This window comes from Enhydra lutris, unplaced genomic scaffold (genome assembly GCF_002288905.1).
Source record: "Enhydra lutris kenyoni isolate GAN:26980312 unplaced genomic scaffold, ASM228890v2 scaffoldscaffold17, whole genome shotgun sequence".
Taxonomy (NCBI): Eukaryota; Metazoa; Chordata; class Mammalia; order Carnivora; family Mustelidae; genus Enhydra; species Enhydra lutris.
In genome coordinates this window covers 7,706,383-7,778,471 of record NW_019154101.1, presented here as the reverse complement: position 1 = coordinate 7,778,471, position 72,089 = coordinate 7,706,383, and positions in this window count along the sequence as shown.

Genomic DNA, 72,089 nt, shown 5'->3' with positions numbered 1-72,089 from the left:
CCCGGTGTGTGGCTGTATGGAGCCAAGGGCGCAACCCCAGGACTAGGGACCCAGACTCCCAGTCTCCCCCCTACCTCGAGTCCTCCACCTCAGCCTCCCCATCATTAGTTCTAAACTGCACCCCCACTGCACAGACAGCAGCCCACCCAGAACCTTCCGCCCTGGTCCCTGCAACTTCACAGCTCAGAGCCTGGCAGTTTCCTCCCTAGCCTTGCTCCTCCCCAGCCACGGGGTCTGTTTCCTGAAGCAGCCAGCGCCCTCCCCCAGCCCCACAAGACCAATCAGCCCATTGCAGCCACAGCGGGGGGGCCCCCCCCCCCATATACACACACACACACACACACACACACCATTGTGGCAAGCCAGGGGGTCAGCATCTATAGCCATGCCTAGGACTCCAGCTCCCTCTCCCCACCAAGTGTCCGTCTGTCTGTCTGTCTATCTGACTGTGGTGTCTGTGATTCTCAGTGTGCACTTGGTGTCGGCCTGGTTCAGTCCCTCTGCAGTCTCCACTCAGGCTCACTCCTCATTCTTTCTCAGGCTCTGGCTTTCAGGGGCTTGGTCTCCCTCGAACTTGCTGACTATGTCCTTTGTACTGGGGTGAAAGGAAGAGAAGCAGGACACCTCCCAGTCATTGCCTTGGGGTCTGTGCAGAGCACAACACCCCGGACCTCAGATCAGTCCATCCCTCTTCCTCCTCCCTGCCCAGGCCAACCTTTTAGAACCAGGGCAGGGCTAGGTGGGAGATAGACCTACCAACCAGGCATGGCTAATGCCAGTTTCCATATTGCTTCATCATGCCATTCAGATGCCCCAAGCTGCACACACACAATCCCCCTGATCTCCCTGCCTTCTGCCTGAGGCCAGGATAGGGCCCTGAGCTTGCCCTACCTGCCTCCCCAAACTGCAATGATGCCTGCCTTCCCTCCATCAGCGCTGAATCAACCCCATCGCACCCAGCACTACCCCACCCCACCCAGCCCACAGAGCGCAGGGAGCCCTGGCGTCCGACCCAGCCCCCAGCAATAGCTCAAGCCAGGCCTCGCGTGTGGGGAGATGCAACAGAGTGGTCTGGCGGCAAAGTTCTCCTGCTGCTTTCAACGTTGCGGTACACCTGAGGCTCCCGTCTCTCCCTCCTGCTTGCCGGCCTCACACGGACCCACTCTTCTCGTTCCTCGCCAGAGTTTCACCCCCACTCCAGGGGAAAAAAGAAAGGAAAGGAAACCTCGCGCGATAAGGATGGGCGAAAAGAGAAGGTACCCGCACGAGTACCCGGGTGAGGGAGTGCTCGAGTGAAAAAGAAAGGGATGCAAAGTTCCCGGTTCCCTCTGGCGCATTCAGCCCCGCGCCAAGCTCCCGCAAACACACAGATCTCAGAGACGCGGCGGCGGCGACCACTCACCTGGGCGAGGCAGCATCTATCCCCGGCTGGGAGGCTCCGAGGCCGGCTCCGCGGGGCGCCCGGGCTCCCCGGCTCGGCCACGCATCCTTCCCCGCCCGAGACAAGCTCGAGCTAAGCTCTCCGGCTCCGGCGAACGCAGGCAGATGGTGGCCTCGGACGTCCACGCGGGTAGAGCCCTGAGCGGCTTATTCTATTATATCCATGGCATTTAGCGAAAAGAAGGGAGGAAAAAGCACAACTTGTTCTCTTCTCTTCCAGATTAAAAAACAAAAAACAAAAACAAAAACGATAATCCCCCCTAGGAAGACGCAGGTAGGATTCTCCAGATCGAAGAACCCTGGGCATTCCCAGGGACCTCGGGCATCTTGGAATGTGGGGTGTCTTCAAGTTCAGACGAGCCAGCCGGGTTGTGCGTGTGTGAGTGTGTGTGTGTCTCAGCGAGAGCGAGCCAGGCACTCACACCCACACGCACACACACAAACACACTCCCCCGCACTCCCCGCGTGCACACCGCCCCCCGCGCGCGCGCATACGCGCGCACCCGGACACACACACACGCACAGCGATCACACGCACAGATCCGGGAGGGAGCCTGGCTGGCTGCGGAGGCAGCGCGGGGCCGACGGTGGAGAAAGCCCAGCGGCCGGAGGCGCCCGGGAACCCCGAGCAGTGCGCACCGTCCCCGCTGAGCTCGCCGGCGCGGCAGCCCCCAGTGGCGGCCGGCGGAGCTGCAGGAGCCGGGCCCGCCGCCCAGCGCACCCCCTTCAGCGCCGACCTACACCGCCGCCGAAACCGGAGGGATTCGCGGTCCCCTCGTGGGTGGCGCGGAGACGGCGAAAGCCGGTCAGCGAGCCCAGCGCAGAGGGCCGGAGGGGCGGCGGGCGGGTCGCGAGCCGCGGAAGCCGGGAGGGCGGGCTCGGCGACTCAGCGGCGCGGGCAGCCCCTACGCAAGGCGAGCCGGGCCGCCGGGGCTGCGCCGCTGCGGCCGGGGCCGGTGCTGCCGCCTCACGTGCGGAGCGCGCCGTGCAGCCTTCAGCCCGCCGCCTGCAGGACGAAAACCCGCCGCGCCGGCCCCGCGCTGGTGGGTGGGGGCTGGGAGGATCGCGCCCACCCAGCCCAGGTCCCAGCCCCGAGTCCCGCATCCTGGCGAGGGACCCGTGAAAAATGAGCGCCGGGAACACGCACACACAGACTTAGACTTTCCGTGAGTATCACGGGGATCCGTGAGGTGTGCAGTGGCGCCAGCTGTTCGCGCAGCACCTTTGCAACTCTTTTCCTTGCCTGATCCTCCCAGCAACCCTCATCAGACACAGGAGGGAACTGAGGGCCGGAAGAGTAAAGCGACTTGTCCACGGCACGTGGCAGGTAGTCCCTACTCCAAGCCGACTGTGGGCTTAGCATCAGAAGGTCTGGGTCTGGCCAGGGTGTCATCTTCCTTTGGCTATCCTCTTTGCGCACTAGAATCAGCAACCAGTTCCTGGGAAGGCTGGACTGGGTTCTCCTTTACTGGGCTTCCCAAGAGGGACTTGTACCTGTCCCACTGAAGGAAATGAAAATTTGAGATTCCTGCTGGTACTCTAGCTGGTAAATCCAGAGGCAGGGAAAATGTCCCAATCTATCTCTTATTTCCTAATGGTTAGCACCTCCCCAGCACCGTCCCAAATACCCACGGGAGGCACATGTGGCCTGCGGATGTGTCTCTGCAGCCCAGGATTGGCTCAGCTGGATAAATTTGTAATAGAAGACCCTGCCTCCTACCTGTCTATGCTCACAGGTGAGTGCATACTGACAGAAGCCCAGGCACCTAGACCCCATGTCCTGGGCACCCTCTACATGGGCATCCAGGGAAACTGCCAGGTCAGTCTACTGCAAATTCTAAAAACAGGCCCTTCCTGACAGGGATTCTGGAAAGCTTGGAGAGATGGGGGAGGGGTGCATGACCAGGATCAAAGTCAAGGTATATCAGAGTGTGCTGGCTTAAAAACAAGAAAGTCAGGAACAGGGGGTGGAGATACAGGAGGAGAAAAGAAAGGAGAAGGAGCGGAAGGAGGAGGTACTTAGAAGGAGGTAGGGGATAGAAGGGAGAAGTGAAGCAAGGAGGATGGGAAAGGGTGAGATCAGCATGGCCAGTGTTTGTTTTCCTTGCTTACCTGTGGTTTTGCATGCCATAGGTGGGGGTTTCTGGGGAGGGGGTTAGGAGTGGAAGGAGGAACTATACCTCAGGCTCAAGGCTCTGAATTCCCCCAAGAGAAGGGGCAGAAGACTAGGTTATCTCCTTACCCTACAGTTACCCATGAAAGAACCAAAAATCTAGTGGCAGGGATAGGACCAGGCTGGCACCAGAGAAAGATGGAGCTGCTCTGGGAAACCAAAAAAGCATTAGGATGATGTGGAAAGGCCAGGCACCCAGGGATGGGGGATGGATGCCCCAATCCCTGCTCCAAAGTGAACCCAATGCCTCATCAAAAAGTTTTCCCAGCTCAGAGAAGGAAATGGATATACCATGAAGAGCCAGGACCTGGATCATTTCTTTTCTTTTTTTAAAAAATGCATATGCATGAGATTTATTTAAATGAACGGTTCATTTCTTGCACTTTGGGTAATTCTGAGGACAACTGGTTTATTTTTCGAATCCTCACCTAGCCACTGAGCATGGGGCTAGCAGTCAGGTGGCCTAGATGCTCAGGATGGCTTTGTACTAACAAGCAATGTGACAATCCCTTCCCATTGGAGGGGTTGGACTGTGTTCTCTCTGAGGGCCTGCCCAGCTCTAGGAACCCCCACCCCCAGTGATCTTGGCATTTGAATCAGGGTGGGGACCCAGATGTACCTTGGGATGCCAAGAGAAAACCAATCTACCATCACCATTCACAGTGGAAAACCCCCAGAAGATAACCCGAAATTCAATAATGAAAAGCTGAATTATGGTGGATTTTTTGATTGCTTGAACAAACCCACTAGGGCTGGGGAGGGGTACTGCTGTGCCAACGACTGGGTGCTTTTATGAACTGCTGACCACAGAGGAGAGACTGTGCTTCCCAAAGGGGTGCATATGGCCTGGGTAGAGGTGCAGGAACAAGGAGGAGAGCAAGCTGCTACACAAGCCATTCTAATGATGGGCATTTGGATTCTTCAAAATGTCACATTTTCACCCTTCTAAATAACCCTGTAATGGACATCTTTGAGCTTAACTCTCCACCCACATTCTTGTGTCTCTGCTTGCACTAGATTCCTGGAAGTAGAACTACTGTGCCAAAGGACATGTATATATCTCAGGATCTTGGTCCATACTTCTCTGTTTCAGTTTGAGAGTTGAGGCCCCAAAGTGCAGGGCAGACAAATGATTTCCCGGAGAGCACTCAGCAGGTACTTAAGGATATTTTCACACACCCTTTCTCTATGTATCTATGTAGCAGAGGGTGACTGTGCCTTGAGCCTCACACCATATACCTGGGCCATGCTGTACCCTTGGATATAGCTCTAATACTCCAACCTGAATTTAACCCATGGTCCCCCTACCCCCAGCCATGACTCATCTCCCCCTGCTCTCCTGGGCACTTGTGACCAGCCTCACCTTATTGTCTGCATCCCTTGGCTTTCTGGTTGGACTTTAGGCACCAACCCCACACCCCCCCCAGCACCTTTCTGGGCACATGGCTGGCTCCCAATACCCCCTTGCTGGGTAGGATCACAGCTTCCACTCAGAAGATGTCTCAGGATGGTCTGGGGTGGGGAGACCTCCAGTATGAGGAAGAGAACACCAAGTTGGCCTGGCCCTTCCTAACCAATAGAAGGACCCCTGTGCAAAGAACTATAGGGAGTCTATCTTTTCTCTATCCACCAAATGTGAAAAAGAAAAGAAACAGGTATAAGTAGCAGTGAGGGATTCAGATTAGATGGTAGGACAGAGGCATTTGCCTGAGCCTATGGAGTCACAGGGTAGGGACTGTGGAGCTGGCTCTATAAAAGAGGTGTGGTCTGTAATCCCAAGAATGCACTAGATGCTTCTCTGAGTCTCCCATGGCATGTTGTGGCCTAAAGAGTGACTTTGTGGCCCAGGGAAATAAGACAGATACTGGGGCACAGACTCATAAAGCCTTGAGATCTCCCTCCACTGAGTCTAGTGTAAGGACTGGAAGTGGGGAGCCACTCCTAAATTCTTACCACCCTATTCACTCTGCCTCCCCCAGGACCAACAGCCAGCCTGACCCCAGCTTATCCCACTGGCCTTGTGAACTAGGACAAATGCATCTTCAGAACCTGAGGCCCACCCCCTACCCAGGAGTGTACTTTCTGGAGAGGAAGGTCCAGTGTCTTTTAATCCTGCAGTACCCTCTACCCCTCCTCCCTTCCCAAGTGCTGGAGTAAGAAGCAGCCCAAATAAATCCCTATTAGTATGCATATGTATTCCCAAATTCCTTAACAGCATGACTAACACCACCTACAGCCATTAGCTCGAGTATGTTTTCTAAATCCAGTTTACTTTTCATCAGCAAGCCCTCTGTTTACTCCTCCCCTTCCCCAGGTCCCATGAGCTCCCTTCACAGCCTCACCCTCTTACCCCAGCAGCAGATCTGGGGCTGGGTGCCTGATGCATCAACAGGTCAGAGGATCCTGAGACATTATATTCAATCAACAGAGACAGAAATGTCTCTCTGAGTATCTCTATGCACCACCCAACCCTCCCCTAAATACTGTATGTAGGGAGAAGGGAGGGAAGGAGAAGGCAGTCTCTTCCCGGAGAGAAAGGACACAAACCAACCCTGGCAGGGTGCCTCGCAGTCTATAAAGAGCGTTCCCAAATGCTACCTCACTTGTTCCTCACAACAATCGCATGAAATACATCATCATCCCCATTTTACCAACAAAGACTCTAAGTCCTATATAGATAACATGATGGCTCCAAGAATTTGAAGCTCTGAATGGATGACCCTGGAGTTCAGACCAAATCATCTGCCTCCACGTCCCCGACGCCTTCCTGTATACAGAGTGGCGCCTCTGAGACTGGCCTGGATGTTACTCCAGAGGGGCATGTTGTCTGGTACAGCCCGAGTAGTGTGGTAGGCATCCAGCGAAGGGAAGGAAGGATAAGGCAACCAGGAACAGCTCAGTGCAGATTCTGCAGCCTGGGAGAACCACCCTGGCAAATCCAGAGTTAAGAGACCCTGGGCTTGTGGGATAGAGTGGGAGAAAGAGCACCAGGGGGAAGAGAGTGGAACTGGATTCTGGTTCTTTAGTGCGATCTTGCTCAGCTCTTCCTTTCTCTGGGTCTCAGCTTCTCCATCTCTAAAATGGGAGAGTTGGGGCTAATGATCTCTAGGATCCGATGAAGAACAAAAAATTAAATAGTCATCCAGAGTGGAACTTGGAACAAGAGGTGTCTTGGCTCAATGGACAGTTGACAATAGACCAATGCTGTTGACTTCTCTGGGTTTGCCTCCTGCCAGCAACCCCCAAATCCTAAGGGTGGTATCGAAGCAGAAACTCTGTGGGCTGTGGCAAGTGCCCAAGGGGACCTGGGAAGGATCAGGACCCTTAGCTCCACCTAGGCACTTGCCCCAGCCTTCCCAGTGCTTCCTCAGACCACCTTGCACTCCCAGCCCCATCTCCCCTCTTGCCATCATGACAGCAGGCTTGTCAGGCAGCACGTATGGCACGCTATGTGCCAGGCACTCCTCTTTTCCCTGGACAGTGGTTATTTTATCTAAGTCTCACAAAATCCCATGGGGCATATACTGTTATTATCCCATTGTACAGATAGGTAAACCATGGCACAGAGAGGCTGAGTAAATTTCTAGGTCAGAGAGTTGGTGGGGGATGGGGTGGGGGGAGCCAGCATCCTAACTGTGACACTGAAACTCCAGAGCTTATGCTAGAAGTGACTGGTTATAAAATAAAAACTTGTTTCAGAAGAATCAGGGTAAGGAAAAATTGCCATCCCAAGCTTCCAAATGGACAGGGCAGACCTCCTGCTTTCACACCAGAGGTTAGTGCCTCTCCCTGCTTTCTTTTGTATTGTTTGGAGCATATAGTCATAAGTATGAGGTTTGTTTTATAATCCATTCAACTGTGGAAGCATAGCTATTGTCATTTATGTCGCTGACTTAGCATCCTTCACCCAAGAGATTTATCGCAGCAGGAATTGACTGACTACAAAATTCTTTCCATTCCTTAATCAAGACCCCAGCTTTTCTTTCAAAGGGACTTGGAGAGCGGAGCAGAAAACGACCCATTCCTGGTCCCAAGCAGGACAACAACTCAACTTCCTCTAATAACACTGCCTTTGTAGGTTTCATGTGAAAAGTACATGAAACGATGAAGGAAAAGAATAGCTGTGGTCCCATCCTACATTCTGATAGAGCCGACCATCTCTGTCTTCAAACAGCTATAAAAGAATGAGGTAAAAGTGAAAAGTTTGGGAAAATTATCAATATCCAGAATAAAGAGATCACTTGCAAGCAAGGAAATCAGATAAGACTTCAAGGAGACATTGACATTTGAGTGCTACTTGAAGGATGGATGGCATTTTTTGGTGGGTTAAAGAGATGAGAGAAACTGGCAGTCTAGGTGGGGGTAACATTAGAGGTGAAGGCAGGGAGGAAGGGCAGTAAAGTGAGTATGGGAAGTTTTCTGGTGTGTCCAAAGTAACAGCAGAAGGCAAGGTGGTAAGAAATGTGGATTCTGGATATAGACTCTTGATTTAAATTCAAATCCCCAACCTGTAGGGGAAGTTACTTTAGCCTAGTTGCTGAGCTTCTCTGTGGTTCTGTTTCTTCAGCAGTAAAGTGAGATTAATAACAATGACAATGTCATAAACTGGATGAGAGGATTAAATGACATAAATGACTTTGGAATATTAGAGCGACACATACTAAATTTCTAAGAAGTGTTGGTTGTTTTTATTACTATAATTATTTTATAAAAGGATAGCAGGAGGAGGAGCAGACTGGGCTACCAGTGCTTGAACATGAAAGTAATGGGTCTGGGTTCCTTTATGCAGACAACTGGACACTGTAGTGTTTTGAACAGATCCATGTAAATGTTTGGTGGTTGAACTGAAGAGGGAAGGATCTGAACAACAGAAGTGCATTTATACATGTATCAAAATAGTCCAGGAAGAGGGAAAAGAGGTCACATCGAAGGATATCTTAAATAACAATAAAAGAGGTTGAATGTCAGAAGTAGAATGGACCAGACACCAGAAGGGACAAATTGTGGGGTCTGAGGGGAAAGAGGATCTCGGTTAAAGCCCACTTCATGTTATGAAGCCTACTCAACTGGGAGAGTGGTTGGTGTCCTTGAGAGATACTAGGAAGATGGGAGAAAGTGGGAGGTGGGGAATGATGAGTTCCATACTGGATGTTTGGTGTTTGGGAGCTTAGGGAACCTAGGGCCTCTTGCCTGGGATAAATTTTGATAAATGGGTTTGGAAGAAATAGTCAGAGGTAGAATAGAATTGAAGGTCATGGGAGTGGAGCAAATCCCCAGGGAAGAAAGTGTAGAGTGAGAGGAGGTGAGGGTTAGGAACATACACTTATTCAGCTTTATTCCATGTGACATCCTACACTACCCATCTTACACATATTACCCATGATCCTCTTTGCAAAGAAGTGTTAGACCCATATTTTGGATGAGGAGTCTGATACTCAACTAGAATAAGTAGCTTGTCCAAGGTCACCCCGTTAGAGAAGCCAGGCAAAGAAATAGAAAAGCAGCTCACAAAGGGATAGAAGAACACATTACTATCATGGGAATCAAGGAGGGGGAGGGACTGAGAATTTTGCTTCTGAATGTCGCCATGCCAAGGCTCACATAGAAAATGATATTTGTATGCCACATGGAGGGTAAACAGAGAAGCTGTTCTTTGGGCAGAGGTGGGGGCAGTGTTTTGCCCTCAGATCCCCACCTGGTCCTGCATGTGGCTATTCCCAGTACCGTAGTAATCAATATCTCAGTACAGCAGTAAGCATGGTGATACTGAAAATTTCTAACAACTGGTACATACAAGTACCAACCAAGAAGAGCAGAAGCCCCCAGCCATACAAGATATAGTTCTGCCTCATTGTTACATAATGGTGAGGTCTGTCTTGGGATCCTAGACTAGGGGCTTTGGCAGCCAGGTAGGGGAAAGGGGACTCTGGCAGTGGCTCGGAAATATTTCCATATTTTAATCACCCATCTGGTTGAATGGTGCATCGCAGGCCTGACTGTGACCAATATCTAGCACACCCATGTGCTATGACGCACCAGCTAGGACCACTGGCTCAGAATTTGGTTACATGGTGTATTTGACCTGGCAAAGGATTAGGTCTATGACGATGGTAACTAGTAAAGCAGAGCTCATATTTGGCGATTTAGGGGTCATTGGTGGCCTTTAAGAGAGCAATTTCTACAGTGTTATGGGTATGGAAACCAGATTGCTAGTGGTTGGGACTGAGTGGGAGGTGAGGAAGTAGAGGCGGTGAGCATATAATACTTTTTCGAGAAGTTTAGCTGTGAAAGGAGGGTGGAAGGTGGGATGGAAGCTCAGGAGAAATCAGAATGGAGGAAAGACTTTCTTGGGGGTGGGAAACACTTGGGTGTAAGCCAGAGTGAAGCAGCCGGTGTAGAGAGAAAGCAAGAAGAGATCTTTCTGGGGGAAGGGAGGGGCAGGAAGGGTTCAGGCATGAACCCTAGAAAGAGAAAGGGGTCCTTCTGCAGAGACCAGAGGAAATAAACAAAGGAAAAAGAGATTTTGAGGTGGAGAGAAGTGATATGTGGTCTTGATCTTGTTAAGTTGCATGGTACAGAGAGAGGAAGTGGGACTTGAGGGGAGAAGGTCGTTGGAGCAGCCCCTTGGGGATGAAACTGGCATTCGGCCAGAGGATGAATATGGGTATTTCAGGCAGAAGTGAAGCCCATTGTTTTGACTTTGTTATGGTGAGAAACTCAAGGAGGGCATGGGACTTTGCTCTGCAATTTATCAGCCTGGAAACAACGGAAGAACCAGCATGTATGTGCTCTAGGATTTGGGATAGTCAGGAGGTGGTGGAGATGTACTGACAATGGAGTACAGTTGGAGTCCTTGTGAAGGGTGGATTGTGGGGTCCTGGGTAAACAGGCTGAGGACAGGGTGGGGCATGGGGTAGGCTTGCTTTGAAGAGGAAACTGGGGTTCAACAGACTTGGAGGGACAGATAAAAGAATAACTGCCTGGGGCCAGAGCAAAGGAGAATACAGACTTCCAGGTTTTTAAGATTGTGCTGAATGCTGCCTGTTGGCAAGTGACCATACCTGCTCTTTCCTACTCCCCCTTGTACCACAGGGGTCTGGACACACAAAACTCATTCCCAAGACTCCCTTTCTAGCTGGATTCTGCATAGGGTCTACTGATGGGACGCACTCCAGTGAGCTTGGAAGACACAAAGAAGGAGGAAGCTATTTCTGCTTCTCGTGGCAGCACTGTCAGGGACGTGGGCTCAGGGATTCTGCCCAGTGTTAGTGGTGGTTCTGCTCTGTCACCGCCATGTCAGAGAATGCAGGACCCTGGCATCTGGAGCATGACACTTTCCCCTTTTTATTCTTTCAGCTCTGTGAGCAGTAATGCCTTCTTGAAGCTATCAATCTTTTTTTTTTCTTTTTAAAATCCAACCAACACCTTTGCTACACATACCCTGTATCAAACCCCCCTCTGTTTGAAAGACCTACGGTGATTTCTGTTTTCCAGATGACATGGTTTTACCTGCTAGAAAGCCCAGGATGTAATGTGACATGTGGATGAATGAAGTGAGGAGATGAAGGAGATGAAGGCCTTGAGACGGGGAGTACAGAGGTCAAATAACTGAGATGTCAGTTAAGAATCTGTAATTGAAATAAGATAAGAATCTGTAACTGAGGCTAGGGAGGAACTCTCACACCTTTCTCCAGGCTCTGGATTTTATTGGGATATTAGGAGATTCCTCCAACATGCCTTCCCAGCTTTCTCTCAACCGGAGAGCACTCTCTTTCCACCCAGCTCCCCAAGTTACTTTCCTTCTCTGTACTTCCGTGGGGTCCACCAGTGCATCAAACTGTGATATGTTTGTCATCCACTCTCCCTCCCCAACTAGGTTCCCTTCCTAGTTTTCCCACCTACACAAACCCCCAGGAATGTATTTTGCCCCCAGGTTTTTTGACAGTTTTGTTCCTTCTTAAGAGTATTTTTTTTTTTAATCTGAAGACCATGGGTGATTCTAAGGAGAACTAGGACCCACCTGAAACTGGATAGCCAATTTCACATGTAGATGTGCACGGTCGTTTTCCCCTTGAGAGAGGCTATTTTGTCTATCACACTTTCAAAGGTATCCTTGTTCCCTTCACCTTGGGTGTGGTTCTAAGTGAGAGGGAAATAACAGTCACCCATGAGTCTTAGGAACTTCATTGGTTTAAGGTCGCTAACACTTTCCGTGACCTTGAAAAAAGTCACTTTTACTCTCTGGGCCTCAGTTTTTCATCTGTAAAATGGAAAAAAATAATTTCTGCCTTTCTGGATTGTTGTAAGGATTAGAAACACTATAAAAGCCAGCACAGCGCCTGCTAGGGTTGAATTTTCATGCAAGGTAGCTGTTGGTATTGTACTGGTTTGGGTTCCTCCAGAAACAGACTTTTAGATAGGGGTTTGAGTACAAGTATTTGATTTGGGAGTTGACCCAGAAAATGTCAGTAGGCGAGTCAAGAGTGAAGAAGGGGAAAAGAACCCAATAAAGGGTGCATCATCAAGCAAGTATTTTCAGTTGGAGCTCATTCCCCTGGGAATCTGTGGGCTACAGTAGGAAAGCACACTCTGAATTGTCCCCTCCAGGGCTGAGGAAGTGGAGTATTTAGCCACCTACTTGCCATTTATCATTGGCTGAGGGCTTTCAGGGACATTAAGTCTCCAGTACAACTAACTCCCTTGGCCAGGGAAAAAACCTTCAGACATAAAGTCTCAGATGTTCATAGTAGCAACTTAGTTGTGTAAAGGTGAATGTTCAAGTGATAAGAGCAGGGCAGTGATGGTGACTGACACAGTGAGTAATAGGAAGCCTTCCCCTACCCCCACAATCAGCATTGACAGATTGCCCACTTTCTGTCTCATCAGCCCTTAGCTTGTCCTTTTTGCTCTGTGCTGAACTAGCTTTGCAATGTCCTGTACACAAACACCTGTCTCTCCAAGAAGACTGGGAGCTCTCTGAAGGCAGGAATTGTACCACATGCTAATACCCTGATAACCAGATTTGACATAATGGCTGATACAAAATGAAAATATCTGGTACACATTTATAATGAATTAACTGCCCTTGGAAAGGCACTTTGGAGTTTCTGATGACCCCCCTCCCTGTCAAAAGGATGCCACCATTAGGCATTCCACACACAGGGTAGGAGATTTATGTCCCCTCCTGTTCTTGTGGCAGGTGCCTTTATCACAGCGTGTATGGTTCCTGAATCATTTGCCAAGGGATTCATGTCTCAATATTATAATCTCCAAAGCGGTGATATTAGAAATTCAATTTTAAAAAGGAACTGTTTAGGATGTCAGCACGTTATGATAATTATCTGGGAGGATTTCCTACCCCCCCCCTCCGCTGTTCTTGAACTGCACTGGTAAGCTCTTTTTTCACCTCAATACAAAGAATGGGGAGAATATGGACTATTTATGTGTATGTCCCCCACCCCCACCCTCATCCTCATCTCCCATCCCCATATTGCCAACACATGGAGAGCAGTACGCTGTTCCCCGGAGCACACGCCTGAATAAGCCTGATTGCTTTCCTGTATTTCTTTATAAAACTTTAAATATTCATCGCGCCATCAAATTAAATGGGATTCTTTGGCTGTCATTCTTTTCAACACACTGAGTTCTTTTCTCAGGTACTTGTCCTACCACCATTTGAAGCCTCTGGAGACTCGGCATTTATCTAACATTATTCCCTATAAGCTGGGCTCCCAATCAAGTGAGAAGGATGCTAATGAAAATAGAAGTGTGGGCTTGTTGCTGAGGCCAGGAAATTGGGGGGGGGGGGGTAGAGGACAGCAAAGAAAGTCCAGCTGGTTTCTCCTAATTCAAAAGAAAAGGTTTGAGGATGAAAGGCCCAGAGAGAAGGAGACACAATGGAGTGGGTCAAAGGTGAAATGGAAACCACCCAACGGGTCCATTTCAGCCTTCCTTCTTCTGTCTTCACCAAGTTTTAAGGGCAGAGTTCAGGATTTCAATATTCCTGGGCCAGACACAGAGCTGGGTAGATGATATTTTGAAGGCCCTTCTAGCCCCTCAAGTCATTAAATTTCTTTGTCCAGCAGTGACAGAAGCTTAACAAGAAAGGGCCAATGGGACTCTCCAGGAGAAATTGAGGGGGGGAAACGTGAATATGCAAATCCAGCTGAATATTATGTACAGCGTTGTGTTAAATTTCAATGCAATACATTATATTTTAATCTACTTCTTCTGCTTGTGTGGTCCCTTAACAGGGGAATCGATCAGCCAGCAGTTAGCTTATGTGCCAGAGCCCGGGTCGCCATCTCCACGCTGTAGCCATTTATAACCTTCCTGAATTTGGAAAACGCTTGGCGAGAGGAGCCCCGCGCTGCGGCTGTGGCGGGCTCCGCGCGCTGCCGGGGGGGCAGGGGGTGGGACAGGGGGCACTGCGGGCGGGCACTGCTGCAGTCCGCACTGCAGGGCCTCCCACCAGTCCTGTAACTCACCGCCCTGCCAGATGCGGGAGTTCGCCCAGCGGCAGGCCGGCGTGCTTCAGGAGCACGCGGTGCTGGACAGCGCGCTGCGTGCTGCGGCCGGTGTTCGGATGTCTCTGAGGAATCGCATCACCTGGACCACGCAGATGGCGGCGGGGGCGATGGGGGAAATCTGTGTGACATTTCCCCAGCAGAAGTACCAGGTGGCAGCGTGGAGTTGGGTAAGGCCAATCTCCTCACCGGGACTCAACTTTTTTTTCATTTGTAAGGTGTGGATTTGTTCCGGATGCCGTCAAAAGACCCTCAGTGCACTAGTCTCCTAGGAATCAGTTGCTCCTAAATGCAATAGATAAATGCCTGTAGAGCAGCAGTTCTTGGGCCTGGCTGGCCATCAGTATCACCTGTGGAGGGGGAGACAATGCATATTCTCAGGCCCAACTGTGGAGTTCTGATTCAGGGACAGCACTAGAGGAGTGTGTATTTTTAGTATGCATCCTGGTTGACTCTCCCCAATTAGTCAGAGGAGTTTGAGAAATATTGTAGTGGAACTCCTCTCTGATTTTTTTATTTGCCCTCACATACTCTGCCCTCATATCTGGGCAACACACGCACACAGACACATGCACCAGCCACCAGCATCCCTGTGCACAAATGACTTACTTATTCCCCCAATTTTCAAAGCATTCATTACATTCCAGGGAGACCTTCGTTTTCTCCAAGATAAGCAATCTATAAGAGAAGGCAGTTGCTCTCAGAGAGGTCTCACAGACAGGCAGACAGCTAACTGTAATACAGAGCGATAAGGGCCCCAGTAAGTGTGTGTGGCTGAGTGCCGCCAAAGCACAGATGTGTAGGCTCATGCTGTGTGCTCATACAATGGGGCAGATGGCTGTCACCCTTGGGCAGGGTGTCACTCTCGTGGGCCTGCTGCACGAGGGTTTTTCATGCACAGTTACCTCGGTATCATGGACAGCTCTCCATCTGTGTGGAACATAGCATGCCGCCAAGTAGAGTGGTAATTGCTCTGCTCATTCATCATGGAATCTCAGGGGACCCCTTACTTGCTGAAAGAGCTCCCTCCACCTAGTCCTCTGCACCAAAACGGTTCTGTTTATCCCCTTTTCCTCTTTGCCTTCTTCCCTTTCCAGAGCTCTTTCTCTCTCCCTCCCTAGCCACCTGTCTCCACTTTTGTGCCTCTCCACCCCCAACAGAGAGTCTCTTTCCCTCCTAACTCCATTTCTTGTCCTTAGCTGCCAGATGCCATTTAGGCTGAGGGTGGTTTATAATTGCAGCAAGTGAGGGAGCTCCTGGAAGAGATGGAGTATCACAACACATGGTGAAGATGGGATGACATTTGACTTCAGCACAGTGACACTTGAGCTAGCTTGGTGCTGAGGTGGTAGGATTGGCAAAGCAGGCCTCAGGTAAAAATCAAAGTCCCTAGCAGCAACTGCAGCCAAACTGGCTCAGCACTGGTCACAGTTCCCTCTTGCCCAGAGGTCTACACACAAGACTCCTTCATTCCTTGGTGAATACTGAATCTTTCCCTCCTCCACCCCTATTTGACTTGCCTTCTCTTCTTTGTCCATCCATCAGTTGGTATCCCATTACTGCTCTTTTTTTTTTTCTGTTTTCGTGAATATGATGCTTTAGACATCCATCCTCATTTTGTACACTTCTGAATACCCAAACACTTCCCTTTTATCCAGCAGGTCATTCTGATGAACAGCTTCTTCTAGGTCCTTCCATACAAGCTACCAATTCTTCAGGGTCCATACAAGTCCATGCATGTGTTAGAAGGCTCAAGAATCCCTTATCCCTACTCTGACAACTTTTTAATCAAACAAAATGATTGTGTTACTCCTCTACATAAACCTGATTCCTGAGTGGTCAGTTTTCACCAATGATGGCCATGTTTTTTTGTGATACAATTTTTGCCTCCATTAAGTAAGTTCTAGAATGAATATTTCTGTGGAAGTTCTAAGTGAAATTTCTGATGTAAGCCCTACACACGAACATCAGGGTTCCCCCAGTTTCCCCCATATCATGAGTCATATTTTACTTTTCTCCTGGGACTGTCCTGGACCATGTTTCCCAACTTTGTTGATTCCTTCTCCTTGTGTCTAAGCTCTGTTTCCCTTATCAGCTCATCTGGTTTTATGTCTGAGGCTTCAAAGCAGAAGTCTTATCTAGAGCCAAGAATATATGTCTCACAGAACTTAGTGTACTTCTTTTACCTCTAAGTCCCACTGTTGTGTCCCACCATTACATTGATTGCCTCCTTGGATATAGAAGCTAGTTCAGATTCAGCTCCTGTTCCCCAGTCCTCTTCCTATGTTGTAACATGGACCGTTGGACATTCTACTGGAAAAAAATAGATGTATTCTCCTCAGTTACCCCAGCCCCAGCCCAACCCTGCTCCTCTTTTGCCCACTTACTCATTATGTTTAATTATAATGACAATTCTTCAAGGTAAGGATTAGTGTTCCTTCTTCACAAGTATAGAAGTTGAAACTCACAGAGGTTGACTAATTTTTCCATAGAAACTAGTAGGTTTGAGACTATCACACAGGCTATTAGCCTTCTTAATGTAGGAAAGATTCTCAGAATATGTGAGTTTTAAGCTTTAGAGGAAGGGAGGGTCAGACATTCAAGGAAAAAGAACTGTTTGCCTACTAGTCCTTTCAAGATGGATGGTTCTTCTCACTCTTTGTTTGGTCAAAGGAAGTCATAGAATTCTGAGGACATTAAATATTCATGGCAAATGCTGTCAGTGTCCTACTCATATCCCCTCAGCACTCACTGGTTCTGTGCCTGCTGAGAGTCTCATTGCAAGCACCTGCATCTCCCTGCCTGAGGGCTTTCTCTAGCAGTGAGATCATGCTTCTCTCTCCCTCACCTCAGAAAAGGCTATAAATGCTAGAGACTTAGCACCCTGAGAGAAGCACCCAATGAATGACAAGTAGGAATTTGGTGATTAATGACCTCGTCACCTCTCATGAGGGACAGCTCTGGAACATGTGTCCTACACCACCTCCCAAAAGTTCCCACTGAGATTGAACCTCAGTTGTCCACAGTGATAAACTGCTCACTTACAGACTTGGGTTGGCTTATTTCCCTGTCTCACTTCCTGATTCTGCTACTGGTGCTTCCTGGGCTCATGTCCCAAATAAACTGCTTGCACTTGAATCCTAGACTCTGTGTCTGCTTCTGAGGAAAGCCAGACTAAGACAATCTGCTTGGAATCTTAGAAGACATCTGGCTCAACCATCTCATGATTAAATTAAATCCCAGAGAGGGAGGTGACCTGTCCAGGGTCATACTTGGCAGAGCTGGGGTGGAGTCACAGCTGTCTCCAACTCTTAGTTCAGTTCCCATTCTATCTTGGGATCCTGTGACCCTGGCAGCCACATATCACTGGGAATGCACCACCAGGAACTGGTGGAACTGGTTGGGGAGTGGAGTTAGGAGGGAAAGGGTCAAGTGAATGAGTACAAAAAAATAAAAATAAAAATAAATAAACAAACCCATAAATCTCTTTATGATTCACTCCTATAAATTGTTTGTCAACAATTTCACATCGTTTTGCACATCTGCAGCCCTGACCCTGGTTAATTACACAGTTCTCCGGAGACTTTGGGACAAGAGAGGTTAAAAGAAGCTTTGCATCTCTGTCCTGGCTGCTGTATGCCATTTTCAAGCAGCCACTGATGCTACTGAGCACTAGTCCTCATCTGAAACTCAGGCTGATCTAGCTAAGTGGGCTGGACTGTGTTGAGCTAATATAGGCTGCTAGGGGTTAGAGGCTCAGAACATCATTAGAGATGGACAGGAGCTTTGGAGCCACTATTTCAGTTATCTTATAGTGCAGGTGAAAGATGTGAGACACAGAGGGGGCATGGGAGTGCTCCATTGGCATGATTATACCTGCTATTTAAGAAGATTAAATGTAACCTGGCTTTGATTACCTGTGTCAATGGAAGGAAAGAGGAAACTCATAGAATTCCAAATAGTATGTAATACAAAATAATTTCTATTTTGAGTGCACATTGAATTAGAAGGCATTTTAAAGAAAGGGAAGGGGTTGCAGGTGTACCTTTGTAATCATGTTGATCCCTGCTTAAATAAAGCAAGAGAGAAGGATGGAGAAGCTATGGAGAAAAGTCAGGAGATAGCTAGCCTAAGATTAAGGATGCCCTGTAGAAAGTCTATATGGGGGTAAACTACAGTATTCCACTAACACAAATGTATTTTTTCACCAGTCTTCACAATATTGCCCAACATATATACATACATGTGTGTGCATGCACACATTCACACACACACACACACACACACACACACACACACACTGCAAGGTTTTAATATCTAGCTCAAAAAAAATCATATTTGCCACATTTTCCCAGAATTTCCAGCATCATCATCTCCTTGTCAGTCTGACAAATGCATTCTTAAATCCTTCAAATTTGGTCCATTTAACCATCTTTCCCTATACCTCTGCTGCTGAGCCCTGGGAGAAAATGTGCATACTGAACTGAGACCAGAGTTGGGATCTCATGCCTCAATTTGGTTCCTTATTCCCCCTTGAAACTTGGGCTTGCGTAATCTCCTTTTCTGATTCTCTGCAACAGCTGTGCTAACCTTCCTCAACTTTTCTGAATACCTTTAAACTTCCCAAACTTCCTCTCAATAAGTGATAGGGCATCCCTGTTAACAATGAAGAATCAGACCATCAGACATAGATTCCCTCAAGGCCATTAAAAATCCATCTGCTCTCACAATTATACAGCCCTTCTTTCCTTCTCTCATGAAGGAGCAAGTGTTCCGTCCTCTGCCCGAGGGAAACCCTTCCATCCATGATGTAGAGCCATTCTCCTTCTATCTTTGTAAGGATCCTGTCCCATCAGTAATTCACCCTCTCCTCATCAACCTCTCCTTCCTACTGACTTTTCTTTCAGTGCAGAAGCAGGTCAAAATTTCTTCCATGTTATTAAGACTACTTCTAGCTTTTCATCTCCCTTCTCACCTTCTTTTAAAAGCCACATTTTCTTAAAGAGTAACCTACATTCCAAATGCACACCTCCACTCACCCCATTCATCCCTCAACCCCAATATATGTGGCTTATAGTCAAATCATTCCACCAAAACCACCTTTGTTTAGGACACCAAGGACCTCATAATTACAATGTTCTGTGTGGCCCATTCTCCACAAACATTTTCTTACTTAGTTTCTTTTCACTGCTTCACATTTTTGAGTACTTTAAAAATCATTCTTTTCCTTGATTATTTGTGACCACAGTGGTTTTTTTTTTCCCCTACCTCTTGGATCACACCTTCTTAATCTCTTGAGCACTCCTTAAAAATTTTGATGTTCCCCAAATCCTTCCTGCCTTTGATTACTCTCCCTTCTCACTCTATGAATTCTCCTTGGGTAAACCTACTTATGCTCTGGGATTCTCTCCTGAGTTAATTGCTCCCAAATACATGACTCAGTGCAGCCCTCTCCTCTAACCCAAACAAGAATATACAAAGGCCTATGAACACCCCCACTGGATGCCCATAAGCACCTCAAATTCACCCTATCCTCCACAGAAATCATCACCTTTCCCCCCACAAGTGGCTTTCTTCTCTTATTTTCTATAGCAAAGAACTTGAGTCACCCTTTCTCATGCCTACATTTACTAATATTCCATAGGGTATAGGTCTGTAGTCACTCAGTATCTACTCTCATGGCCACTCAACACACCCATATTTATTTGCTGTTAATTTGATTCTTAGGTGCTGGCATGTGTGTTAGTCTGTCTGTCCTTATTTTATTCTTAGTAAAACACAATTTTAGGCAGAGAAAAGGCAATTTATCTTCAGTCATTTACACTTTAGTGTGAATAAGTTTACTGACAGGAGAATATGATAAGGGACACAGGGTAAAAGCCTGAGTGCCTTAGACAGTAGTGGCTAAATAGAGAACAAAGAGGCAGTCCTAGGGACAGAACCAGGCAGCTGGCACACTTGAACGAAACTCTGCCAATTTCTCAATTTTCTCTCAGCCTTGGCATTGTAATTTCACTAGCTTCAAATTACAAGAAGCTTGTTATTGTTTCACATCTACCTCAGAGCTGACCCATCTGTGTCTGGCTCACATAGACTGTTGCACTTGGGAAGATTTGAAGATTTAGGATAGAGTTGTCTGGTCTATAAACATAAGCTATACCCCCAACTTCTCTCTCTCCCCCTCTCTCTCTCTCTCTCTCTCTCTCTCTCTCACTTGTTTTCTTGCTTTTACTTAGCTAGAATGTAATTAAATTTGAACTGCGGCCAAAGCCGATTTGTGAGACAAGCATTTGGTTAGTGATATCGAGCCAACCAGGTGAAAAAAAAATTCAGAAATACTTCAAAAAGGCCAATAATCACATTGTGATTGAAATTCAGTCCCTCTCTTCTCATCCCCTCTCCTATTAACTCGGACAAGAGCTGGAATTCCTCTTGGGACCCTTGCCTCATTGCATTTCACAGATGGGTTTAGGTGTATATGTGCACATAGCAGAGAGGGGACGGATACCGCATCCCCACCAACCATAGCTAAAGAGTTCTAGTTCTAGACTAACATCTTCCAGGAGATTAGAGGGGGACTAGAGTTAGCAGAATTAGTTAGGGTTAGGGGTTAGGGGATTGGGAGAGAGACAATAATGGAGGGATGATGGAGGAGCAGGGATGAAGGGTCAGAGGATTGGGACATCAAATTTAGGAACCTTAGGATAAAATGTTTTAAAAAAATCAGTTTAAGAGTCAAAGGGGAAGGGTTTTTTTAAGGTTATTCATTCATGAAACAGCAGATTCTTAAAGTTGGGAATGACCTCAAGTGGCATCTGGTCTAATACCCCTTCTTCATTTTCCTGACATAGAACTTGAGGCCCAAGAAGGAAATAGGCTTCTGCAAGGTTACCTAATAGTTTTCAATAAATCATTGATGCATATTGATGTGCCCCATGCCTGATGTCCTTAAAGCTTTGGAGGAGTGTTGAGATATATAGTTCCTGTGCACCTCTGAATGAAAATGAGCACACCTCTCCCAGCAGACTTGATTTTCTGTGACCAGCAGCACGCCTCCCTTAGGTTAGTTGTTACTCTGGCCCTTCCATTCCTAACTTCCCAGGTTCATTTCTGGGGAGTTCATTGAGGGCAGCTATGGCCAGGCAGGAGTGTGTGTATGCGTGTGTATGTTCACACAAGCGCACTGGGCAAGCAGGAGTCCACTGGCCCTCTCTCATTACCTTTCAATACCAGAAAGAAAGGATCTGTAGGATGTTTATTACTTTGGGTTCTCCATGCCTCTTTTGCTCTTCCTTAATGTGGCCAGCTCTTCATTACTCTCTTTTGTGAGCCTGTCAGGTAGTTCTCTACCACCTACTGGTGGACTGGTGGAAGGCAGGGATCATGCTAGTACCTTCTTTGGATCCCAAGCATCTGTAGTTGAGCTAATGGGTTTTCTATGCACACTTGTTGGATGGATGGATGGATGGATGGATGGATGGATGGATGGATGGATGGGAAAAAAATGGACAGTGAATAAAGAAGCAGAAACCCTGAGAAGTTCAATAACCTACCCAAGGTCACACAATTAGTTCTGGGCAGATGTGAGACTAAAATGTAAGTCTTTTGACTCCCTGCCCAGTGTTCCATGTGGCCTTTATAGCACTGAGAGAAAGCCTTTAAAGGCAGAGGCAGACATAGGGATGTACCAGAGAATGACTAATTTCTTGGTCAAAGCCAGCTCAATGCCCTTTCTTATGTTTTAATGCCTTAAAACATAAGAGCAAAGACCATTAAATTGAGTCTAAATATCTGGACTTTGGTCTAGTCTGGGCTCTGATGTTGGGTGTACAAATCACATGATCTCTTTCAGCCCAGCTTCTTTATTTGTAGAGCATCTATATTTGATTATATGGAATTTGAGGTCTTCTGAGACTTGGCATTTTAAAACCCCATTATTCTAGTGGGTTTGGCTCAGTTGGGGGAGAAAGTGACTCTTGATCTTGGGACTAGGAGTTCAAGCCCCATGCTGGGTACAGAGATTACTAAATAAATAAATAAATAAATAACCTTAAAAGAATAAAAATAAAAAATAAAACCCCATTATTCTTGATGCCAGTGGATATCCAAGTCCCATTAATTCATTTAGTCAATAAATAATAATAATAATAAAAATAATCATATGATTATTGTATTTTCCAGCTGGATGGGATGTTTGGATGGGAGGCTCTTTCCTCCATGTTGCTATTTGGGGAATTCAGAGCTAAATAAAGCCCAGTTCCAGGCATTCCAAACACCATCATCTCAAATTAGGAAATACATTTGCACCTCCTATCAACAGTCCTATGGCAGACACGCTGTCAACGCTGGCAAAGACGCAGGAAGACTATTTCTTCCCATGAATAAAAAGAATCCATGTCTGCCTCCTGGAAAAAATGGTCCAGAGATTCTATGGAAGGATCCCATCTGATGGTAGGATAAGGGGGGGTGTAGAGATGCATCTAAGGATGGACTCTAGCACTTGAGAAGATTGACATATAGTCCCTACTATTTACTGAGCACCTACTATGTGCCAGGCTGTGTCTTAAGAATGTATTACTTCTAGTCTTCTGGGCAACCTTGAAAAATAATCTCTCAAGGCCACATAGCTTATAAGTTACAGAGGAAAGATATTCATCTATGGCTGTCTCAACCCAAAGTTTACGTATCACCAGTGACATTGTAGCCTTTCCTGCAGCTCCTGCCTTCCCTCTTTCGTTGAATATGAGTCAATGCTTACCATGTTTCTGACCCTGTGCTAAGCAGACAAAAGTAAGTAAGATTCAGTTCTTGCTCTCAAAGACCTCCCAGGTAATGCTTAACTGAAAACATTACTGATAACCGAAATACATACAGCATGACACAATGATAAAGATAAACAGAGGGTAAGGTAGGAACTTATCCCTGGGGTGGCATGAAAAACTCCAGAAAGGAAACAAAGTTTGAGTCAAAATATAAAGGATGACCATCAAGTGACAGGGCACTGAGGCATGAGATGGCCTTCGGCAAGAGGAGCAGTGTGGGAATGACAGGGAGAATTGAGAGAGCACGCTGGATTTGGGAAGCAGCAGTGGGTGCAGGGGAGTCTTGCCCCCACTTCACCTCTGCAGCACACCATCTCCATTTGCAATATGTAGCACTATTACCATACCAAGGGAGAAAAGCTGGTTTAAGGCACCCCAAATTAGGAAACTCCCATTCCTGCTTCACAAAATAAGAGAAGCATCCAGCACTATCCCTGGGAGACCTTAAATTCCAGTTCAGGGATTAAAAACAGAAACAAACACAAGCAAACATGCAAAAACCCTGTGAGTGGTGGCCTGGGACCAGAAGAAGCCTAGAAAACCTTTCTCCGTCCCTTGGCCTCCAAGCCATTCTCTGCAACCCTCGTGCCTGAGCTGGACAGTGTCTCCAGGGAGTGTAAGCCTTTTCAAGTGAAACTGACTCTGTTACTTTTGGCTCTTAGTGCCTTCCCACTTAAGGGAGATGGATGCATGTCCCACAGTGCAGCATTCCTTCCTCCTCTCTCCTCCTTCTCCTCCACAGCAAGTCACACCCCCGCAGAATTCTCCTGCCCTCCACCCCATCATTTCCTCCTCTTCTCCCTGGCCCCTTCCCACCTTTCCCTGCTTTCCTTCCCACTTCTCTCCTTCAACTTTCCTCATTCTTCCCTAGCACCTCTCTCTCCAACCTGAGCTTCATGATGTCAGAGAAGAAAAACAAGCCATTTTTATGCTTTGTTTCTAAACCCAAGCCAACAAAATGCTTCTTTCATTTGAGGAGAAGGGAAAGCAATAACTCAGGCTTTAGCAGGGAGTACAACACACTTATTTGTAGTCCTCTTGGAGCTCTGTGGGGCCAGCTCCTCCCACATGCAGGGCCTGCTCTCAGAGCACTGAGCGTGAGGTAAAAGACTCAGAAAAGAGCCCTGAGAGGCATGGAAGCAGTAGGCTGTGACAGAGCTGTGGCCTGATACTTTGTTCCCTGTCACACTGGTCCCCTCCCTTTGGGGTGTGACTGAGTCCCACCACTTGGCCAGGACCTAGGACAGTCTCCATTATCCCTGCACAAAGAGGATTCAAATATCCTGAGCCCAGCTCAGGGGTGGATTTCATGGCCAGGCCAGACCAGCCCTGCCTTCTACCTCCTCTTGCACAAGCTGCCGTGAGCTCAGAATTTCCAGTGTGAGAGGAAGACTCAGATTGTGACCTCAGGGATACCCCAGTTTGACTGGGGAGCCAGTCTTTACAGTTTACACTCTCAAAGAGCTTCTAGTCTGATGGAACCAACACAACCTCTCCCATCAAGGTGTTCCTGGGTTAGCAGCTCCCTCACCCAGTTCTTGAAGAACACTGCAGGGTGACACAACAGAGAGGGAAGGCGAATGGTCTTTGAGCTAAGGGTCCTGCCCATAAATCCCAACTCTAGTCTGAATCGGCATATTCTTCTATGAACTGGGGCTTTTCCTAGCAATCTGCAACCCGGGGAGGCACCATGGAAGGCTTTAACTGTCACTCCTTCGAGCATGCCCTTGGAAGGACTCTGGAATGTATGCCTCTTGTAACCATTTTCCCCTTTCCTTTTTCCTCCCACCCTCCATGACTCTCCTGTCAATCTCTGCCTCTCAGACTCTCTCTAGAGCAACAATAATTGTGCCTTTTTACAGAGGCCCTGTTTCATGCCATGTACTGTACCAGTTCCTTAACAAAACCTCAATCTCTGCTTCTTGGGTTTAGATCCACTCTCCTTTCCAGGAACTTTTGGTTGCCAAAGACAAATTCTACTTCTCTGTGATTCTCATGCTCCGCTCAGATTGGCTGCACATTTTGGGTGCCCCATTACTGGGAGGTCAGTTGTAGGAACACCTGTAACCAAATGTGATTTGTAAACCTGCCCGTAACCATCAGCAAAGACAGTGGCTCTGGGCCACTTACACAGCTTAACATCCCAACTCCTACAGCCCAAATTTCCCATCAGTGAGCTCATTTCTTGAGCCCACTATTATTAGGTTACAAATCCATTTTCCAGATGGTGCTGCTGGCACAGGGAAAGCCTGGGACACTGGGTCAATGTCACCCACTGCCTCGTACCAGGAAAGATGCTGAGTGTCTGGAGGTGGATGGAAGAGGTGATGGAGGCCAGGAAATAAAGGGCAGGGGGGCCCCACCCAGCCAGTGCATCTCAGTGAGTGTCATGCCCTGCTCCTGCATGCCGGCTGCCAGATCCATGGTGCCTTGCAGCACTTATCCAAGCTGCTGCAGTGGTCAGAGTAGACGCCAGAGAGGCAGGCCTGACACGAGGCTAACATGACTGTCACACTCCTGCCAGGGACCCTGAGGAGCTGTGAGGCTGGCTGCCAAGCAGTTAGGGCTGATCTTTGAGGATGACCAGAATGGAAGGTCCCCTTCTCTGAACAATTGTCCAGAATGCAGAGTGACCCAAACTCAGGTGGCTCTGTGACTTCTCAGATCCCTCCACTGCAGGGCTGGCAGAGAGAAGGCAATGCTTATCACCATCCCTTCCTCAGTTTCCAGAACAGACTTGGGGTGAAAACAGACAGAGGGAAGGGGAAGAAGCAGCCCTAAGCTAGAGACAGGGCTCTGGTACTCCTGGGTAAAACTTCAGCTCTACCACCCCTGCTTTCTCTGGGATCTCCCAGGTTGGTAGGAGATCAGTAACATCCCACCTAGCTTCTGGAGGGCACAGGAGACCTATGGGTGACCAACTATCCCATTTTGCCCAGGACAAAGGTTGGGGAGGGAGGTTCCCTGGATGTGGGATTTCCAGGGCTAAAACCAGCAAAGTCTCAGACAAAAATAGGATGAGTTAGTTACCATGGAGAATGGCCTTGTCTCACCTGTTATGGGCCCCTGTCTCCTGGTTCCCATCCTCCTTCTTATTCTTTAAGCATCCTCTGGAGGAGAAGTTTCCTGTTTAACATTTATCTTAGCATAGAGGTTAAAGGGGGCATGCTAGAGAAATCAATGAGTAGATAACGTCCCCATGGCACAGTCTACAAAGGCTGAAACCAAGCAATGATGGCTTGTAGAGCACCCATGAGAGGTGTGTTGGAAACAAGAGGAAGTTGACTGTCTTCTGGGGAAGGAGGTGCTCTGACCAGGAGGCTGGAACCTGTGACAATGACCTTACAGCTTTATCAAAGTTGCCCACTGTTCATCCCAGAGGACCTCAAAGTGAAGACCCAACTATGATGAGGGATGTCATGGGATTGGGAGTTTTCAGTGAACTGGTGTGTGGGAAGGTGAGCCATCTCTCCCCATGTGCATGGCAGTCAGCCTCTATATGTCCTTTCCTTGCACTCTTGTTCACACATAGCCTCCCGGAGTAACCTCTTCCTCTCTCTGTTGGTTTTTATGTTTTCTTGTCATTCTCAGCTGATCTTGGAGCTCTTCTCTTCCATGAAGTCTACCAAAAGGAGGAGTTTCAATGAGCTTCCATTAGTCTTTATTTTACTTTCAGGTGAGATGCATGTACATCTTTGAATAAGGGGTCCCATTCCAGTTTCCAAGTTGGTGAAGGTTATGTATCTCCTAAACAGGACCTTTCACGAACAGAGCTCCTGCAGACAGGGCCTGTACACAGCAAAATGGGTGCATCAGCCCTCAAATGTGATTGGGCATCCTTTTCACCACCTGGCATGGCTCTAGCATGCATATTGTGACTTTTATTACAATATAAATATAATATTTATACTAAAATGAAATTCCTCCACCTCTTCCATTATCATGTGTGTGTGTATGCACATGTGTGTAAAATAACCACTGCATATCTCTTTTAATTGGGTATTTACAAACTAGATGGGGAGTAGAAAAAACTCCCCAGACCAATCCTCCAGGAAGGAAAAAAATAGTAGCTTCAAGGTTCTATATGTTTGGGGAGAGAAACAGTATAACCAGATAATGTTCATAAGAACTAATAATTAACAAATTAGGACTCAAGGTATTTCTTCCTCACAGAGTAATCGTCTGTTTGTCTTAAATGAACAAATGGGTTGATTACAATTATTAGCACGTGAGAGTGTTGACTGAGCCTCACTAGCAGCTGTGAAATGCAAACAGACGTGTGGAGACATAATCATATTCTCATTCCCGCTAATTACTTTGATGAAGGCAGAATATCATACTAAAAACCGAAAAGATTAGCCTTGAGGTTATATGTTTATATGAAAGTTCCTTAATTAATGCATGTCATCTCTGTTCTTTGGGGCAGCCTTTTGCTGCAAATCTGTTGCTTAAAAGCTAAGCTTCCTAGCATATATCATTATAAGAAAAAATTTTAATCCCCATAAATTTGGGGGTGTATGCAAATGCTTTTCAATAATATTTTGTTCATATTCCTCCCACTTTTTTAGTTTATTTCAGACAGAGAGAGAGTGTGTGTGTGTGAATGCACAAGCAGAGGGGAGGGGCAGAGGAGAGGGAGAAGCAGACTCCCCGCTGAGCCCAATGATGGTGTGGGGCTCTATCCCAGGACCTGGGGATCATGACCTGAGCCGAAGGTAGATGCTTGACCAACTGAGTCACCCAGGCACCCCCTCCCCACATTTTTTAAATGAAAAACTTGAAATATACTGAGAAGAGAAAAGAATTTATCAATGAACACCATATATTTATCACTTATATTCTACAATCAACATTTTTGAACATTTGCTTTGTCATCTATTATCTATCTATCCATTAATAATTCTTATTTTCGATGCATTTGAAAACACATTACAGACATTAGGGTAATTCATCTTTAAATACTTCAGTATACATGTCATTAACTAGAGTTTGATGTTTGTTTTACAGTTTCTTTTTTAGGTGAAATTTACATACAGTGAATTAATCAACCTTAAATATATCATTTGATGAGTTTGGACAAATACATGTGCTTGTGTGACCCAAAGCCTTAGAACACTGCCAAAGCTCCAGAAAGTTCCCTCCCATCTCTTCCAGTCAATTCTGCAACACAGGCACTGTTCTGATTTTTTTCACCATAGCATCATTTGCCAGATTTTATGTAAATGGAAGCATAAGCATATAGTACATACGCTTCTGCATAAGGGTGCTTTCACTTAGCTTCTGAGCATTCTCCATGCTGGGTGAATCAGTAAATCATTCCTTTTGATGGCTGAGTAGTAGCTCATTGAATGAATATATCACAGTTTGATTACCCATTCTCCTGCTGATGGACACCTAGGCTGCTTTCAGTTCTGAGCAATTATGAATAACGCTGATATGAACAACACTTCCTGTGGACATATGATCCCATTTCATAAGGGTAAATATCTAGAAATGAACTTAACTGGGTCACAGGTTAGACGTATGTTTAGTTTTATTAAATCAAAACACCTGCCAAAATGCTCCACAGTAATTGTACCATTTTACACTCCCATCAGTAATATATGTGAACTCCAGTTCCTTTCCACATCTTACCAACAATGGTGCTGTCAGTCATTTTAACTAAGGGCATTCAAATGGGTATGCAGCAGTATATTAGTGTAGTTTTGATTTACATTTTCCTGATGACTAACGATGTTGAGCATTTTTATGTGATTATTGGCCATTCATTTATCTTTCTTTGTGAAGTGTCTGTTCAAATCTTTGCCTATTTTTATTGGGTTATTTGTCTTTTTATTATTAAGTTACTGGAATGATGTATACATTCCGGACACTAGTTCTTTGTTAGATATATGTTTTGCAAACATTTCCCCCGATCTGTGGCTTTCTTGGTTCTTCCTCAATAGTGTTTTTTGATGAGCAGAAGTTTTTAATTTTTATGAAGTCTGATTTGACAACATATTCTTTTATGGTTATTGTCTTTCTTAATCCTATCTAGGAAACCCTTGCTGTCTATTCCTAAGTCACAAAGATACTTTCCTAGTTTCTTCTGGCAGCTTTATATATTATATATTATAATATATGTAAATATTATATATTTATAAATATGATATATTTATTATGATCCATATCAAATTAATTTTTGTGTGTGTGTAAAGCAAGGGCTGAGATTAATTTTTTCCATGTTAATATCCAGTTCTTTCAGTGCTACTTGTAGAAAAGACTTTCCTTTCCTCCTTTTTTTTTCTTTTCTACATTGATTTGGTGCCTTTGGTGAAAATCAAATGTTTATAGGTAAATGGGTCCATTTTGAGGCCCTCTATGTTATCCCATTGACCTATTAGCTGATCTTCATGTCAATCTATACTGTTTGGATTAATGTAGCTTTTATAAAAAGTCTTGAAGACAAACAGCATAAGCCCTCCAACTTTGTTCTTTTTAAAAGGATTGCCTTATATATTCTAAATCCTTTGCATTTCAATATAAAATTTAAAATTAGCATATCCGTACCTTTAAAAAAAATCTGTTGGGATTATGATTGGGATTGCATTGAATCTAAGGGGGAAAATCTAATTTGAAGAGACTTGATATTATACCAATTTTAAGTCTTCCAATTCATGAACATGGAATATCATTCCAGTTATTTAGATCTTCTTTACTTCTTCTCAATGTGTTTCATATCTTTCAGCTTTGCATTTATTTTCTCAAATGTGTTCCTAAGTGGTTTATGACTCGTTTGCTATTTAAGTAGGAGTTTAAGAATTTTTTATTGGTGTATAGAAATCTAGTTGTCTTTAGTACTTGACCTTATATCTTGTGATCTTTCTAAAATGACTTAATAATTCTAGTAGTTGTTTTGTAGTATAAATACTAATTCTTGAGCATTTTCTATGTAAACAGCCAGATCATCTACAAATGCAGTTTTATTTCTTTTCAATCTCTATGCCTTTCTTGGAATCCTCACTGGCCATCATGTCTAGTATGTCATTGAATTAAAGTGGCGAGATGGGTGTCCTTCCTGTGTTCGCTATGTTAGGACTGTTGGACAATAATTCTCCATGGATCGCGCGCATTTGTGCAAGAGATTTCTCTTCTGCAAGAAGAGACATGAGTTCTGGACTATTTTTTATTCTAGTCTATTTTCTCTTTTTTTTAATTTTTTAAGATTTTATTTATTTATTTGATGGACAGAGAGCACAAGTAGGCAGAGAGGCAGGCAGAGAGAGAGGAGGAAGCAGATTTCCCACTGAGCAGAGAGCCCGATGTGGGGCTCAATCTCAGGACCCTGGGATCATGACCTGAGCTGAAGGCAGAGGCTTTAACCCACTGAGCCACCCAGGCACCCCTCTAGTTTTTTTTTTTTTCAAGAGTATTTGTAAGTGAACAGCCTAGGAAGACAGAGATAGTGTCTCTCTCTGCTAAAAGAAGAAGGATTTGTTAGCTGTCTAGGATTGTCCTTCCAGGGCAAAGGCTGGGAGTGTTTGCATGCAACCCCTTAGAAAAGATCGGAGTTCCCTAAGCTTAGCATTCCTCATCTGTCACACAAACTAGTTTGTGCAAAATATTCATTTAGGCCCAATAGAACCTGGGGGACAATGATAAGAACATGAGACTTATGCTACCTGCTGTGCAGTGAGCAATTAAGCTCTTTGTTTCTGACCCAGAAGTCTCCTGTCACCTGTCAGCATCTGCTGTGGATTGAATGGAATCCCCCCCAAATTCATATGTTGAAGCACTAAACCTTAATGTGACTAACGCCAATGCATTTAGAAATAGGGCCTATAAGGAGATGACTAGGGTTAAGTGAGATCATAAGGATGGGGCCTTGACCCTGTAAGATGAGTGTCTTTATAAGAAGAGACACTAGAGAGCTTGTTTCTCTCTCTCCCCCCAACCCTCTCTCATTCTCTCTCTCATTCTCCCTTCCTCTCTCCCTTCCCCCATCTCATTCTCTCTCTCTCTGCTACACTCAGAGGAAAGGCCATGTGAGGTCCAAGTATGGTCAGAAGCCCATAAGGGAGCTTTCACCTGAAGCTAGCGTTGACTGAAACCTGACCTTGGAATTTCAGCCACTGGAACTGGGAAAAAATAAAATTTCTGCTGTTTAAGCCCCATCTGGTGGTATTTAGTTAATGGCAGCCACAGCCAACTAATACAATATCCATAAGACTGTGGTAGGCTAACTTGTTAGCTTGCAAGTAGAGTAAAATTCAGATTCTTCATATTTCTTGACAAGAGAGAAAGCATTAAATCTTTAACTATTAAGTATAATGTTTGCTATAAGATTTTTGTAGACATTTTTAATCAAATTGAGGAAGTTCTCTATTTTCAATTTGCTAAGAGTTTTTAATGTAATTGGGTGTTGCATTTATGTCAAATGCTTTGTCTGCATCTGCTGATGTGGTCATTTTTTTTCCCCTTTATTCTGCTTCTATAGAGAATTACATTGATTGATTTTTGAATGTTAAACCAATCTGGCATTACTGGAATAAACCTTACTTAGTCATGATGTCACATAAATATGTATGCATTGCTGTACTCATTCTGCTAATATTTTGTTAAAGACTTTTTTTTTGGTGGGGGGTAAGAAATCTAGATTCATGAGGGATATTGGTCCATTACACTTTTTTTTTTCATATTGTCTTTTTCTGGTTTTGGTATTAGGGTAATGGTGACCTCATAAAATGCGTTAGAAAGTTTTCTCACCTTCTTTGCTTTATGGAAAAGTTTGTATTAATCAGCTCAGTCTACTATAACAAAACATCATAGACTGGGTGGCTCAAATAACAGAAATTCATTTTCTCACACTTCTGAAGACTGGAAGTCCAAAATCAAGGAGCCAGCATGGTCAGGTTCTGATGTGAACTTTCTTCCTGACTTGTAGATGGTTACCTCTCCCCTGTGTCTTCCCATGGCAGAGAGAGAGAAAAAGAGAGAGAGAGAGAGAGAGAGAGAGAAAGGGAGAGAGAAAGAAAGAGAGAGATAGGATCTATTTCTCTTATTATAAGGACACTAATCCCATCATGGGACCCCACCCTCATGACCTAATCTAAACCTAATTACCTCCCAAATGTCCTACTCCAAATACCAAATACCAATATTAGAGCTTAGGGTTTAACATATGGATCAGGGCACGGGGTGGGGGGGGTACAATACAGTCCTTTGAAGAGTTTGAGTAGAATTGGTATTACTTCATTCTTAAATGCTTGATAGAATTTACCAGTGAAATCACCTGAGCCTGAAATTTTCTTTGTGCAAAAGTTTTAATTACAAATTCAATTTCTTTAGATTTCTTAGATATAGAACAATTAATATTTTCTATTAATTCTTGAATCAGTTGTGCAATTTGATTCTTTTAAGAAATTGTTCCACTTAATTTAAATTAGTAAGTTTATTGGAACAAAGTTACTCATATTTCCTTATTATCTTTTTAATATTTTAAGATCTACAGTGACGTTCTCACTTCATTTCTGAGATTAGTTATTTTTTTGTATTTTTTCCTTTTCTTTTTTTTCTTAATGAATCTAGCCAGAAGTTTCGTTGTAGCTTTTGGCAGATGATTTTTTTGTCGTCTGTTTTTTACCTCACTAACTTCTGCTTTTATCTTTATTCTTTTCCTTCTATTTACCCTGTGTTTGCTTTGCTCTGTTTTCCAGCTTCTTTTTAAAATGATTTTATTTATTTTAGAGAGAGAGGAAGGGAGGAACAGAGGAAGAAAGAGAGAGAAAACCCAAGCAGACTCCTCACTGAGCTTGGAGATGTTGCTGGGCTCAATCTTACCACCCTGAGGTCAGACCTGAGCTGAAACCAAGGTCAGACGTTCAACCAACTGCACCACCCAAGTGCCCCTGTTTTCTAGATTCTTAGGTGGAACCTTAAATAATTGATTTCAGACGCGTCTTTTTTTTAATAATGTAGATGTTTAAAGCCATAAATTACCCTCTAAACACTGCTTTAGCTATCTCCCACAGATTTTAATGTGGTGTATTTTTTATTATCACTCATTTAGAAGTATTTTGTAATTCCTCTGTGATTTCTTCTTTAATTTATGATCCTTTAGAAAAATGCTCAATTTCTAAATCTTTGTAGTTATGTGTATATTTCATTGTTATTGATTCCTAATTTGGTTTTATAGTGGCCAGAAAGCATACCCTTTATATGTCCCATCCTTTTAAATTTATTGAGACTTGTTTTATGCACCAGAACATTTCCATCCCATGCAGCATACCAGGTACCCTCGAAAAGAATGTGCATTCTACAGTTGTTGGAGGTAGTATTCTATTAATACCAATTAAGTCAAGGTTGTTGCTATTTAAAATTTGACTCTGATTTTTACTCCTGGTTTCCCTGCCTAGACCATGGGATTGAAAACAAAAACAAAATTTGAGCTGCTGTGAGTATTATGTAACTATGTAAAAGTATAAAAAGCACTTGCTTGGTACATGCAATCTTTTTTTAAATGCCAGTTCCCTTTCTCTTGTATGGCCTCTGTCCCCTATGCAAGCCTCATCTTGAGGTCTGATGACCAGCCAAAGTGAATCTAATGAATAGTCAGAGCTCCAAAAATGGAGGTACACTCTTCCTGACCCTTTCTTCCTCACCCCAGTCATCAGAATCTGACCTGTGATCCTCACTTATCTTCTGGCTGTCTTAAAAAGTACTTGGGTAAAATATCAGAGGATTTGTCAAGAATCTGGAGCCAGAAAGCCTCAGCACTGTGAGTTGCAGGTGCCACAAGCGCCTTAATTCCATATCCTATATCCATGACAGACATCATGTGGTCCCAGCACTCCCTTCCTCTCAGAATCTGTGGGTAAGACTGCTAGTGATCCCCAGTAGCCACTCTCTCCTCCTCCTTTTATTAATCTGTTATTAAAATAGATTCCCCACTCTTTAGCTGGACAGATGGTTTCTGAGACAAGGACATCGATTCCCAACCTCTTCCACAGGAAGGTGTGGCTGTGTAACTAACATCAGCCCAATGAAAAGGAAGAAAAAGGATGTGTGCAACTTTCTGGTTATGCTTCTATGGTGAAGAGGCATGTGCTCCCCTTGCCCTCCTCTGGCTGAAATGCGGGCAGGGTATTGGTGAGCTGTCATCTTGGAGCACTGACATAGAAGTTTGAATCCTTGGCAACCTTGAGGGACACAAGGCCGTCTCACCCACTGTAAAATACACTTTCTGTCTTATTTAAGCCATTATATTTCGGGGCCTCTTTGTTACAGTGGTCTAACCTGAATTCTGACTGATAGTGAAACCTTCCTACCTCAGAGATCCAGTCAGCCTCTACCAACAGATTAGTATTTCAGTTGAGACCTAGTTGCCGTCCTGATTGAGGCATTAGATCCCAGGTGGGTAGACCGTCATCTCTGTGAGGCCAGGAGTAATATTTGCTTCATTCACCACCAAACGTCTGGCCTCCAGCTCAGTGCTGGATCTCAGCAGGGGCTTCATAAATATGTGCTGAACAAATATGTGCATAAATAAAGCTTTGTCCTTCACAAGATAGAACATTAGCCAGACCACCACCTCTTGGAGTAAGAATAACCTTCCAGTACATCACCTTATTCCCACTTGGACAAAGCCCAAGGAGAAATTTCTTGAAGTTTCATGACCAAAGCAATCTGCATTTCTCTTAATCAAAATTTTCCAAGATTTAGAAAATGTTAAGCCACAGCTGAAGTTAAAATGTATTGTTCTTTGTCTGTCAGGAAACTGAGACTTGACCTTGGACTCTATCATTGTAAATGTATAGCACCCATAGTAAATGCAATGTTGTGCTGAATAGATCCCTCCTTCAGGACTCAGGTACCCATTCCTCCAGCTGCTCAGTGTTGCTGACTGGCTGCTCACAAATGAATTCTTCCCTAGGGTGTCTAGATAAAATTTAGGACACTCAGTTAAATTAGAATTTCAGATGAACAACATATCCTTTCAAAGAAAAAAAGAGTATAAGTATATTCCATGTGATATTTGGGACATACTTACACTAAACAGGATTTATTGGTAATCTGAAATATGAATTTCACTGGGCATCTCCTATATTTATTTGCTCAATTTTGACAATTCTGCCCTTGGATGAAGAGAGCTACCTTACCCAAGGTCACACCACTCCCCTTAGTAGCCCACATCCAAAGACTGATCCAGGTGGGAGTGAAATGGCTTGGCTTGGCCCCAATTCCATTTTCATTCCACTTTCTGTTATAGTGATTGAATCGTGGCCCAGCTTCTACTCCTGCCCAGTCCTGCCGCTTGTCCTTCCCTGCCACAAGTGTAGGTCCCAAGAGTACCGCTAATTAACTTCTTGATACTAACATCCTCAGACTCTGTTTCATGGGCAGCCAGGCCTGAGAGGATATCTTTTTTTTTATTTTTTGAAGATTTTATTTATTTATTTGACAGAGAGAGAGAGAGATCACAAGTAGGCAGGGAAGCAGGCAGAGAGAGAGGAGGAAGCAGATTTCCCACTGAGCAGAGAGCCCGATGCGGGGCTCAATCCCAGGACCCTGGGATCATGACCTGAGCCGAAAGCAGAGGCTTAACCCACTGAGCCACCCAGGCGCCCCCTGGGAGGATATCTTTAAGCCAAAACCTTCCTCCCTGGTTTTGCCTCCTTTACCCCTTTTTCCTTTTATTTGTGCTTCCTAATTTATTTTATCCTCTTGTAGTATATGTGTTTTTGTAAGGCCTTCCAGATTCTCTTATAGAACAAGGTGGCATATATATATGTAGGTCTAGGTCCAGGTATGTCTATATACATACACATATTTTTAAAACCTGGTATTTTGCATGAGAGATAACCAGAAAGAACACTGGAGAAGGAATCCCAGGTCTTGCCCTGTCTCCACAAATACCACCTGTGATGAAAATAAGTCATGTAAAATCTCTAAACCATCTATCTAAAGAGCAAGGTTTGCAAGATTTGCCTTATAGACCTTCCACACAAAGGGATGAATGTTAGAGGACTCTGCACAGGTAAAGCTCTTTACAACTCTAGTTTGTGCTATGGTCCAGACTGGCCTGGACCCTAAACTTGTTGACTCCTTAGTGACAGTCTTCAGGAGGGGGAATAACTCCCTGCATTCCTGTGAGATGGAAGCCACCATTCTGCCAGCAATGGGCATCCCCAGGTTGGTGTGATGCTGCCTACTTGGCATCTTTGCTACACAACTGTCTCTCTACACAATCCTGTGTTTCTGTGCTTGTATCCTGATAAGTCTTAAGAGATCATTGAAATGAGTAAGCAAGCAATGCCTGAGCTCCCTGGAAAAGCAGGAAAGGTGCTGAGCTTCCGTTTAAACTGCAGAACCAAGCACCCACCTGGAAAGCAAAGGGAGGTTAAGGATGGTGGACATGAGCTAAAGGTGTCCCCAGGGAGCAGGCTAATGGAAGAATTATGCAGAAAGGCGCTCAGGGGAGGGCAGTGGTGGTGGAGCCAGCAGGCTGCCATCTGGGCAACTCTGACTCCCTCCAACACAAGACACAGGCAACACCAGTGGGGTAGGCTGCCCAGGCTTGAACTCTGATGACCTCAACCTTGGCCATACATAGACTCACCTGGGGATCAACAAATCTCTTCAAGTGGAGCAGGGAGCAGTGCTTTTGAAAACTTGCCAGGTGAGCCCTATGCGAAGCCTTGGGTGTGGGTGTAGGCATCTCCCAAGACCAGCTCTGCTACCTGGGCCCAGCCACTTCTCTTCTCAGTCTTCCTTTCCTCATTGGCAACAAAGGAGAATGTCCACCTGCTATGACTGCATGGAGGTGCTCCAGAAAAATGTTGAAGTCCTAACCCCTGGTACTGTGAATATGGCCATATTTAGAACTGAAGTCTTTACAGATGCAATCAAGTTAACATGAGGTCATCAGGATGGATCTCTAATCAATATGACTAGTGTCCTTATAAAAGGGGGAATTTGAACACAGCGATTCATAGAAAGAATGTCATATGAAGATTTGTGTCTTGCTGCCATGAGCCCAGGAGCTACCAGAAGCTGGGAGAGGGTCCCAGACCAAACCCTTCTCTAGTGCCTTCAGAGGAAGTGTGGCCCTGCTGACACCTTCATCTTGGACATCTGGACTCCAAGAACCACGAAACAATACATTTCTCTTGTTTAAGCCACCCAGTTTGTGATACTTTCTTGCAACCGCCCTAGCAAAGTAATACACCACCCTAAAGGGGTTTTATAAGACTTAAAAATAAAGTACATAAAGCCTCTGACATTAATGTATGCATTCAGTAAATTATGAGGACAATATTATTGTCCTTTTCTAAGTCTTTATCTCTTTATATACTGCGGCTGTGTGGCCATGGATAAATCACATCACCTCTCTGTGCCTCAGTTTTTTAATCTGTAGAAGGGTCATGGCAAGAGCACCTGTGTCGTAGGATTGTTGTGAGATAAAGTACACTCAAGTGTGGAGCACACTTAGGGCGGTGCCTGGCTTATAGCAAGTTCTCCATAAAAAGGATCGTCGTGATGATGATGTACAATGAGAGGGAAGGACTAGATAATCCTTCTATAAACATTTCCAGCTAGAAGAACAATCAACCAGTGCTTTCCACATGGTCAAACGAATGTCAAAATTTCTCTGCAGGTTGGTTACAGAGTAAAACTTGCGGGGAAGATCATTTAGGAAGTCTAAGGAAAGATGTCCTGGGCCAGGGAGCCCTTAGGTGCCTCCAACACTGGGTCCTGGGATTCATCTATGAACTGACAACAGCTGCCTACTCTGGAATTTGTCCCTTGATGGGTCTTCACTCTGTGGAGCATGTTTGTTACAGCCCATGGGATAATCAAGCCAAGTAGGTCCAGTGTGAGGGCCATGGAGAGAGAGCCCAGGGCATAGACAGATGGCCTCAAGAAGCTGTTGGCTGGGGTGGGATCATCAGGCTCCCATGGGAGCCAAGGGGGGCAGAGGTCTGTGAGATATCACCCCACCCACTGTGCTGAACACCCCGAGGGGACACCAGAGACAGTGAAGGTGATGGTGACAGTGTCCTGCTCTGATTGGACGACCAGCCCAGCCCATACCTACTAAGCTTGGGAGGCTGGGAGGATAAATCTGCCCTTTTTTATTGATGCTTTCGCCTTGTCCTCCCAGAGAAATCTGATTATCTGGGCTATGCTGGCAGACGTCAAAATGAAATGTTTGCCTCCAGGTCCCCACTTGGGGGGTGGGGCGCAGCTGGGGCTGGCTCCTGCCTTCCTGTCAACAAACCAGCATTAATCCCCCTCTCTTACAGTCGATATCTGATGTCACTTCTGGTTTATGTGGCTTGGTGACCTTCCTTTATTTTGTTCCTAATAAAGACGGCTCCAACGGGGCCGAGCCTGCCGCAAGCCCTTTAATTCAGAGGGTGTTAAATCAGTGGGAGCCATCTGGGACAGCCAGCAGCTCCTGGGGTCAGCTTTGTGGGGCTTTGGTCACCTGCTGCTCCAGCCACTGTCACAGCGTGTTTCTGTGCTTGTGATGTGGTCCTTGCTTCTCCCTTGGGTGGGAGTTTCTTACCTTCTCTTGGCAAGTGTGCCTTCTGGAAGGGTCCAGCTCAGCTGCTCCCAGCCTCCAGAGTTATGGCTCCTTATAGGTAACTTTTCTACACCTACATACACACACACACACACACACACACACACACACACACACACACAGTTCACCAATTCTGTCTCCCAAAGCCAAAAGCTTCCTACCCTAATGGCTAAGACACAGAAATTCTCAACCCCAGTTATGTATTAGTATCACCAGGGGAGCTTTAAAAAAAAATACAGATGTCTGGAGAAAAACTTTTACTAAGCACTTTACAAAAGAGGTTACCTAAGTGGACAATAAACACGTCCAGGTACTCAGCTTCACTAGCCATCAGGGAGATGCAGAATAAACCACAGCGGGATTCCCCTGCACACCCCACAGGCTGCTGAAAGTGAAAAAGTACTGACGATACCAAGCCCTAGCTGGGTGTAGAGACACCAGAATTCTCACACACTGCCGGTGGGAGTATAAATGGTACAATCACACCAGAGAACTACTTGGCACTATCACAACTAAACGTCCATGTGCCTCCTGACCCAGCACTTCCCTAGGTGTGTACCCACAGAAAGGCAGGCACATACCGTCCAAACACACACACAAAAGTGTTCACAGCACCCTTGGTCACAGTGAGCCACGCAGAAATGGTTCGTGCGCTCATCAGTCAGAGAACCAATAGAGGTGGCTTGTTCACACAGTGAGATTCTGGAGCACAATGAGATGAACAAAGGTAATGAAAGGCAGCAGCCAGGATGCCTCCCACAAACAAAATGCTCATGAATGAGGCCACACGTGCAAGAAAATACGTATTTTTTTTAAGAGATTTTATTTATTTATTGGGCAGAGAGAGATCACAAGTAGGCAGAGAGGCGGGCAGAGAGAGATCACAAGTAGGCAGAGAGGCAGGCAGAGAGAGGGTGGGGGAAGCAGACTCCCGGCTGAGCAGAGAGCCCAATGCGGGGCTCGATCCCAGGACCCTGAGATCATGACCTGAGTCAAAGGCAGAGGCTTAACCCACTGAGCCACCCAGGCGCCCCGAAAATAGGTATGTTTTTATTCCATTTGTGTGACATTCGCAAAAGGGCAAAACCGATCTCGGACGTCAGAAGTGGGGATATTGGTCAACCTTAGGGGGAGACCGAGAGGGCGCACAAGGAGGGCTCCTAGTGGCGGGCGATGCTCTGTTTCTTAAGTCGGGGGCTAGTTGCATGAATGTCTTCAGTTTGTGAATGTTCATTAAATGTGTAATTTAGGATCTGTAGACTTTTCTAGAAGGATGTTATTCAATAAATAGCCTTAAAAAAAAAACCACTAGGGGCGCCCAAGTGGCTCAGTCAGTTAAGGGTCTGACTTAGGCTCAGGTCATGATTCGGGGCTCTGGGATTGGCCCCTTTTGTTGGGCTCTGCGCTCAGCGGGGAGTCTGCTTCTCCCTCTGCCCCTTCCACCACCCATGCTCTCCACCCCACCACCAAATAAACAAATAGAATCTGTAAAAAAAAATACCAATACCCTGACTCTACCTTCAGAGATTCTGATTCAATTAGTCTGGGCTTTAGCCCTGGCATGGGTATTTTGAAGTTTGAACACACAGCCGGGCCAAAGAGTCCTGGATTTTGAGGGTGGGGTTTTGGAGTCAGAGGCAGTCAGCTCAGAAGACTCATTCCTCTGTAAACATGCTTGTGTGAGTTATGGAGTCTGTCTGGATCTGTGGTGGTGTTGCTGCTTTTTTCTTTAGGCCTCAGTTTCCCCCAGGGTAACATGAGTAAGTCAGACAAAAGAGCCAATGCTCTTCCTTGTTCTGACGTTCAGCAGGCGCCATTATGGACCTCTAGAACGTGGTACAGCCACAGCTTTGTCCCCTATCCCCACCCCATGTCCAGGAGTACTGTATGTCAAGACAGAGCAATTTTGGCTGATGACCCCAGAGAGGTCCCCTGAGACCTGGAAATCTCTGGGCTCCATGGAGTCAAACTGTGCCTCTGCGGAAGGTCAAGTAAGAGAAGGGAGCACACACCGATTTTATAAGCCAGGCTTCCTCACCGGTCCTTTTCCAACTCTCCCGCATGGGAAAAGGGGTGGGGTAAAGAACAATTGGGGGGGGGGTCTGTGTGCCAGCTATCCCTTATGCCCGGGATCTTTCTCTCAGCCCTTGATGTTCCTAACTTCTTAGCACCCCAGGCCAAACCCAAAGACCTCCAGTTCTGGATTTGCTCTGCCAGCCGGGGGACGCATGCCTTCTTTAGTTCCCCACCCACGTCCAGGTGTCAGGGACTGTACCCAGGTAGAGAGCCTGGAACCCCACAGGTTTAACTGGAACATTCTAGCTCCATTAAGCAAGCAGAAAGGTTGCCAAGGAAAGCCAGGATGCAGATGTTGCAGAGTTATTCTGCCTGGAGAAAATGCCACCCCCCTAGCACGGAATGGGGCAGGGGGCCAAGCTCAAAAGTTTCCTGCCCCCTCTGAGTTCTCTGAGGATTTTGTTCCAACATTAGTCATCGGGATGGTTAAGAATATGACAGCTCGGCTCCCAGATAGGGGAGTGGGGGCAAACGGTTGTGGGGGATGACTGCCAATCAGCCGATAGAGCAGATGTCTGATGAGGTGAGCCCTTCCTCATTTACCTTCTCTGGAGGAAGCATGGATGGTGGCTTGAGACCTTAAAACTGCCCCAGGCCTGGCCCCTGGGGCTGGGGAGAGCCTGGAGTCAAAGCCTGGTTGTTCCCTTTAGTGACCTGCAATGCATAATTTTCCTCGAGTCTTCATGCAGCCCACAAGCAAATATATTCCATTTGTCGAAGTTAAGGAAAATGGCATTGCACAATTTCAGCTGAAAACCATGGCTCTGAGGGAGAAGGGAACCTGTGTCCCACTATGGACAGAGGATCAGAAGTACTTATCAGTTGTGAGAAGAAAATGTCATCCGCCTCCCAATGCCATGCACAGCTGTGTATCACTCCTAGACCTAAGCAGTTTCCAAGTTTAAAAACTGAAGGCCTTTTTTTTTTAATTAAAGATTTTTATTTATATGACTAAGAGAGAGATAGAGCACAAGCAGGGGGAGAGGTGGAGGGAGAGGGAGAAGCAGACTCCTTGAGCCATGAGTCCCTGGGACCTGACTTGAGCCAAAGGCAGATGCTTCACCACTGAGCCACCCAGACACCCCCAAAACTGAAGGCCTTTATGAAGACCCAGTAGAGACAAACATGGACTCCCAGAAAGTCAGCAAATACCTGGCTGGAAAAGAGGCTAATAAGGACCAGGTACAGAGAGAACAACATGCAAGGTGACAATGACTCACACACACACACATGCCTAATAAGAAGTGGAGACAAAGAAAAAGGCACCTTGAAGCAGAGAGGGAGCAACAGCATCCTGTCCCCACAGAGTAAGTTATAAATGTACAGGGGAGGACAGCAGGGTCATTAACCCCACAGGGAAACAGATGACACCTGTTTGGGTTTCCTCTTCTCCAGCACTCGGGTGCCCTAGCTGCATCCTTTGTAGAACCCACTGGTCCAGAGCCTTGTGCTTCCCTTCTTCCTTGCTCCAGACCCCTGTCCTGGAATCTATGCTAGGATGTGATAAGTAATTCTCCAAATCCCTGTGAATTTTGCATGCAAACCCACTTGGCTGGGGCTGAAGCTTCTTACTGTAAGAGCTGAGGCACATGGCTCCAAGCCCACATGGGGGTGGGAGATCAGAACAGTAGGGCTAACTAGTCGGTGGTTGGTTCCCTGAGGGCTGGAGCACAGAACCATGATCTTCCCTAAATCCCTGAATCAGACAACACCACTGGGTTTGGGAGAGGGGACACTGGTGGAACTACAGGTCCTAAATATGGGGCTAGACATGGGAGCCATGGTGAGAGAGACCATGAGACTCTTCTAGTTGGAGATGGAGGTAGAGTAGATGAAGTGGGGCAGAGCCACTTAAAGATTGATAATAAGAGAGAAGAGCTATTTCTCCTGGATCCACAGCTTGGCCAATGGAGGCTAGTCTCTGGGGCTCTGGGGGAAAGACACCCAGGCTAAAATTCTCTCCCTGGTTTTGGATGTGACTTGAAATACATACCTTGGCATCTGTTAAGGTGCTTTCAGCGGACAGGAGCAGAATATCTAGTTAAACCAACATTTATGATTCGCATAACAAAAATTAGAGATAGGCCATTTCTGAGGTGACTACAGGCAGTCTCTGAGCTGAGCTCAGATTCAAGGGGAAAAGACACAGTCCCCACATCTTGGGGGGACCAGGGCGCACAAATCTGAGAAAAAAACAAACAAAAATAATAAATAAATAAATAAACAAATAAATAAATGTGGGAGCAAATACATATTGTTTTAGACAAGTGAATTTCGAGGTGGTCTTTTCGTCCAGCATCATGTGACAATGACCTCCTGATAGTCCTTTCAAACCGTATCCTGCGGGGAGTCAGCCGTTGTTGCGAGGTTGACCTCGGCTGGAGGAAAGAGAATTGCAGAAAGGCCATTCGAGGAGGCCTTCCTGCTCCAGTGGTCGCTGCCTTCCCTGCCTCCCATGGTCTTTCCCCTCTCAATCACCCATTAGACCGAAGATGCCCACAGAAGCCCTGCTGCCCCTCAGGATCCACCCGCCTTCCCGCTGTGGCAGCCCTTCTGCCCGATCTGCTATTTTCAGACTCCTTCTTGCTGCCAAAGCTGCACACTGTCTGGTGGGGCCTCCTCATTTGTTGCTCACAAAGCCTCCTCTGCAGCCCTTCTTTCTTAAAAATTCCTATTTTTTCTCTCTTTGTACGACATGGGCTCCACACCTGCCTTCCCAAGCCAGAGGCCAGCTCTGCTGGAAGTCCTGCATGCCAGCCAATTTGGTGAGGCAAGGGCACATTAGCTCCTGCCTTTTCTCCAGGTGGCTCTGACGCTTGTAATCTCTCATCCATCAGCCTTCTCTGAGAGCTCTCCACAGCTTGCTGCCTCCCACTCCAGACTTGGCGCAGAAGAGGTCTGGACTCGGGTTTCTATTCCTCACCCAAGGTGGAGCTCTATTATGCCCTGGATTCCAGGAATCCCCTCTGTTCAGTCAACACCTGAGTCTTACCTACTGGCCATGTACCTGGCACCACGCCAGGTTCAAGGGCACATAGTCCCGGGCCTGCCCTAGAGGGGTGTGCATGTGGCATGGAGAGGCACGGGCAGAAGTGAAGATGTGCCATACAATGTTATCATGGGCATCTTCATATTCCAGAAGATATTTCTTGAGCTCCTGGTTTGAGCTGAGCAATGTGCTGGGCATGGGGCACGATGGTGGTGTGTCCTACACAGAGAGCCAAGAGGTCCTCAGTGGGAGGGAGAACCACTTCTCCACCGTGGTAGCTGCTCACTGACACCCAAAACTGGCTCCCTCCCCACCTCAGTCCCCACTTCCCCACGTCCCTGCTGTCGCTTCTGGGGCTTGCCTCCTGAATAAACTAACAGCATCCAAATCCTTGTCCCAGGCTCTGCTTTGGGGAGAGCACTGAATAAACACAATAACGAGTAGTAGCAGTCCCAGCACCATGAGAGCTCCGCATGCTCCAGGCCCTTCTTGAATCGCTTGACTTTCATTATGCATCAGTCTCTACAATGGCTAAGGATTGCAACTACTTCCACCATGAGGAGGAGGCACTAGAGTCACTAGAGGGGAAATGGGCACAGAAGACCTCTGGCCAAGATCCAGGATTCCAGGCCCAGCTTTGGACCAGGCTGCTCACGATATCAGGCTAGAGCCTCAGTTTCCCCTCCCTTAACCATGGGATGATGCCCTCTGTCTTCCTTCCTCAGAGACCCTGTAGAGCTACTGTAAAGGAGTTGTAGAGCTCCAACAACACAGAGGGCATGAAAAGCCTTTGTGGAGAATAAAGCTCAGTGTGAAAAGGAAGGATGAAGAATGTGCCGATCTCCAGGCAGCTGCTCCCAGCCTCAGGATGGGGATCCCATCTAGGAGGCATGAGATCCCTGGTCCTGCTGCTCCATTCCCGGAACAACTTTGGAGTTAACAGCCCTGGGAAGTTCTTCTCCAGAAGTGCTCAGTCTCTTCTCTAATGTCCTAGTCTTCTGTTTATTTATTTGTTTGTTTAAAATCTCCCCCACATAGGGCTCCTGGGTGGCTTAGTTGGTTAAGTGTCCCACCTTTGATTTCTGCTCAGGTCATTTTTCCAGGGTCCTGGGATCCAACCCCAGGTCAGCCTCTGAGCTTAGCAGAGAGTCTGCTTCAGACTCTCCCTCCCACTCTGACCCTCTCTGCCGTTGTGCTCTCTCTCTATCTCAAATAAATAGATAAATAAATAACATCTTAAAGTATTTCTTTAAGATGTTATTTATTTATTTGAGAGAGAGAGAGAGAGAGAAACGCTGAGAGATTGAACACAAGCAGGGGCAGTGGGAGAGGGAGAAGCAGGCTTCCCGCTGAGCAGGGAGCCCAAAGAGTGGCTCGATCCCAGGACCCTAGGAACATGGCCTGAGCTAAAGATAGACACTTAATGACTGAGCCACATAGGTGCCCCTCAATAAAATTTTTTTAAAAATTAATAAAATAAAATAAAATCTCCTCCTCAAACTGGGGCTCTCTGAGGACGGGGCTGTGTCTCCCCCTTCCGGCAGTCCCAATATGAGTCCTGAGCATGGGCAGCTGAAGCAGAAACCTTTAGGTTGGGCAATTCCATGTCAGATCCAGGAAATCTGAGCAGCCCTGGGAACCGGGGAGTTGAGAGGTTGGGATCTTGACCCGGGCTGATGGGGAGCAGAGAGTTCAAGTGTTAACTGAGGATGTCCTAATTCTGTTTGTGTAACTTTCCACTTGACTTATTTATAGGTGTCCATACAGAGTGAGTTACTGGCAATGGTTCTGCCGCATCTAGGGATCTCTGTGGGGGCAGGGGTGGGGGCGGGGAGTTAGAGGGGTGGGGCAGAGAAGGAAAGGGCGTTCTCCAGGACAGAAGCTAAGGGAAATGTGCCCTGGACCCACCAGTTCCCAGGCTCCCACAAGAGCTATATGGGTCAAATTGTGCCATTTCACATCATGTTTTTATAAAGAAGGTTTGGGTACAGGATATATTTTGGGAGGATGAAATTCAATTCTGCCTGAAGGCCTAGCCTGGCCTGAATCAGAAGTGGGTAAGACATGCTTTTGGCTACAGGCCTTACCTCTCTAGGCCCTCCACTGCAGAGTCTGGCCTGCCTCTTCTCCACGCCCTGTGTCCCCCAACCTCAGCGCCCTGTTCTGTCAGTCTGTGCCACCTCTTGTTAATGCTGAGCTCATGCAGAGTCCTCCAGATGACCATCTGCTGGTGAGCACAATTCCTTGACTGGATCAATCCCAGGGAAGCTCACTGAGCACTTACCCTCCACCAGGCCCTGTCCTAAGCAGTTCACGCATATTAACTCAGAACCACCTTATCGTGGTCATAACCCCATTTTACAGATGCTGAAGCTGAGGAGCAGGGAAATGAAGTGACTGGCCCAAGATCACACGACGGTCAGTGACTGAGGAGACTTGCCCCCAGGCTGTCTGCTATTGGTGGTAACAGGGGATTTAGAGTCCCCCAACCACCTGCCAGCCCCATTCCCTCCCCTGACTGCTGTCACCTTTCCTTCCTCCAAGCCCTGAGCATCTTTGGCCACGCTACAATCTTCACATGTTTCTTAAGTTTTCCGGTGGTTGTCTGCATTCCCTACAAGCCTGCAGGCTCCTGGAGGGCAGACACTTCCCAGCTCCTGGAGGAAGACCTGTCACGTGGGAGCCACTCCATGCATGTTTATGGGGTGAATTGTGTGGTGGGTTGTCACCCGAGGGGTGGGCTTCTCTGCTTAAATAGGTTTCCCTGGTCACAAAGTGAGGCCTCAGATCCAATGCGTGCACAAGTGTGTGTACACATGTGTGTATGCATGTCTGTGTGTGCAAGTGTGTGTAAATGCACACAAAAATGTGTGCAGGTGTGCCAGAAGCTATCAGCCGGCTGGGCTGGCTGCACCGAGTGGCCTGAGACTCACAGCAGCCTAATCATGCCTGACAGATTGATTAGGGGAGAAAGTTGCTGCGTCTCTATCGCAACCGACAGGGTGAGCGTGTCTCCACTTAACCTTTCCCTTCACACAGGAAGGAAGGGGGTGCAGGCTAGGACGGAGGAGGAGGGGCCAGGAAGGGAGGGCAAGGAGGTCTTGGGGGAAGCAGAGGCAGCAGGAGTAAGCACAGTGGGTGTGGAGGGAGCCTGGAGAGCAGGATTTGCAGAGCAGGGGCAAATATTTGCAAGACAAGGGAGCTGGTGTGACCAGGATATGATCTCAGGGCTAGCAGGGCCCTTGGTGATCTCCTTGGGGCTTCGCATAGCCCTCTGTCTCCCAGAGGGCTGGGTAGGTGGGTACTTAGATAATCCGCAGTCCAAGAGCCCATCTGGAGGCCCTAAAGCCTGGCTCTGCTGTGCTCCCTCACCATCATCTGGGATGGTGCCAGGGGTCACTCTGCCTTCAGCTGGGGGCAGAGAGGAGATAGAGGATGATAGAGCTGTGGAGGACCTGTGAAATGAAAGAGGGGATCTGTTCCTCCATCCTTCTCCACTGGAGGAGATGGCTTAGTGCCAGGAAGGTGCACTCCCAGGTCAGTCACCCACCCAGCACCAGCAGCATTCTATCCCTGTTAGGGGCTCAAGCAAGTGGAGGCACAAGGAGACAGGGTGAGAGTGTGCTTTGTGAGGCCACGGTGGGCAACCCCCCAGATCCATCACTTCTGTCCTGGAGACCTCCCAGGAGGGGACTAAAGGGGCCTATAACAGTAGTCAGAGTAGACCCCAAAGACAGAAGCACCTGCCTCCACCTGGGCTTGGGGCTCTCCCCACAATCCCATGAGGGCACAGGATGCCAAGCAGACCACGGTGTTCTTGTCCAGCCCACGCTGCCTGGGGGAAGAGACCCCATCGCTTCTGGCAACCTGAGCACTAGTGTTCTGAATCATTATACTTTTTAAACTGAGAGTCTAGTGACAGATCTTTTATGCCACAAAGCCACTCTTTATATTATCTTTTTGTAGAACTTCTAAATGTACTGATTAACCAGGGTTTAAAAAAAAATCTATGTATATAGTAGTATAATCTCAAATATTTTATTTTAGAATGCATAGGGAGGAAAAATAAGACTAGAACAGATCCAGCAGAATAACAGTGGCTGTCATTGAGGAATTAAGTCTGGCTAATTGTGATTTATATTTCTCTGCATTCCTTCAGTTTTATCATTAGAACAATAGGCACGCTCTCCTAAAAGTAGTGGGCCTGATTTTCAGTACAAGCAGGATTCCAATTTTTGGTAAGCAAGACACACATGGTGAAACATCTAATAAATAAAATAAAACAAAAATCTAATAGTGACTGTGTTTTGAAGCTATGTGTGACTTTTTTTTCTTTTTTTCTATCCTCCCCGCCAACCCTGCTAAAATCAGCCACATTACTAACACTGAAGATACAGGATGGGTGTGGTCGTGATGGGAAAGGGGAGAGTGGCATTTCAAACAAATAAAAAAATCATTCCCACACTTCTCCCTCACCCTCATCAAGAGGAAGAGAGGAAGATAATTGTTGCTTTACCCGATGCTCTGGTCAGGGTCAGAGGTCTTTGGAAGGACACACCAGGAAGTCCGTGCAACAGTCAGCAGGCCTTGTTAATGACCTTCCCAAATCTATTCCCCTCTATATGTCTCTTGCAGAGCTTTTTGGTCCCATTTTTGTCGGATTTCCACAGGCCTGTGGACAGGGCAGAGGCCCCATGCGCTGGATTAGACCCCGGTGTAGCTCAGTGGAGCACTATTGGCATCCAGTTACAGAATGAGCTGCGTTTCTGCCACCAGGGACTGTGTGTTCAGATGGGCCCCAGTGTTAGGACTTCTCAAAACACTCCCACATGTTCAAACACCCGGAATGAAGCTGTTACGTCTTGGTTGACGGTCGCTGGAAACCAACGGCAATGACTTCATTCTCCTTGCCAGTGATTTAAGAGAAGGCAGGTGTTCGGGGTTGAATTACACCTCCCCCAAAAGATATGTTGAGATCCTAACACCCTGTACTTGTGAAGGTGACCTTATCTGGAAATAGGGTGCAAATGATGAAATTGAGGTCATTAAGGTAGGTCCTAGTCCAACGCAATGTGGTCTTTATAAAAAGGGAAATTTGGATACAGACACAGCATGCAGAGAGAGAAGACAATGTGTGTGACAGGGAGAGGGCCACGTGAAGATTGGAGGGATGCTACACAAGCACAGAAAGGTCTGGGGTCACAGAAGCTGGGAGAGTAAGGTAGGATCCTTCCCCTCCAGGCTTCAGAGGGAGTGTGGCTCTGCTGGAACCTTGATTTTGGACTTCTGGCCTCTAGAACTGTGAGACAATACATTTCTAAGCCCTGGAGATGGTGGTAGTTTGGTACAGCAGCCCTAAGAAACTGACACAGCATCTGACCCCATTTGGGCCAATAACATTAAAAGGAAAGTTGGCTGCGGAAAAGTTTCCCACTGATAGAAAGAATCCCAAAGGAACGAATGATTTTTTTTTAAGATTTTATTTATTTATTTGGCAGAGAGAGAGAGAGAGAGAGTTATCACAAGCAGGGGAGCAGTACCGGGAGAAGGAGAAACAGGTGCCCTGCTGAACAGGGATGTGAACAGGGGGTGCAGTCCCCACATCGGCTCAGTTCAATCACGAGCTGAACCAAAAGCAGAGGCTTAACCAACTGAGCCACCCAGGCACCCCATGAATGATTTTTCTGATGACGATCTTGCTGGGTCTGCCTGTGAAGGTGGGGAGTGCTGCAGCCCTCTTGTGAACATGAGACATGAGGTGATATAATCAGCCTACGGTGGAAGAGGACAGAAAGGACCCGGGACATGGGTGATTAAGACAAAACCTCTGAAATAAGCAGCTTTACAACTTCCTAATCTTGGGGCTTCTTGCTATGTGAGATAATCACATTGAGTTGGGTTTTCTCTTCCTTACACCGAAGTGCGTTGTCCAAGACACAGCATATCCTATCAATCAATCAGTCAACAGCCTCAGTCTGAGGCCAATGGTGGTTGCCATCAGAGAAGTTGGCAACAATTGATGGCCCAGCTTAGAAGTCACCAGACCTTAGTTTTCAATATTGGGCCATGATTTGTTGCGGGAAAGAAAACTGAGGAAGCGACTGCTTGCTTTTGTCTTAGTCAATCTTAATTTTTCAGGGATCATCACAGAAATGTAGAGAAGCACAGCCTGACTGAGCAGGGAGGGAGCTCAACATTCAGCTCGTATAGGGGTTCTCAAAGCGTGGTCTGGGACCTCGGGGGGGAACCATGAGGTCCAAATTATTTTTATAATCAAACTAAGATGTGATTTGCCTTTTCCACACTCGTTCTCTCATGAATGCGCAGCCGCGTGTTCCAAGGGCTGCATGACGTGTGATCTCACAACACACTGCATGCAGAAACAGGAGAACCCAGCTGTCTTCAAAATAAGGCAGACATTAAAGAGATTTCCAAAAAATGTAAAAGTCAGTCACTTTTTTTATAAATTTATTTTGTAGGATACGGTTATTTTTCATAAAATATGATTTATAGTAACTAGTGATAGACTTGTTATTGCTATTTAAAAATAACAGGTATTTGCTGAATTTCTCAGTCCATAAAAATAGAAGTAACACAAAACTCAGAGCTCTTTGGAGTCATCAATAGCATGCAACAGGGCAGAGGGGAGCGATCAAAGGGTTTTGGGACTGCTGATAAAGTGAGCCCACGGGGCTGCAGACAGGGGATGGAAACTTGATCCACTGGTAACAATAAAGGCAAACACGTACAGGTGTCTGCAGTGGGGTGGGCACAATGGGGAGCATTTACACCTGTCACCTTGCATAATTCTCACACTGACCATTCATCCTTCACAACTGCCTAGAACATAGGCAGATGATGCTACAATCCCCATTTGGCAGATGAGAAAATCGTGAATCAGGCAAGATTGTTCTCTTCCCCCGTGTCCTGCAGGATTCAAATCTTACCCCACTGCTAATATTTCTGAATCTGATGTCCCACATGTCCCACAGTGTCAGGAACTCAAGTTCTGACACTTAGCAGTGTTTGGAACTTCAGTCTATGCTCTCAGCTCTCTTAGCCCCAGGATACTCATCTGTAAAATGGGCATGAAAATATCCATGTTGGATGAACAGAGACAGTGAATATGAGAGCAAATTGTAAAGTCAACTGTGATGGATATGACCAGTTATTCCAGCTGTGCTCTCCTTTGCAGGAACCATTTTTGGAACTACCAGCTGGTTGTGAAAAGGAAAAACATGGACACAATTTTGTATATGCATACATATGTATATGCACATATATACACACCAACAAAGTAACTTGTGGCATATACACTTTTATATTTATACTCAGAGATTTGCTTTAATCGTGAATGTTAAGTTCTTCTTTGTGTGTGCCTGTCTGTCTCTGTCTCTTCCTTTCACACATTATCTCAGCAGCTTCTCTAAAAGGCAAGGCTGGCTGAATCCAGTTAATAAAAACACAGATATCCTTAAGAGCATCAGCCCCAGGTGCTGGTCTGAGGGCCACCCCTCCTCTCTGGACCACAAATAGGCAGCCTCACTTGAGATGAGACAGGTGTTTTGCAGGCCTTTTCTGAGTCTTTCTCTCTCAGCACAAAATTAAATAAGCAACATTTCCAGGCACTATTTTGTGAGGCAAGTAATACAGTCTGAAACTATTATTAGATATTTACTGTAGCAAAAGCACTGAACTGAGATGTGCTTTAGAAACATTAAACAGTAAACAAGGGAAGACGGAGTGGCTGGGACCAGTTCTGGGAGATGCAGCCTGTGCTTCAGGCTGTGGTTCTGCTGGCCTTGGGGGTGCCAGTGCCATCGGGGGTGCCCCGGGGGTGCCAGTGCCATCCCCAGCTCCTGCCTTTGCAATGGGGAAAGAGTCTGGCCTGGCTCAGGAGACCAGTATGCCAGCATCTCCCCTCCTCCCACCTTTTCGTCAGTATGTGTCCTCAGGCAAGCCCCATCCCCTCTCTCTGTTTCCTCTGCTGTGTCCTGAGGGTTGACCAGATGACCCATATCATTCTACAGTCCTTGCAGATGAGGGTCCCTGTGGCCACACCACAGGAGGCTGGTGTCCAAGGGCAAGGAGAGTAGAGAAGCAGGAATGAGCGATGGAAGAGACTAATCTCTGAGCCAGAGTCTTGGACCACATGTTTTCAGGCCTCCTGTGATCTTCCCAGCACCCCAGAAATCCTCTAGATTATGTGCATAGGGGTTGGGAAGTGCCAAGGACAAGCTCTAGAAGGGACAAATGCCCAGTAAAGGAGGCAGGGACAGAAGGAAACAGGACCTTACGGGGAGCTGATGGAGGTATCTCTCTGTCCCCCATCACCTCTACAGGATGCTCTATCCCACAGCCCCCTTGGGCCTGCACCCTTCTGTACCTGAAGCCCCTATGCTCCTCATGCTTGCTCTCCACAACTACCCCTACCCATCTACCCTCAGAAACTGTCCTGCCTTCTCCCTCCCTTCTCTAGCCATTGGCCTGGACTCTCTGAATGGAAGCTTATTCCTGGTTCACTCACAGAGGTTTTCTTGTCCTGGATGTTTGGGCACACCTACTCCTCTGCTCTTGCCAACTCTTTGTGTGGTAGAAAGAGCTCCTGCTTGGCAGTCACAAGAAGTGGCCTCCAGGCCTACCTCTGTCATTCGCTGGTGGTGAATCTTTAGGCAATTGGCTTATCTTATGGGAACCTCAGTTTCCTCATTTGTAATTCAGAGCTAACAAGGCTACTTCACAGGATGTTCTGGTGATTAAATGTGAAAGCAATGTGTAAGCTGATATGACATTTGCATGATTTAATGTAGCTACATTGTGCTCTATTTAATTTAATTTTATTATCCCCCTCAAAGCGCTTGTGGAAATGGTAAGGTTTGCACACACAGGCATGTCTTGGAGAGAAAGCCCATTTATCTCCCAGGGGGGCCCTCTGCTTTTATACACACACATGCATGCACACGCACACGCACGTGCATACACAGAGTTGAGGCTCCAAAGTGGGACTTGGACAAAGATAGGTGATAGGGAAAAGGTGGTGTACCCCACAGGGATGAAGGAAGGGTGGGTGGAAGAGAGAGGGGAAGGAAAGGCTGGGAGGTTCTCTGATGCAGTCTGTGGGTTTTCTCACCTGAATATCCATTATTAGTTGGAAGATACTCATTATTGACTGGTTGTATGAAAAGACTCCTGGGAAGTGCCTCCTCCCCACTTACCCTCTCTTGGTGCTCTTTTCACTTCTGCATGCCACCTCTCTAGAATCCTATAACCCTGACCAGAATAAAAAATGAGCAAGAATGAGGGTCTGGGTCTAAGCTCTGCGAGCTCTTCCAGTTTCTCTACCCAAGCTCACCTTTGCTGGAAGACGGCTTTGTATTCACAAAGATGGAGAAAAAAATGTTCCCATCTAGCCAGCCCTTTGCCACTCCATGTGACAAATGCTCGTGTTCTTGCTGCCCCAGTCACTCACACCAGTAAATTGTATAACCATCGATCCACATATCTCATGTTTATGGCCTCTGTTCTATCATCATCCTTAAGCAGTTCTTTGAGTCCCTTTCTTGTCAACAGGTGGAGTGGTCAGGGGAAAGGTCAGCACCCTGGAGTCACCCTGAGGCTATGCTCTGGAGTGTGAGGGATGTGCTAGAGGCCTCACTGTTAGCCGATTTCTGTAGGATCTCAACACCTTGACACAATACACCAAACTGTAGGGAGTGGGGTTGGTGGCAATTGTCTATGTGGGGTCTAAGTTCTAAGGAGAAAGGAGGAAAACCTTTGCTTTCTTGTGTACAATATTCAGCTTTGGGCAGGAGAAAAACATCAAGAAAATCAGATGACACTTGGCAAGGACCTAGACAAGAAGGAGCTGGAATAGAAGAACATGGGTAAGAAAGAAGGAGCTGGAATAGAAGAACATGGGTAAGAAAGAAGTTGAGAGTTAAGACTGGAAATGGGAAGAATGAAGAGAAAATAAGGAAAGAGAACAACATGTCTAGGCTGACCTCTGTCTACTTCCCTCCTGATCTCAGGTAGAAAAGGGCTGCCCTCACTGAGAGCCACCCCCGTTAGTGAACATGTATCCTACAGATGACACCAGAGAACTAGTCTGGGGTTCTAGCAGGCAAGTCAACTTCTGGAGTGCCATTGAAAAACAAGTCTCCTCTTTTTGGAAAGGTCACCCTGTCAGATGAGGAGAGTGGGATGGATAGGATATTTAGGGTAGAAAAAAATCTTTGTTGTGGGGGCTGATCCTGCATTGTGGGGTGTTCAACAGTATCACCTGCTCCTCCCCACCAGATACCCATAGAACTCCCCAGTGTGATGACCAGAAATGTCTCCAAGCATCACCAGAATTGCCCATGGTTGAGAAGTGCTGCTATAGGAGCCGTTCACTTCCTGAAATGAGTTTACAGAAATAGCCACTCTACAGTCCTGGGTCTCCTGAGGACCTGCCCCACAAGATGGCCTCAATGCATATCCTCCACCCTTTCCCTGGGTCTAATGATACACTTCCAAAAGCACCAAGAAGGAGACAATTTGTATAAACATCAAAGATGGACTTTTTCTTCATCTGTTTCTGGGGTCCACTCCTCTCAGACACCCTGCAGAGTCTGGTCAGGACTAGAAATAAAAAGCTCTAGCACTGGTTCCTTGAGAGACAGTGCAGAGAGGAGGATTCTGTACTGAAAAAGGCTTGCCCTGGGGGCGCTCTGCCTCTGCCCCCTGGAAGGACATGGACACTTCCATCTTTCACCTGTGCAGGTAGAAGCAGAGGACACCTGTGGCTCTCCGTGCCTCTGTCCTTCCACCTATGCCACAGAAGGGGCTAAACTGGAAGACATCTTGGGTTTCTGCCCATCTCTGATGAACCACATTCTGAGATTCTCCAGCTCTAAGATTATAATTAGAAAAAGCCTGATCTTGTCGTGCATCAAGGATAGGCAGAGCATGCTATGAATTCCCCCACAGTTACCTCTTAATTACCTGAACAGTTTGGGCAAGCATTGCTAATTCCAGAGGAAAAAAATGAATCAAACTGAATCTGTCTGGCCCTCACAAGCAACATGAGTCTCTTTCTCTGCCTATATTTGCCTCTCCCCCACCCACACAAACAACTGTAACAGAAGGGAGACCCCCATGGACCCACGGAGAAGGTACATGCTGGAACAATTCACTGGTAATTGAGAGCTAACTGATCGTTTTAATTAATCATTAGCAATGAGTACAAGCCTAATATGACCTGAATACCTGGTTAATGACTAAGAGTCTCCCAGCCCCCAACACACTCCCTCCTACCACCAAAAATCTAAGAAAACACCTCTGCCTTCCATTCTGAATCTCCTCATGGCTCTTGCATTTTCTCTGTGTTTCTGTCTCTCCTTCTTCCCCTGTCTCAGCATCACTGCTTCAACGTCTCTCCATCCACATATATCTCTGGGAGTCTGCAGCCCTATCGCTGTCCAGCTCTCTGGAGCTCCCTCTCCTCCTCCCCTGTTGCCTCCCACCAATCACAACAAATTGACATGGAGTGGAGGCCCTGTCAGGAACATTATCTGCCTGTTCAGACCAAAGGGGTTTTCTTTGTGCATCTCGATGTGATTCATCTTCAGAAGGGATCGATTCCTGGGCATCCATCTCTGCGTCTGCAGAAAAACTCTGAAGTGGCTGCTTCCCCACTCAGTCCGGACATCTGGCTCTCATTGGGCAGCAAGAGCTCTGCTGTTCGCTGGCTTCCACCCCTCCAGGAGGAAGATCAACCAGAGATGGGAGGAGGGGCAGACACCCCACAGTGAGCTAACAGGCAGCTCCTTGGAGGAAATGGTGCTGGGACAGTGGGCCCTGGGATGAGAACCCCAGCCAGTGCCCAGCCCCCTCCACCCACTCCGAAGGCACGACTCCCATCCTATGTGCTCAACATCCTGATTATTTATGGAGTTGTAAAGTGTCCTTCAAGCGGCTCATTCTTCTCAACAAGCTGAAAGGCCGGTGAGGGAAGGCGCCAGCCCAAACCAGGCAGCTCAGGAAGTTGAAGGGGGAAGGATGCTGGGAGAGACCCTGTCATCCTCCTCCGGCTCAACTTGCCTTTCAAGCTGACCTTGAAGAATGGACACTGGCTCAGATTTCCTGTATGTGTCCAGCTCTGAGAGCAGGTAGAAAGGGAAAACGTGCTCCAGGAGAGGTGATCTGGAGCAGGTCCAGGTCTAGGCAAAGGCAGAGGGAGGTGTTAGCTGGCCTCACAACTGCCTCCCCTCCCTGGAGGTCCTCTGCAAGTGTTCTCACCTCTCCCATTTGGGGAAGCACAGTTGGACCTCAGAGCATCATCTGAACAGGGTGGCAATAACATGTCAAAGACGTCAACCCCCGCTGTGATCAGATCTTCTTTAAGGCTCTCCAGGTGGGTAGGCAGGGGTGTCCCTGTCCAGCTAGGCAGACTGGGCATAGCTTCAATACACCCCATTCCTAGGTCTGGGTAAGCAGAAGAGATCATTGGTCAAAGCCATTGTGGCAGGGCTGAAGCTATCTGGAGGCTCCTGCAACTGAGGTCAAGGATGAGGCCATGGGCTTGCCCCTAGACCAAGTCAAGTGTGGTAGGGAGCTCCTAAGTGTTTCTGATGATGATGATGCTCTGACTCTCCCCAATCTGAGTTGGGGTAATGCTGGACTTCAGGAATGTGTTTCTCAGTAGCATGGCATACTGACATCTGGGTCAGATCTATTATATTCTTGCCCATGTCTTTGGTACAAGAATGTATCACTGAATGCATCAAAGATCCAAATGGAAGTGGACTAGAGGTTGAGAGATAAGTCCCGAGAGGCCTAGAATGTGAGCTGACCGGTGAATAACTCACAACACGCAGCAGCCTAGGGGAGGGACAACTTTGTTCCTGGCATTAGAGATTAATAGAGTGGATAATAGAGAAACAGAGTCCCCCATAAGCTGGAATGGTGGGTACACAAGGCTTGGAGTGTAGTGTGGTGGTTCTGTCCATGATCTTCAGCATCATATGGCTTGGGTTTGAATCCTGGCTCCAAAACCAACAAGCTGTGATAACCTGGGGAGCTCACTTAACCTCTCTGTGCGTCAGTTTTCTTAACTGTAAAATGGGACTAATAATAACAATCTACCTCTCAGGTTAGCTGTGAAGATGTAACGAGATAACAGAACAGTGCTTGGCATATAGTGAATAGTATGTTAAGTATGATTTATTGTTTTTACAGGGCTTGGATTTGATTTCCACCTGATTCCAAGTCCACCCCTTGAACCAGGTGCTTAGTTTCTTGAGACTTTGGTTTCTTGTATAAACATATTCCTATGTCATAAAGCTGTTTTGGGGATTCAACATAATAATACACATAGACACACTTACTAAAACTGTACATGACTCTGCAAACATGAGTTTTTCTCAGGGATCACTGACAGAGACAGCACTCAGAGATGGGGAAGAAAGGGAAGTGAGCTACAGGGACCACGTCTAGATCATCAGGATGTATCAGGCCGACCACCTGAAGCAATCAAGGAAGGCTTCATGCAAGAGGAAGGTTGCATGAACTTGTCTTACAGCACTCTGAGAAGAGATGACTCTCTCTGGGAAATCTGTTTGCTGAGGGGTTCTGCAAAGTGACACCAAATGCCACAGGCTCTGCAATGAGAAGCAGAAATTTTAAACCAGGGTGCTGTCCTCCCAGGTCTGCAAAAAGGAGGTTCTCTTTTTCCCACTTCCAGATGAGAAAAACTGAAACATTGAGAAATTAAGTCCCCTGCCCATGATTACACAGCCCACTCAAAACCAAGCCACATGGCTCCACAGCCCATGCCCTTCACCACACAGCACACCACAAACATGACATTGTACCTGCCTGGAATCTGGCTCCTCTGTGAGGGTCCCCATGTCTCCTATCTTGGGGAGACTCAGGAATAGGGTTGGAGCCCAGAGCATCATTTGGAAAGGTGGCTATAACACGTCAAAGGCATCAGACCCCTTTCTACCCCCACCCCCTGGTCTCCAGCCCCACTCGCAGCTGCCCGTCTTATCATTTCAAGACCAGCTCTGCTGGCTACCTCAGAAGCATCCTGACTTCTTGAGGTACACCCTGCTGTTCACAGCTACCCAGCAGCTGTTGCCTTCTCCTCCCTTCCATTTTGGATGGGACTGTGCCAAGCCCCAGGGGATGAAATCTCTTTGGTCTAACTCAGTTGTGATAATCCCATTCCCTCTTGCCAGTGATTGGTTTAGGACTGGGCATATAGCCCTGCTCTGGCCAATGAGACCACAAAGAAGCCTGCCAGGGGTGGGACACTTGGAAATATATTCCTCCTGAGGAGGCATACCCCTCCCCGCCTGGCTGCGGGAGCTGGGCAGCCATCTTGCCATATTAAGGGCCAGCAGGTGGACAGACAGGAAAAGCCTGAGCTTTGATAATATCATTGAGCTGTCCCAAATCTCATGTGGACCTTTGGTTATGTGACTTAAATAAACCCCTATAAGTGAAACCACTTTAGTCAGATATTTTATTACTTGCTGTCTAAAGAATTCACCAAAATCAGTTCTCACTGCCTTATTTCTTCCTAAGACCCAGTAAGGCAGGGGATCCAATCATCACTGAAGTAACCATGTTCTCACACTTAGGAAGACCACTTTGGTAATACCCAAGGATTGAAAGCATTCTTTGGGCCAGGTCTCAATGACCAACACACAATTAACTATGACTTGTTTCAAATCAAAGTATATTCACTATTTAACCCTAAATATAATCACATGACTTCTCCTTTTCCAGGGAGACAAAATTCTAATAATATCCTATAGAAAACTCCCCCATAGACAGGTTGACACTTGCTTTCTTTTCTCTAGTTCCAAGTGGGGATGATAACAGATAGAACTTTAAGAAACTTGGTCTGTAGGGCCCTGGAAGGTGTTGGGATGTGTGGAAGGGATAGAATTTTATACCCAGGAGGCTGCCTTGACAAGGACGAGAGAAGCTGCATAGAATAAAAGCTAATTCCTTCCTGGGAAGGGGACAGTCTGCAAAGGCCTGACAGTCAGAACAGAGTGGAACGCTCTTCAGGGCTTCCCAGACCGACAGCATGGGTTTTGAATTCCTGATTCACATTCGCTGTGTGGCCTCCCGCTTCAGCACATTCAACAGTAAAATGGGAACAGTGATACCACCTGGATTTGCTGTGACATGGAAGCTTGGAGGAGGAGAGAGGGAAGTCACAGCTACTGCTAGTGCTTGGTACTAGCTTCAGGGAAGGTGAGCTCCAGCAGCAGAATTCCCCAGCAGGGAGACAACGGCCACCTGGGACAGCTTGAAAGGAGGGGGTGGCTCTGTCCACGGAGGCATCCCAGCTGAACACTGGCAGTTCTAAATGGCACTGCCCACTGAGAGAACCCCTCTGTTCTTGTGGGGGGGCGGGCTGGAGTGCAGCTGAGCCTATCCCTGTCTTGCTCAGATGACAAGAAGTTAAGCTTTCTGTGGGCTTGGGATCCCAGAAGATCAGGACGGAAATGTCTCAAGGCAGCACGGCATGGCAGGTTGTGCCGGGAAGCCAAAGATATTAAGATTTTTATGTCTACTCTGCCCTTGACCAGCTGAACTGCCTTGGGCAATGTACTTAGTGGGGAAATGCCACAGTTTCCCCACTGAAAGATGGAACTCAGAGAAAATAAAATAATAATAAAAAAAGAAAGCTGGAACCCACAGCCCCTCCATCACAGGAGGGTGTGGGACTGGGTGCATTTGCCAAAGTGTCTTTCACTGACTGCTGTTTGCATCCCAGGCCTGGGTGACCCTGTGCAAGTGCCCAGCACACATGGGAAGGAAGGGAATGTTCTGAGTAGGGGAGTGAGCAAAGTGACTCATTTTCAAGTCCAATTCCCACTTTAATTGAGTTTTGCCGAAAAGCCCCATGCAAGCACTTTCCCTGCTATTTTCCCAGATTTGATTCTCCCTGATAACAAAAATGCAAGGGGCCGCAGAAGATGGATTACCATCTCGCCTAGCCAGGCGAGAAGGGGGTGGGTGAGCACCAGGCTTGGGGGCAGCAGAAGGGGCTCCCTAGTAAGCAAGGCCCTTCTCAGTGTGCCTCGCCCTACCACCCCCTGCTCACTCCCAACCTGTCTGTCACCCCAGCTGACAGGGTAAATGCAACCCTCAGCTTGGGGGCCACCCTGGCGGAGGAAGCAAGACAATGCCCACACCACAGTCTGTTATACTCCCTTCAAGGCCACACTTTCAGAAGCTGTCCTCCCAAAGATCCTTAAGTAGGGTCTGTCCACCAGGTGACCTGGCAGATAGAAGGACACTGATGGGCTGGGACACTGGACCAGTGAGCTCTGAGGAAGGAGGGACATGGAGCGGTGCCCCCTGGGGCACAGGTCAGGTTGCGGGTTTTCACACTCTGTGTGATGGAGGGAGGCTCCCAGACACGGAAGAACTTTACAGGCTCAGTTTCGAAGAGGATTGGCCGCACCATCCTTGCTAGCCAAGAAGCCACAGGGAAAGGTTTCTCCCACACCACACGCCCCCTACCTACTCCATGCATCCCACACACGTCGGCTGGGCAGGGAAATCTGGACTGGTCGTGCTAGCGCCGGTTAGCAGAAAAGCGAACCGAAAACCAAACAGGAATGAAAGGCTCCAGACGCCTGACAGACAATCATGGCCACCTCTTGCAAGAAACTCCAGTCATTTTCTCTAAATGGAAGATTCTTATCAGAAAAAAAAAAGAAAGAAAGAAAAGAAAAGAAAAAACTTACCTGCAACTTGAAGACAAATCAAGCAAAGAAATAAAGCCTTCAGTAGGATTCTAACTCTGACTGCAGAGGAATCCTGGATAAGCACACACTTTAGGTTCTCTTCGGATCTCCTATCTTTTAAAATGAAATAGTTTGGACATAAAACTTATAATAGCACAGTGAACATCAGGTAGCCAGCAACCGATTTATGAAGTTAAACATTATAGCTTCAGCTGAAGCCCTTATGAACTTGACCCAGTCCTGACCCTTGCGCCTGGCTCGGGGCCACCACACTGCTGAATCTGGCATCTCTCATGCCCACTCCCGTTGTGTGGGATTCTGTGCTCCTCAGTCACATATCCATAAACAACACATAGCACTGACTTATATGTTCTTGTGATTTATACAAACAGCATAATAACGGGATCCTTCTAAGACTTGCTTTTCTTTATGAAACATTACGTGCTTGAGATTTATTCATGCTGATCCATGCAGTTCTGGTTCCATCATTTTTTTCGGTTATGTAGCTGGACAGTTGGGTCTTCTCCAGTTATTCCTGTTGCAGACAGAGCTGCAGTGAGCCTCTGAGCGCAGGAGACAGAGCTCAGGGACATAGGCAGGAGGGAACTGGTTGGGTAAATATGTATCCAGTCATTTCTGCAAGGCAGAGTGGAGAAACTCCAAGGTCTACATGGCTGGGGGGACACTTTGTCCAGGGGCAGTGGCATCCACACTAACAAGGTCAGCCTGTGGTCAAGGCATCCAAAGTGTTATCCTGGGGAAAGGGTAGACAAAAAGTGGTGTGTGGGGCGGGGGAGGGTAGGAGTACACATGGCTGTATGCGTGCATCTGTGTCTGTGTGATATGAGTGTGTGTGTGTGTGTGTGTGTGTGTGTGTGTGTGTGTGTATGTGATATTCAAAGGAGCAATGTCCTCATCTGTCTTTTTGGCCAATATTCCCCAGCACCTACAATAGTGCCTGACCTCAATGTTCAATCAGTAAATATTTTTTGGTGAAAATATATCATGCACGAATATATCTATGTGCAGCCAAGCAGATCGTCTGTACACAGTGTACCTCCCCAGTCAGGGAGGGCCATGAGAGCTGGCACTTGTGGCTGGAAAAGGGACACTTCCTGCACCCACGGCCCCTCAGTGCAATTGGAACAACAGATCACTGAGTCACGAAGAAAAGACAAATGGTCTGAAACATGAAACAGAGCGTGCATACCGTCTGCATTTCTGGGAAAGGATCTAAGACGATAATTGATATTTAGGCAAGAGGACAAAGCTAAAAGAAAACTCAGAGGATGGCCTTTGGTCACCTTCCCCACAACAGCAAACTTCCTCCGCAGCAAGTTTAAAGAACCAGCAAACTTGAAGCCAAAGAATGAACAAAGAGAAACGAAAGGAAATTAAAGAATGAATCAGACAAGACAGAGAAACACAGGCACTGACCAATGTTGCACAGCAATCAAGCCTTGAGTAACCAGTGCCTGACTAGAGGGGCCCTCAGACCCCTGGCAGTTTGTTGCCCTTAACCTTAGCTCTTAGCCCTTGCTTTCTCAGGTCACGGCAGTCTGGGGGACAACTGAAGTAGAGGTAATAATCTCAGGGGTTTCTGGGTTGCCGTCCCCATGGTAGGAATAAGGCAATCAGGCAGTAATTCCTCTAGGAAGGATGACGAGGCCGGTAGGTGGGAAGAGAGTGGTGATGGGGGGACCAGGGTACATACATGACCTGGGAATCTCGGTGACCAGGTGAGCTGACAGTAGTTATCAGGGGGTCTGACAGCCACACAGGCAAGGATAAAGCTCAGCCCACTGGCAAGAGTAAAAGAGTAGGCTTCTGGTCATTGGCCAGATCCTAGCAAGAGCAAGGCAAATGCTGATAGAAGGAAGGATGCAGGCCCTAGAGCCAGAGGTCCAGGGCCAGATCCTGCGGCCGCTCTATACTGCCCTGTGTGCCCTTGGACAACTTGCTGGTTCTCCTGTTCCCTGATTTGGTCATCTGTAGAACAGGAATGATGGTCATAAGTATTATTGGCTTAGTGCCCACAATAGGCCATGGATTGTGCTAAGAGCTGTCTACACATCATGCAGGCAGGGTCCCTAGCTTGACCCATTTTCCAGAGAAGTGCTCCTGGAACAGCAGTACACTTGAGGAGCTCAAGTGTATAGCCAGCTGTGGTTGGATTGTCACTACCGTAGTGGCACTGAAGGGCTGGGTATGTTGGCCACACGGGCCTTCACACAGGTAGGGGTCCGGGCATCTCTCATAACCGGGGCTCGGGAAGGACCAGTACCTGGTCTTAGATCCAAGGTAGTGTCTGCTTTTGAGACCTGGAGGCTCAACCATTTATCAGTCCAGCACCATCTCCCTGGAGGTCCTCCCATGGGCCAGCCACTATCCTGACCACTATCTAGTGTCCTCTCCTGTGCTCTTCCAGGCATTGAAAACAGCTGTGACTCCCCCACTCCAGGACTGATGTCACCTGCAAAGCTGGGATTCCAACCCCAACAATGCCTTCCTCTCAATCCTTTGTCTCTCTCCCTGGTCCCACCTACCCCTCTTCCATTTTATCTGCCTGTGCTTATTGATACCTCAACCTCAAACCCTCAGCCACCAGTCCCGCCCCTGTCCCACTGTCCCAAGTCCCCACTGTGCTGGAACAAGCCTGCAAGCCTCACAGGCAGCCGCACCCTAAACCCCCAGCCCTGTGCTTCACACTGCCCTAAATGTTTAGAGAATCTGAAAGAGTTGAAGTGTTTTAAACATCTTTAAGAAAGAGTTAATTTTCTCCCGTAAAAACCAACCCTCTCTCCTCAGGTAATAGCGCAGCCCGTGCTTGGCATGCAAATTGCCCTGCTTGGCATTTCACGGCAGTCAGATTGGTGTAACAACTAAGAGAAGGAGTTCCACAGACAGACACACAGCCACACAACACCCATAAGAAAATGCACACCAAGACACGCATGTACCAGCAGACATAGCGCACACCACACACATGGATAACAAACACACGCCTAGTCACGGAAGGCAGGCTCACAGAACATACTAGGCCCCTCTGTGCCCACTCATTCCACACACAGAGACCGGGAGAGGCACTCTTCTGTCATCTCTGCCTGTTGCGTGAAGGTTGGAGACTGCAGCTGTGGGGCGGTGGCCGTCCCTCTGGTCCAGAAGGCTCTGTCATTCCCTGACCTGTGTTGGCCCCGGCGCCAGAGGTGGGGTGGAAACCTGAGAGAGGGAGGAATCTAAAACACAGATGCTTGAATTCCCAGCTGTAGCCTGCAGCCTCAGTTAATCTCTGACCCTGGTGGCCAGACCTATTTATTTCCAGCAGAATAAATAATCGATCATTATTGATTTTCTAAAGAAAACACTCCTTTGTGCACTTTGACACAAGGAGAAAGTGCTAGGAGCTGGACTCCGGAAAAAGGAGATGTGTGAGTCCCTGCCTCTGAGCTGGTCCCTACTTGGTCCCCTCTTCCCCTGACACCATTGTGGGACCAGGCAATTAGAGGAGCCATGGGACCTTCGCCCCCATGCAGGGAGACCCCAACTCCTGCCATCCTTACCCAAGAAAGAACCAACAGCACCGAGAGCTTCTGGGGTGAGGGATCTAGATCACTGTTCTGCAAACTTTTTCTTCATTATTGTCCTGGAGCAATATGGCAGAAAACCCCTAATCAACACTGCAGATTTACCCTGTATCTGTGGGGGCCACACAGCATTGTGACAGCTGAGATGATTCCTCCCCCTCCCCCTGAAGAGTCAGTTTGGGCTCCTCTGAGGACAATATTGCTCCGTCAAAGCATTCTTGATCTGATCGATGGGTCCCAGGAGAGAAAGCCCCCAGACCGCCCAGGGGAGGCCAGAGGGCCTGCTCTTCCATTGGAGGAGTTGGGGCATGGGGAGCTGGGTGCAAGTGGGGAGCAGCAGGGAGGAAACCAAGCCCATATTCCTGGTCTCCAAACTAAGGAAGTTTCAGCAGTACAGACGGATGCGAGACATCGGGAAGCACTTCCTGGCACCACAGTGCTGATAAGCACCTTGGGGGCCGAGGTAATTACTTGTTTATTGATTGGCTGAGAGTGAGAGGAAAGCATCCATCCAGGAGGTGGATGTAAAGAGAAGGGTGGCAGGAGAGGGCACAGGCAGCCGGCGCACCCTCCGGCGTCTATGCTGATAGACTCCGGGATCCTGGACTGGACTCCAAAGCACATCTCCCAGCTTTGGTTTTCTCATCTGCAGGATGGGGCAAAGCCCAGCTTAGAGCCTGGCTATGACGGCGGGGTTGTAGAATGCCTAGCACCATGCCTGTGCCCTGTCAGTCACAGCTAGCTCCTTTGTGGGTTTTCTTTGATTCTCCCCCCAGGTTCATTCTCCAGCCTTCTTGATTCCACTCTATCTTCTCCCACAGCATCTTCAAGACACCAGACGTCAGTCAGGGTTTCCCACGAGGGTGTACTCCCCAGCCTGCTGTGCACAGCACTGACCCCGGGGCACAAGATAAAGCACCAGGAGAGCTATGCTTTATGGCAAACGGACACTGTGCCAGGCATTCTGTGAGGCATCAGGTATAAAGCACCTTCATTTAACACTGTTCCCATATCTACAAACCACCCTGAAGCAGTGACCTGAAACAATTACAGTTATTTGCCCTTCTCATGAATCTGGGGTTTGATGGGGGATCAACTGGTAAACTCTTACTCAGGGTTTTGTCCACAGTGAGCGATAGAGACAGATGGAGTCCTCCTAGAGGTTTCTCACTCACACTTCTGGAATTCAATGTTCACTGTCATCAGACCTGAACTGAGGATGACAGAGGGGACACCCACACATAGCCTTTTGATGTGCCTTGGCTTCCCCACAGCATGCATGGTGTTTAGGTTCCATGAGCAAGTGATGGGAAAGCAGAGAGAGACAGAGAGTCAGGTGGAAGGTGCATTGCTTTTTATGACCTCCTCCTTGGAAGTTGGCAACACTCCTGCCACATTCATTTCATTTCACTAGAAGCAGGTCACGGAGGTCAGTCCACAGTCAAGGGGAGAAAGTGAGACTGAACAGAGGAGTGCTACCAAGTTTACAGATGTGCTTTCAAGTCACAACCTTCCTAGGGATCCTGCAAGTAAAGCATTCATATGCTCAGTATGCAGAAGAGGAAATCAGGGTGTCCTGGAAGAAGAACTCAGAGATGGGTCCAGGAGGCGCTGATAAGATGAACTGGAAAAATTCGGCTCATTGACCTAAGGAAGTATCAGGTGCTCCCCTGTATCCGCTAAGACCAAGGACAAGACCAGCTCCTCCTCTGTGGGGATTGATAGGGATGCTGGGCTGGGAAACCTGTGGAGCTGGATTCCTCATTATACAGAAGAGGCTGTCCTTTGGTCCTCCATGCAGAGTCTGGGCCCTGAGGATGAGTCAGAACAGCAAAGCTCTCCAAGTCACCCAGAGCAGCTAGTGAAGAACTGTCCTTGCTCTATTGCCTCCCATCCACCCAACCAGAAAACAAAGTATTGTACTCACCAGGGACCTGCGGTGGTCTCAGAATTGACTTCTTTGTTTTCCCTATGCTCATTCATTTCACGCTGTTCTCTCTGGGCCTCAGTTTCCTCATTTGTAAAATGAAGATAATAACAGTAGCTACATTATGGATTGCTCAAGGGTAAAAGGAGCTAGTCATATGGATGGTTAGAATGGTTCCTGGCATATGGTAAATGCTCGACAAATGTTACATGTTATCATCTAATAATTATATGATTATATTATATGACAAATTGTCCCATTTCCATAGGTAGAGGTTGGTCACTCTGTTTAACCCCTTTCAAAACTACATATGCAATTTTGAGGGGTAATAGTGATGACAACGGTCATGATGTAAGGAGTGGTTTCAGCAGTGAGGAAGTTTCCATAGCAATCCTGCTGCTGCTGGTGATGATGGTGTTGATAATGGTGCTGCTGATGATAGCGATGATGATGATAATGATGATGGTGATGATGCTGATGGTGATAGTGATGCTGCTGATGATGGTGATGCTGCTGATGGTGATGGTGATGCTGATGATGGTGATGAGAGTGATGGCAGTGATGACATGATGACATTGATGATGATGGTGATGATGATAGTGATGGTGAGGACAGTGGTAATAATGGTGATGATGAGGGTGATGGTGACGAGAATGATGATGATGGTGATGATAGCGATGGTAACGACGATGATAGTGCTGATAGTGTTGATAATGGTAAGGATGATGATGGTGGTGATGGTGACGGTAATGGTGGTAACGATGTAAGGAATGGTGAAGTTTCTTTATGGTGATGATTGATACCCAGCAAGGGTAGTTTTGAGAGTCTTTTTCTTTCATTCCAGTTCCAGTTATCTTGGTGAGACCCCAAGGATATGCTCAATGTCTCTTTCCTCTAGGTATTTCCTCCACACCCTGTGCTCTGTGCTGAGACTGGTAACCAGTATATGGTCAGTGCACAATACATGTTTGCCAAATGGATGCCAGACTTAATTCCAACTGGGTCACTCTCAGAGCCTCATCACCACAAAAAAAGGGACACCACCCTTTCTTCTAGTAGCTGCTTCCATATCTCTCATGCCTCAGTTAAGAGATCCTGATTTTTTTTTTTTTACCTGAATCACTCTCACTGCAATTGAAGGTCCTTCCCCATTTATGTTCCATGGTGGGAGCACATTAGTGACACCCCACCTTTTCCTGGAGCCCCATGGTGGTACAAGAGTTAACTTAAAAATTGTTTCTGCCCTGCCAAGCTGGAGCTGAAGGTGTTGGGGGCACTGTCTAAGTATTGACTACTGGTGACTGAGAGATGCTTGTGGAGAAAAGAGAAGTCCTGCTCCCACAAGAGATCAAGAAAGAAATAACCCCGAAAAGTCTGTTGGAGCCACACATTCAGGGCAGCCAAATCACCCTGGTAGAGACTATCCTATCAGAGTGCCCCACCTGAGAATAAACCCTTCTTTAAAACAGCCATGTCCTTTCACTGGGCAGTCACCAATTGACCAGATCCCATGACCCCCTCCCAGCCCCACCACAAAGAGCAGACTGGGTCAACCAGTTCTCAAAATGAAGGCAAACTGGGGCCAAGATGTTAGCTGTCACTTAAAATCCACTCTCTTGTTTCCTCATTCTATTAGTACTTTTTAAAATCAGGCACATGATTATCTTAAGTCTAGAATAACAATTTTCCCTGACCTTCATTACAACTAAGTTGGACTATATGACTGAGTTTTGGCCAATGGGATATGAGAAGAAATAAAGTGTGCAACTTCTGGAAAATACCATCAAAAGGAAGGAAACGGGGATGCTTGGGTGGCTCAGTCAATTAGGTGTCTGCCTTCAGCTCAGGTCATGATCCCAGGGTCCTGGGATCAAGTCCCACATTGGGCTCCTTGCTCAGTGGGGAACCTGCTTCTCCCTCTGCCTGCCATTCCCCCTATTTGTGTGTGCTCTCTCTTTCTCTCTCTCTGTCAAATAAATAAATAAAACTTAAAAAAGAAAAGGAAGAAAATGATCTTCTGCCCTTCATTTGCCCTGCTTGCTGGAATGCAGACATAATGGATGGGGATCTAGCAGCCATTATGGACCATGAGATAATGTTGGAATAGAGGCCATGAACAGTAGAGGAGCGAGATAGGAGGAGCCTGGATACCATGTAACACTTTTGTAGTCTAGGATTGACTAACTACTTCTGAATTTCTTAGAAGTGAGAGAGAAATAAACTGTTATTTAAGCCACTGTTATTTGTTTGTTTTCTATTAATACTGGATAAATTTAATTCTAATTGACATATCCAGAGACTAAATATTGTCCCCAGGCATATTTTGTTTGTTTACACAGCAATATTCAAGTATTTTAAATTCAAGTCCAGCATTTTAAAATCAAGAGTTTTCCCCCACGTACATTAAAATTTGAATTGACTTCTGAAAATAAGGAAGATATGACACCCCCAGGCCTGAAATCCAGCGTGGCAAAATTGAAAGAGGCTGAATACTGGCTATTCTTTTCAGCTGGGACATGGGTCCTGTGTCCAACAGTCCCTACTGGTCCCTCTTCACTCCACATTCTGGCGCCTACTGGTGCTGAGTTTGAGTCCCAGGTGGGTGTTCCTATTATCCATGCTCAGTTCCCTGAGATACTCCCTTGCCCTGCCTTCCCCATATGAGCCATAGGGAGCCTGGGACTCTTACACATCTCCTGGGACCAGTCTGAGTCTCATTCACTGGTATAGCCATAGGGAGGAAGCCTTCTTGGGGAAGGAGTTATATCTAGAGGCAAAAGCAAAGCAGAGAACAGGTGTCTGGGTGTCTGGGTGTCTGGGTGTCTGGGACCAGGGCAAGAACTCACCCTGGAGCACTAACGAGTCTATGGTCAAGCAGACTACGAGTCTGGTATCCAAAGCCCCAGCCCCAGTGGGCAAAGATCCTGAGTCTCTGGAATTTTTTGCCTGGAAAAAAAAACAAAAGCTTTTCTGTTCTATAAAAAATAAAAATAAACAAAAATCCCAAACCATTTCCATTGTGTCCAAATCCAGGCAGTGGTGGGAGTAGGTGGACAAAACCCTCCCTCTGTGGTGTCTGGGTGAAGATGGCCTACCTCTCTCCCCACTCTGGACCCTCACTTCCAAAATGTCTGTGACGGGGCAGCAGGAACAACTCTATCCTAGTTCTGGGCTAGGAATTTCTCCTTGCGGAGGTTGTCAATTGTCATTTTTTCATTTTGGAATCCTTGGGGTTAGCGAAGAGCCTAGGATGTGGAAAAGGTTAAACAAACAACCATAACAACAAAGCAACCACCCACAGTTGAATGAATGAATGAATGAATGAATGAAATGAAGAGACTCCAGAGCCTTGTGTGATAAGTCCGAGATGAACGGCACAGTCCCAAAAGCTCACCTTCCTCTCCCAGTCTCCTGTCCTTAAGAATCACCAGACACTCCTGAATGGGGCACTGGAGGCCTGTTGGTCCCAATCCCCATCCTTCCCTCTACTCTGTGTTCTCCTCCTGGGTTGAGGAAAGAGCCCAGAAGTAAAGAAAAGTTCCCACATGGCCATAGTGACCCCTCTTCCCCCCTCCGAATGGAGTCCTGCCGCTTGTGATCCCTGTGGGCCTGAGAGAACTAAGGCCTGATGCCCCATGTTGGTGCCCTTGTGACCAATAGAAAATTGCTTCACTATTAGGTCCCATGATTTGTCTCTACAAGAACCAAATTAACTAAAACAGATAATTAATCAGAGAAATGTGCAGCATCTCTCTTATTTGTAATTCCTCACGCACATTAACGCATTATTGGTTTACTTTAGAACTAATTCACAGCCAGGGCTTGATAGCCTTATCTCAGGGTTGCCAGCTCCGGGCTAGACGCAGAGTGAGCTCCGAGGCTGATTTCCGCATGCTTCAAATCATCTCTAAGCACATTAGAGTCACATAAACAGGACATGTAATGAGACAGCCCTACTTTGCTTTGATACTTTTAATTACCAGCCTGAGAAAGGCAGGGAAGAGGAGGGGGCCCCAGGAGAGATACCTGGGGCCTGGTGACACTCCTACGTTCTCTGCTGCACAGATAAAGTCAAAACCAGCTGGCTCTTCCCTGAGCACTTTCCCTGCGTCCCTGGGCGCCAGCGACAGAGAGTCATAGGGAACACACAGGGGAAGCACATTGATTCAGTACACACAGAACGAATTTCCTTTTTCAGAACCGAGATTCCTTCTCCTTACAGAGAATGCTGGCAATCTGGCAAAGCAATTTCCCAGACAGGAGATACTCAAGCAGGGACTTTTTCCTTCCTCACGCAATCATTTATTCATTTAACCAACACATTTTGAGCACCTATTATGTACCAGGCGCTTTTCTATTTATTGATAATACATCAGTAAACAAAAGAAACCTCAATCCTGGCCATCATGAAGGCTCCGTTCCAACAAAAAAACACAAATTTAATAGTAATTATACTAAATAAGTGCATTCCATAGTTGTTAATGTCCAAAGAGACTTATTCATGGGCCTTGCTTTTCTGCACATCTTGCAAGTGAGGAACTAATTGCTTCTTGTCCTGGATTGTCTTTTCAAGGATGTTTGTGTAGCCCACGGTCTTGGAGGCTAGGGATTGTATCACCTGCTGCAGCAGAGGCAGACATACCTACTATCCAGTTTAATAAACTTATGGTCTCTTCCGGAGCCAAGGACAAGCATGGTTACTGTCCACGATAGAAGGTTCAGGTTCCCTAGCAAAGTTTCCTCTCCTGTAACATAACCCACTGTGTGTGTAGATGTCACCTGGTCCTCTTTACATTGCCCTCAGGGAACTGGGGTTCAGGAAACGGGTGTGAAAATTACATAAGACATGAGATGAACTTTGTCCCTGACATTTCTTAGAATGACCAATAATATGCTTCCACACTTAGAGACATTTTTTTTTTAATAGATCTAGTTACCTAGATCAGTAACTCAGCAAATTTTTTTTAACAAAGACTTTATTTATTTGACAGAGTGGGACCCAGCGAGAGAGGGAACACAAGCTAGGGGAGTGGGAGAGGGAGAAGCAGGCTTCCTACTGAGCAGGGAGCAGGGTGCAGAGCTCAGTGCGGGGCTCCACGTGGGGCTCGATGTGGGACTCGATCCCAGAACTCTGGGATCATGACCTGAGCTGAAGGCAGATGCTTAACGACTGAGCTACCCAGGCGCCCCAACACACTTGGAGACATTTAACTCAACTTCAACCCACTGCCCAGGGTTGTTCCTAAGGACAGAACTGCCCTGGCCTTTCTCCTGGCAGGTTAAGGTGGAGTCTGTGTGGCTGATACCACATCAGGTGGGCTACCAAAAGGGCGAGGCATGCTGCAGCAGAATGCAGGTGGACGGGGCCACTGAGTGCCCCTGAAGCTCCCCCTGATTGAGTCCGCCCTTGATGAGCACCCAGCGCCCCCCCACCCAGCAGCATGATCAGTCCAGATCTCCCTGAGTGGAGCTGGTAGTCTTTCTCATTTTCCCTTGGATATTGCTTTTGACTCCCTAACTAGATTGTAAACCCAGGGCAGGTACCACGTGTCTATGACTCCAAACTGTCACACACAAGGCAGAGTGCTCTGCTCTTCCTAAACCATCAATAAATTCTTGGTGACAATAACAACAAGCCACCTACTCAATCCCAAGCACGGCACCTGTCCCCACCTCAAGTAACCTGCGCCGGGGTCGGGAAGGGAAGAGGAAGTCACACCGGAGCCAGGCTTCTGGGGCCACAGTGTCCAAGCTGCTCCTCCCACCCAGCCTGCTCTGCCCACCCACCCACCTCCCAGAAGCACAGCCACGCCCACTCCCACCCTTCTCAGTCAAGGGACAGGCCACTCCTCCCCCACCCCCAAGCGTCCCAGGGGAGAAGGAGGTGGGGAAGCCTGGTTAAGTATTTTCCCTGTCTGCATCCTTCTCCCCCAGCCTCTGTGACTATTATTGGTAAGTGAGCCAATTTTCTCCCCTGACATCTGTAGCTCTTAGCAGTGAATATATTTGAAAAACCCTTTATGATTACTTGAAATCTTCCCTGCAATTTGATTCCTGATATTTCTCTTTACTCACTGAATGATTCTTTTAACTCATTATTTCTTACACTGCACACCAGCCCGTCTCCCCACCACCACAGACTACCTTGGATATTTATCCCCTTCCTCCTACAATCAGGCGGAGGGCACCTCCACCTTCCCCGGCTGCCTCCCTCATTGCTTCCCCAG